General features: G+C 48.6%; 14 protein-coding genes across 14 annotated transcripts; 6 read left to right on the forward strand and 8 right to left on the reverse strand.

The window, feature by feature from the left end:
- Positions 1 to 3,224: 3,224 nt before the first annotated feature.
- On the reverse strand, positions 3,225 to 5,738 carry FIESC28_09719 (uncharacterized protein; the record flags this gene model as incomplete). The annotated part of the gene is made up of 1 exon (XM_031163855.1): positions 3,225 to 5,738. One exon carries the CDS (start codon positions 5,736 to 5,738, stop codon positions 3,225 to 3,227), a length of 2,514 nt encoding a protein of 837 aa, XP_031012073.1.
- A 2,122-nt stretch (positions 5,739 to 7,860) lies between these two features.
- On the forward strand, positions 7,861 to 10,182 carry FIESC28_09720 (uncharacterized protein; the record flags this gene model as incomplete). Its single annotated transcript, XM_031163856.1, has 1 exon — positions 7,861 to 10,182. The coding sequence occupies one exon, from the start codon at positions 7,861 to 7,863 to the stop codon at positions 10,180 to 10,182; it is 2,322 nt and encodes a 773-aa protein (XP_031012074.1).
- A 1,098-nt stretch (positions 10,183 to 11,280) lies between these two features.
- On the reverse strand, positions 11,281 to 12,084 carry FIESC28_09721 (uncharacterized protein; the record flags this gene model as incomplete). Its single annotated transcript, XM_031163857.1, has 1 exon — positions 11,281 to 12,084. One exon carries the CDS (start codon positions 12,082 to 12,084, stop codon positions 11,281 to 11,283), a length of 804 nt encoding a protein of 267 aa, XP_031012075.1.
- A 2,375-nt stretch (positions 12,085 to 14,459) lies between these two features.
- FIESC28_09722 (uncharacterized protein) lies at positions 14,460 to 16,870 on the reverse strand (the record flags this gene model as incomplete). Its single annotated transcript, XM_031163858.1, has 4 exons — positions 14,460 to 14,773; positions 14,822 to 15,140; positions 15,190 to 15,253; positions 15,309 to 16,870. 4 exons carry the CDS (start codon positions 16,868 to 16,870, stop codon positions 14,460 to 14,462), a joined length of 2,259 nt encoding a protein of 752 aa, XP_031012076.1.
- A 1,503-nt stretch (positions 16,871 to 18,373) lies between these two features.
- Positions 18,374 to 19,719, reverse strand: FIESC28_09723 (uncharacterized protein; the record flags this gene model as incomplete). The annotated part of the gene is made up of 3 exons (XM_031163859.1): positions 18,374 to 18,588; positions 18,640 to 18,880; positions 18,931 to 19,719. 3 exons carry the CDS (start codon positions 19,717 to 19,719, stop codon positions 18,374 to 18,376), a joined length of 1,245 nt encoding a protein of 414 aa, XP_031012077.1.
- A 1,061-nt stretch (positions 19,720 to 20,780) lies between these two features.
- FIESC28_09724 (uncharacterized protein) lies at positions 20,781 to 21,821 on the reverse strand (the record flags this gene model as incomplete). The annotated part of the gene is made up of 3 exons (XM_031163860.1): positions 20,781 to 21,367; positions 21,420 to 21,637; positions 21,700 to 21,821. The coding sequence occupies 3 exons, from the start codon at positions 21,819 to 21,821 to the stop codon at positions 20,781 to 20,783; spliced, it is 927 nt and encodes a 308-aa protein (XP_031012078.1).
- Positions 21,822 to 22,782: 961 nt separating this feature from the next.
- Positions 22,783 to 23,687, reverse strand: FIESC28_09725 (uncharacterized protein; the record flags this gene model as incomplete). The annotated part of the gene is made up of 4 exons (XM_031163861.1): positions 22,783 to 22,916; positions 22,976 to 23,056; positions 23,124 to 23,513; positions 23,588 to 23,687. 4 exons carry the CDS (start codon positions 23,685 to 23,687, stop codon positions 22,783 to 22,785), a joined length of 705 nt encoding a protein of 234 aa, XP_031012079.1.
- A 2,030-nt stretch (positions 23,688 to 25,717) lies between these two features.
- On the forward strand, positions 25,718 to 29,566 carry FIESC28_09726 (uncharacterized protein; the record flags this gene model as incomplete). The annotated part of the gene is made up of 1 exon (XM_031163862.1): positions 25,718 to 29,566. The coding sequence occupies one exon, from the start codon at positions 25,718 to 25,720 to the stop codon at positions 29,564 to 29,566; it is 3,849 nt and encodes a 1,282-aa protein (XP_031012080.1).
- Positions 29,567 to 29,771: 205 nt separating this feature from the next.
- FIESC28_09727 (uncharacterized protein) lies at positions 29,772 to 30,952 on the reverse strand (the record flags this gene model as incomplete). Its single annotated transcript, XM_031163863.1, has 2 exons — positions 29,772 to 30,560; positions 30,611 to 30,952. 2 exons carry the CDS (start codon positions 30,950 to 30,952, stop codon positions 29,772 to 29,774), a joined length of 1,131 nt encoding a protein of 376 aa, XP_031012081.1.
- A 1,802-nt stretch (positions 30,953 to 32,754) lies between these two features.
- On the forward strand, positions 32,755 to 34,047 carry FIESC28_09728 (uncharacterized protein; the record flags this gene model as incomplete). Its single annotated transcript, XM_031163864.1, has 3 exons — positions 32,755 to 33,589; positions 33,638 to 33,744; positions 33,808 to 34,047. The coding sequence occupies 3 exons, from the start codon at positions 32,755 to 32,757 to the stop codon at positions 34,045 to 34,047; spliced, it is 1,182 nt and encodes a 393-aa protein (XP_031012082.1).
- A 2,012-nt stretch (positions 34,048 to 36,059) lies between these two features.
- FIESC28_09729 (uncharacterized protein) lies at positions 36,060 to 39,413 on the forward strand (the record flags this gene model as incomplete). Its single annotated transcript, XM_031163865.1, has 5 exons — positions 36,060 to 36,146; positions 36,206 to 36,280; positions 36,343 to 37,858; positions 37,909 to 39,175; positions 39,218 to 39,413. The coding sequence occupies 5 exons, from the start codon at positions 36,060 to 36,062 to the stop codon at positions 39,411 to 39,413; spliced, it is 3,141 nt and encodes a 1,046-aa protein (XP_031012083.1).
- Positions 39,414 to 43,071: 3,658 nt separating this feature from the next.
- On the forward strand, positions 43,072 to 44,403 carry FIESC28_09730 (uncharacterized protein; the record flags this gene model as incomplete). Its single annotated transcript, XM_031163866.1, has 1 exon — positions 43,072 to 44,403. One exon carries the CDS (start codon positions 43,072 to 43,074, stop codon positions 44,401 to 44,403), a length of 1,332 nt encoding a protein of 443 aa, XP_031012084.1.
- A 4,881-nt stretch (positions 44,404 to 49,284) lies between these two features.
- On the forward strand, positions 49,285 to 51,113 carry FIESC28_09731 (uncharacterized protein; the record flags this gene model as incomplete). The annotated part of the gene is made up of 3 exons (XM_031163867.1): positions 49,285 to 49,958; positions 50,008 to 50,717; positions 50,770 to 51,113. 3 exons carry the CDS (start codon positions 49,285 to 49,287, stop codon positions 51,111 to 51,113), a joined length of 1,728 nt encoding a protein of 575 aa, XP_031012085.1.
- A 383-nt stretch (positions 51,114 to 51,496) lies between these two features.
- On the reverse strand, positions 51,497 to 52,928 carry FIESC28_09732 (uncharacterized protein; the record flags this gene model as incomplete). Its single annotated transcript, XM_031163868.1, has 2 exons — positions 51,497 to 51,859; positions 51,918 to 52,928. 2 exons carry the CDS (start codon positions 52,926 to 52,928, stop codon positions 51,497 to 51,499), a joined length of 1,374 nt encoding a protein of 457 aa, XP_031012086.1.
- Between the last annotated feature and the right edge of the window lie 490 nt (positions 52,929 to 53,418).

Consider the following 53,418-nt stretch of genomic DNA (forward strand, 5'->3'; position numbering starts at 1 on the left):
CACTACCTTTGGTCGTATGTACCAGTGACACTGTAAATTTACACTATATACTGAGTCTCATACAATTAATTCGCTTGTCAGCAGACTGGATCCATGGCACAACAGAGTCCGACTTGAAGGAAGTGGTTCATTCAAGGGTGTCGCGCACATCGCCACAACCCCTTCCAGATCAGTTTCGCGTCACCAGGGAATGCCATGTCACAGCATGAGATGCTGCCGCCACGTCTATCAATCCTCATACAAGTGCTGCAGAGCTCTTGGGATCCCGATAGACGCTAATTACGAGTCAACAATGTCATGATAGTGGATATATGATTGGCTTCCTAACCACGAGGCCAGATCCCATCGTGCTGTATCGCAGATATTATGCTGAGATCTTGGCGTAATTAAGTCACAACTATCGCATTTCCCAGTCAATACCTAGTCTACAGGTACCCAACTAGTGTGACCAGGTTTGTTAGTGCTAAGCTATTTCCGAGGCTATGTTCTGCGAACCAGGTTGTCATGATCATGCCTGCAACAGGATTCAATCAAGACTATATCCCAAGATTATCTTATACTTCAGAAATACTTGTCAAAATCACATACAATCTTGTTTTGCCCATCGACACCTTTTCATTCCGTCTTGTATTTCTGTGCTCTCTTCATCCATACCAGGATCCACTGCGGTAAAGGCCTCATAAAACCTCAGCAGCGAGGTAGCCATGATGAAACTACCAGCAAAGCTACCGATGCTCAATTTAGCGCGGACGCGCTGCGAATCTGGTTAAATGGCCGTTAACATACTCCTTTTGTCGATTTTTCTCGGTCCAAAGTAGTAGGGTCGTTTTACCCGCTGAGTCATGATGGAGGGCCATCATTCCTACAGCAGTCGTACCAACATCTATCTCATCTGGCCCTCCTCTAGTTCCCAGTGAAGATCACCATTTAGAAGAGACTGTCCTGATCAAATGAGAGTTTCTAAATAGTTCAGCGGTCCAATAAGCGGCTCCTTTGAATCGCCCTTAAACCCTGTGGCCAAGAACATCCTTCCGATGCACGGTAGTAATAGATAGCAGATGTCACGGAATATTACACTTCTTTATTTTATCGGGCTTTACTATTGCTGTGGGTGCCGTGGTGTTGGCATTAAGTATCAAGGCTGACGAGAGTACACGGACTCGTTTCCTGATTGTGCAATCCGCCTGTACGACAGAGCGCGTTCTCTTTTAGTAAAGACTGAGGATGCCGAGGCGCTTTCGATAGTATAAGGGTTAGAATCCAGCTGGGTCCAAATGATGATGATCATTCTACGTATGAACTCAATTTTCCCCCATAAAACAACTGGTGCATTGCTGCAGCCATGGACTGTGCGCTACGAGAGCGGATTCGAAGCGACCAGGTGATGTAGTACATACGCTATTTATTCATTCATAGTCTTGGGGTGAGCTAGTCGGTAAGAAGCGCTTTTGGTTGGAACTGCGATAGACGAAGAAGCGCCTCGTACATATATGGTATCAGATTGCAGTGTAGGTAGTCAATGAGAGCCACTAATTTGAGATTTTCCGAGGCGTAGGCCCCGAAGTATTTAAGTTCCTGTAATAGTACTAAGGAATGCTGGTTTACCTTACTAGAAACTAAACCAGTCAATGGGAAGGGTTAGACTTCTTGGCAAGGTCTATTGTTTGCGAGCCAACATGTTCAACTTTTTATGGGCGAGATAGTAAGACCTAAGGTAGCAATAGCTATGTCAGCGAGGGATAGGTATTGGAACTCATAGCCCTCGGGTTTTGTGCTACTTCTTCGCTCCAACCAGCCAATAGAGCAGCCATGGAGAGTTCCCAACACCCGTTTAGTTCAGACAGCAGTTGAATTTAGAGCACAGATATAGCCTTAGAGCATTCGTTTCCCAAACAGACTAGTGTTCTGATGCCAATTCAGGAGTCATAGTCCCAACCCGCTCGTATGTCAATGTTGTCTCCCCTTATGCTCACACGTAACTCTAATACTCAAATCCCAATCCTCAGTATATAATTCCGACCAGGACTGTCAAATATCAAACACTACTCATGGTCACCTCCGCCACGAAGGACTATTGTTGAAGCCTTATTTACGTGGTTGTGTGCCTTACATGTGCCACTACCTGGCATTCCCAAGCCTCTTGATACATTTTAGTATTTTGAAAATTTGAGCAAAAGCACGCAAGTCTGGCAACTTGTACTCTTTATTAGCGGAAACTACGACTTTGCCTTATCAAACTAACATGCATCTCATGCGACTTAACAACATTATGATGCTTGTGGCTGCACCATAACACCTACATGTAAGCGTGACAGCCGTAAAAGGCGGCATTTGTAAAAGTAGAGACACAAGTAACTCGCCCAAAACTACGTAGTGGAGACATGCTGTCTTGATGCCTATGTATTCAGTCATACTTCTTGTATCATTAACGACATATGTAGCGCTGTAGAGGCCTTGTTTGTCCATGAACCTTTTTGCCTCACTAACAACCCAATACAGACAAGAATGTTCATAGTCACAACCCCTTCACTTAAATAACCGATTCAAAATACTTTAACAGGTAGATATAATGTATAACAACAGACTTGAGGCTGCTGTGGCACATGGATTCTGCAACGTCCCAAAAATAATTGTTTCCCCGAAATCCTCTCTACCCAAACCACCAAGCATCCGACTCCTGACGTGTCGTCTCATCAACCTCTGTTCCCAATAAGCGCCCCAGATGCGTATGAAAACAACAATAATAATCCAATACCCTCTTCCGCGTCAAGTGTCTCCAAATATTGCTGCCTCCGATTCTCACTTTATATGATCTGGAGGCTTCCCTACTTTTCCATTCGTCTTCAAGACTACCCTTTCCATTTTTGAAGTTCGACTACTACCCCCGCGCAATCCGGGCCTTTCGAGGGATTCTGAAACGCCTTTTCTTGCATGTTCCTTACGTACAGCCAAATGTGTAGTTTTTGGATGAGAGCCCTCTGCACATCGGTTGCTGATTCTAATTCGTGCGATGCGCTGATTCAATGGCTTAAGTTCAACTGCTGAGCCGCTCTCCCGGGACAAGGGTGAGGACACCCCTTTCTAGGAGGATCCCTCAGACTTGCTGCATTCGTTGCAGAACCACTTGGGACGAGTCACTGGAGTAGCAGCTGACTCTTTAATACAGCCCCTATGATAGAGTCTGCTTGGGCATTTCTATAAGAAGGGTCAGTAACAGCTCAGTCTCATGGTAGAACATGCATTACCTTGTTTGAGCAAATCAGTAGAGAGGGACCGAGAACAGGCAACTTGCAGATTGTGCATCCATTCGCGCCTTTCGTGATGTGTGAAGTTCGGGGTAGCTGTTTCGACGGACTGTCCCCCGGTGCGGTTCTGATATTACCCATCTCCTCGTCACAACCGCCAGACTTCAACTGAGTCCTTGCGTCTTCAATCAGCCTATAGGCACTATCAACGCACTGGTCATCCAGAACATCTTTCGCCATCAGCACACACAAGTGTTTGCCGAACTCGATCATTCGATGACCTACACTCGCCAGCCATAATGCGTTGTCTTTGACAAACTTGAGCCAAGACCGTCGAAAGTATGCTCTAGAAGTAACGTTTTGCTGCAGCATAAAAGCATCCCACCTGCAGATATACTCCTTCTCCTCTGGTGATACGTCTGAGAACTCCCCGATTCCCTCGCGATGCTTCTGAAGTAACCACTTGTTATCCACTGCAGGTTTCGGCAGCTCATCGCCAGGTTTGAGGCGAGCTTTGCTCGTGGGGTCGAATAGTGGTTGTGATGAATCAGGGATGATAACTTTCTTCTTCTCTTGTCGCCGTTCCACAGTTTGCGCTGCTGGTAGGGGCTGTGGAGGTTTGATAGCAGGCTTGTCGAACAGTTTCTTTGTAGTGGCTTTCGCTGGTGATAACACATCAGGCTCGCTATGATCCGGCCCTAAACGTGAGGTTATCCACGACTCGTTGCCTTTATTGTAATCTTTCAGGTTGAATGGTCCTGTCGGCTTGCCAAGCTGCAATGTCTTCGTGGGTAAATCGGCAAGGCCAGAAATGCGAGTAACACGGAACAGAGGCCCTTCGCTCGTAATTTCTAGAGCATAGTCGTAGTTAAGATGAAAGTTTTTCAAGTGAGCTCGCAAGACATCTAAAGAATCGTTGGGACAGCCGCAAGAAAAACACCGCCAGGAGTCTAGATGTACGGGGTCGTTGATTGGTGGCAGATATGTGACACGACCCTCAACCTGCGCATTTTGCCCGGCTTTCGCCCGTGGCTTGCGCTCTTTGCCGGAAGCCTGGGCAGACAACTTTTTGAGATTATAATTCACGTTATTGGCTCTTTTTCTTAGGGGACGGTTCGGTGTTTGGTCACCTTCGAGCTCGCCCTCAAGATCATGAGAATGGTCCTGCGAATGGTCCTGAGAATGGTCCTGAGAATGGTCCTGAGAATGGTCCTGAGAATGGTCCTGAGAATGGTCCTGTGAATGATCACGTGAATGAGCATGCGGCAAGTCCTCGCTAAGATGCCTGTATTCGTTCACGACGCTCGTGTCAAGAATATCGTTTGCGCTATCAGGCTCGGGCTCGGGCTCGGGCGTGATATGGTGAATGCCATTTACGCCATTCGTTTCATGCTCATTAGCGGTTCCAGCTTCTTTGATGCCATTCGTTTCATGCTCATTGGCTTTTTCAGCTTCTTTGATGCCATTCATTTCATGCTCATTGGCGGTTTCAGCTTCTTTGACACCATCTGATTCATGATCATTGGCGATTCCAACTTCTTTGATGCCATTGGTTTCATTGATTCCGTGTATCTCGCCAACGCCCTCGGTTTCGCTGGCGCCGTTGATTTCGTTGGTTTCACCCGTGTCGCCAATAACGTTGACGCCATCTTCGACAGCGAGAGGGCTCACACTGTCGAGTTGATCGTCAGGAATAGGTTCAAGAATATCGCTGGTATAAATTTCCTCGGCATCTGGATCTACAGCAGTAATGCAACTGTTGGCAGTTTTGTCAATAGGCTTAAACGCGGTAGCCCAGCGTAGATTTATGTCCATGACATAATCGGTATGGCACTCCGGTCGTTCTGGGTGAACGCCGGCTGTGAGCTTGACGGGATTTTTACACCTTCCGAAGATCTGGGGAAATTCGCTGTGCAGAACCCATTTCTGCTCACCAGCATCAGCCAATGGCTTGGCTTGGGGCTGGCTTTCCGTGAATCCCAGTTCCTGGGCGTTGAGTGGTGGCCAGCTACCATCATTGATTGAGCTCAGCTCAACATCAAGTTTGTAAGATGACGAGTAGTCGTGAGACGGATCATCTTGCCTGTTGATCAGGATGGTTTCCTCAGGAACAACAAACGACTCTAGTGGTTTAATGAAAATAATCCGATGAGGTCCCGAGGGATTTTTGTAAGAGACTATGTCGCAACTCTGACTGACACGATGGACGATATTGATAAAGCCTCCGCTCACATCAGAAATGGTGATCTGGCACTTGCCTTTGGTGTTGAGAATTTCATCATTTGGCGGAGTTTCTTGAAGAGGCCGAACTCTTTTGGAATCCTTGTGAAAGAGTTTGTGAATCTCAATGCGAAGTGATGAATGCCGTTCTGTTTCTGAAGGTACAGAAGTGTCGTGGAGCGGTTTCGATGCCGACAAGCGTCGACGCTTCTGCGGAGGAGCAGTAGTAGTAGCATCATCATGGCTCTTGGGCGCAGAGGAGTTCCCGTTCATATTTTTAGCGTTGTGGGTGACTTGCCAAGTTTGTTGAGTGAACGGGACTGTCCTTGTATATCCTTTTTTCTGCGTCATAGTGGAAGAGAAGGGGACATTGGAAGGTTGAGAAATGATATGATGAACAGGCCCGTGAGCGCAGGCCTCTGTGGTGCAGCTATTTGCGAAAGGCGACAATGGCTGCGGGTGGGTTTGTGGTTGAGAACACTGCATGAGATGCAGTATTGCGTCGTCGCAGTTGCTGAGAGCAAAGGGCAATATATTAGTTTAGTAGTTGATTGCTTTGGCGTTCATTATTTGTTGTTGTCTGTTGTCGTCGCGCAGACCAAGAATGAGTTTGTCAGGTAGAAAAGAAGAAAAATGACGGGAGAGAAGTAGGAAGTCAAAGGAAAGAAGAGCCCAGTATAGGTAGGTAGGCTAGAAAGCAAGCGACGCCACAAACTGTAGAACCAAATCCGAAGAGAAAAGGCGAAAAGGGTCGGGATAGGAAGGAGGAAATGAATAGTAAGAGGATAATCGTCTTTGGGATAAGACGGCGATAGGGATTGCTTGTTGCTTGGTGTCCTATCCTGTCCTGTCCTGTCTCATGCCTTCCTGGTCGGGTTTGTCCTATTCGTGGTGGATGTAAATAATGAGTTAAGGAGGAGATGTGGGAACCTGGTCGCGTGGTGACGGGAACAATTGAAAAGTTCCCCTCGACGCCAGACTTTAGAGGCTCAGTGCAGTGCTACTGCCACTTGAAAACGTCCTAGATGCGTTGTGTTTATAAGCTGAGTTGGGTTGGGTTGAAACTCATAAGCGCGTTCTATCGTTTTCAAGAGAGTGAGAGAGAGGAGGCGGGAGTGGAGGACTTGGAAGGGATTATAGGGCGAGAGTTTGTTCTCATGAGAAGAAAGATGTATTGACACTTGGCTGAGTGAGCGCGGCATGGAAAGGGAAAGTGACCGACGAGACGCGTGCAGGACAGTCCACTGGGGCTCATGTCCAGTCCAGTCAGTGCTCAGTGACAACCGGGCTGAATGGCAGTGGAGGTAAAAGCCCGCCCGCGCAGCGACCTTGGGCCTGGGGCATAGCCTGGAAACTCGATCGCGACTCCCACTAGAGCCTAAGTCATGCCTGGCAATGGGAGGCGCGGCGGGGAGCACCCGCCATTCACAGGCAGTACTTAAGCGGGGCGGGTACAAGAATCCGCGGTCGAGTTCGTGCCACCCGACAGGATAGGCCGTTCTCAGTGACAGCGAATTACAGGCTCTCCACTGCCTCATGAAGACGGGAACTTACTTACCTAGGTCTGCTGGAAATTATTTATGCATGGGCCTTTGGGTGGTGGGGTTCAATCGGATGGATTCACTGCGCTGGCCCAACCCCTTTGGCCTCCAATGTTTCGCGACTTCAGTTCATTCTATCATGAGATCTAGTTAGGGCCCATCATGCCTCGTTGCCGACACCTTGTTCCTCTCATCTAGTACACACAATTCGCTGTACAGCTGTCCGTGTGTAAGACCGGTGGTTTAGACTCGCATGTGTTCCAAGAAAATCAAATGTCCGCCCGGGCTTCTCGTCTTACCTATTGTTCCATGAGTGAATTTGCTAGTCAGAGATACCTCTCTGAGAAGGTAGCCAGCTCACCAAAAGTTCACCTCAGAATGTTGCCAATATGATCAAATGCATATACCTTATACTATAAGTAAGCAGAGACGCGAATACTAGATCAATTACCTTGAAGTTTTAAAGGTTCATCTTGACCAGCATGGCTTAATATTCTCCTTACGTCTACCTTATGTATTCCACGTCTTGGGTGAATGCATGTCCCCATACTCATTCGTAGCCTTGCCGCGACTGGCCACTACCTAAGCTTCGATGATTGGTTCCACCTTATTGGCTGTTAGTGTCCAGCCCCACCTTACAGTCCGCAAACGCAAGGCTGGACTTTAGTTCTTGCCCCTCTAACTCTTACCACTACATCATCACACCAACGCACCAATCTTCTGGAGCCGTTCAAGGTACGATCAACGTTCAATTCTGCGCATGGCCCTTTCTGTCTCGCTTCTTACAAACTTACCATCCATTTCATCATTAGGATCTGGCTAATGCATTTGTTTCAACAGGCGCAGAATACGAGATGGTCCGTAACCAAGTCGGCAGCTGCCAGAGCATGCCTGGTGTCTCCGCCAGTCGCAATGCTCGCCGATCCTCCCACGCACATGCCACAACATTGACAGCACGCCCAAGGAGGTCAAGAAACGATCAGCTTTGTTATAACGAATCATCCGAACATGAGAACTCCGATTCTTCCCTGAGTAACCCGTACTCGCCCGACGAAGGGGATGCCGAGAGTGAGGTCGAACAAGACGGCGATGCTATACCCAAACCACGATCGCATCGGGCTCGAAATACAGAACCGGTAGAAAATGCGCCAAGCCGAACCCACAATCGCCGGAGCACACGACACACAGGTGCTTCTCGAACAACGTCCTTGGTTGATCTTGCGACTGAGTTGGGAGGAAAGAAGGCAACCCCTCGAGAACAAACAAGGAAGCGATCTCAACCAGCAAAAATTAAAACAAGGTCTCTGAAGAAGCGTCGCGTGTCTGTTGAAGTCGAACCAATACCACAGGGTATTATTCCACCCTGGACTAGCCCCCAAATACCGTACGGTGCCTGGGCCGATATCTTCTACTACGCAGCTATCGCAGGCAATGATAGCCTTGATGTCAACTGGTTGATAAGCACTGCCACTACCTGCAGAACCTTCTCGGAAGCGGCGTTGACAGCTATTTACCGCTCACCACCTCTGACAACGACGGGCAAGGCCAAACGATTCGCAGCTCTGCTCGACTGTCCTCCTTCTGAAACCCGCTTCAACTACCGCACCAAAATTGAGACTCTGTATTTAGATGTTCAGATTGTGCCCCAGCTACTATTGCCCAAAATACTCCGTGTGCTTCCGCGTTTAAAAGACGTCATCATTTTCACAGCGTCTGATCAGCCGCCATACAGACAGTTGAATCACCCAGTGAGATGGTATTACACAGAAGATATATTCCATGCCTTGAAACCAAGCCTCGAGCGGCCCGAGTCGCTCAAAATCGGTGACGAGAACAAGATGGAATATACCACTTTAAAGAGTTGGGAGTGGAGTGGGAGCTTGCTGGGGGGAGCGGTGGGTACCATGAAGGATGTTGGTCGCATCCATTGTGACCCTTCATTTGCTCATCTCACGAAACTTAACTTCACAAACCTTCAGGTCCCATCTCTCTGGAAGTTAGGGTCGAAAGGTGCCACTGAGGAACGAGAACTAGAACTTTACAACGAAGATGAATCAGTCATCAAGTCGATTGCTGAGGCGATTTCTCAGTTGAAATCGCTTCAACACCTCGTGTTCGAGTCGTCGACTGTCATGAATGACCGGCTGCTTCCCCTTCTTCCAAGGGACCTGACGCATCTCTCTTTGATCAACTGTTGGGAGATCAAGTCTGATGAGTTTATGCTGTTCCTGCACAGCCATGGCAGACATCTCCGCAGCCTGAGTCTGCTACACAATCAGTCACTAGACTTGGTATTCTTGACCACACTGGCGGATTCCTGCCCTAAACTGGAACAGCTGTATATGAACCTTTCGTATTTTCACCATCATGACTCCGTATCCATGACCAACAATGACGCCGACCCCTTGTACGACCAAGTTTTACTACCGCACCAAAAACCAGAGTGGCCGTCTAGCCTTCGAGTCATCGATTTTGAACACATTCGACATTGGAGCGTTGAAACCGCAGAAATGTTTCTTGGGTCTATTTTAGATAGTGCTGCTGCTCTACCCGACTTGCGCCATCTTGCTGTGAAAACGATGCTCAACATACCCTGGAAGGCCCGTGCTAATATGCGCCACGAATGGAGACGGAAACTTGATAGAGTCTTCCTTCGCCCCTTCGAACCACCAAGAAAACATTACTCCATGCGTGAAACACAAGATGAAGAGGTATCCCAAGTGCTGGACAAAAAGAAAAAGCCAAAACGTCTTTCTGATGGCCCGTCTCGACGAAGCGATCGTCTAGCGGCACACGTCTCAGATTCCGAATCAAGGCACAGCACCAACTCGAAGGGTCTTCGCAGCTCCCATGGTCGTCCTACATATGCAGAGCCAGAGACTGACGAGAATGAGTTCGACACTGACGAGGAAGGTAGCATGCAAAGTCCCATGTCGGATCGTCACGGGCAAGAGGTAGAGGGTACAGACGAAGGCTCTGAGGACCAGACCAAAAAGCCCACAGCGCCTGTGATCCAGGGACGCTGCACTACTGTCTCCATCGTCTTTGACAATCAGAAACCTACAGAACTGCAATATGGTATGGAAGACTTCATGGATGATGATCGTGCCGAATCTGACGAAGAATGGAACGGCGACCATGACGAGGATGATGATGCGGTCTTTGTTTGGCGTTAGCTTAGCTGCCAGCAATAAAAAACGACGATACACGATATGTCATGCGTTTGCTATTTTTAAGACTCTTACATGGCTTGGAGCTTCCTGCAGCTAAAACATCAATCCATACGACCAGGTTGTCCACTTGCTCTAGTGTTTTTGGTGCTGAGAACTGACGAGAAATTGGAAGCTTGCTTACACGTCTTGTTCATCCCGTTTGCTCTAGAATTATGTCAGCTTATACTTGTAAAAGTCGGAAACAATATTGTACCCAATTTTCATACTGCTATTACCCTGTGGCCAGTCGTTAAAATTCAAACTTGTCGTTTCGCTTCTACAGACTTGGTAACTTTGTGCAGTTGGACTGTGTGGAATGATGACTGGCTTACTGTACACTTATGCTGAGGTATGCATAATCAACATACCTATTGCCAGATTTCCGCTGCAACCAGTATTGGTGATATGAGCGAGGCCTTTAAGCAGGATTTACTGTCCCAGTCGAACCGGTATAGCTGTCAGACCTTGTGGCAGTCTCAAATTCTGGCAGTGGCTATATCATGAGCTTGTACCCCGGTATGAAGCATGAAATGGGGGGGAGGTAGGCACATAGGGGACATTATGCGTCCTCAAACAGAATTGAGAGATTCTCAATAGTGTCTTCCCCTTTCTTTCTAAATAGCATTAACTACAAAGACCCGACAAAACATCAAAACCAGTACCCGGGCCTCAGGGTGACACGAACACCAATCAGAGTCATGATGATCAAAACGGTTCAGTCACTATACTCGTTCTGACCGGAACTTTGACCTTGTACAGGTACCGTAAATTAGATCAAGGGCTTTGCATGACAATAAACCGAATGTGCTTAATGCAGCTGATGACAGATACATACATTTATCGTACATGATACACATTACTTTACCTAGGGTGTCTCCCGAACTAGCATATCTCGATACCCTCATGATCATCGAGTTAAACCCGACATTAGCAGCTCTCAAGTTGATCTTGCACTGCAGTCCTCTCGGCATCCATTGTCTAAACCAAGCACAAGTCATAATCTGCACCCCAGCGCCCAACCAAGAAACATACAATGCTCCCCCAGAACCATGTATCTATTTATTAGAACGCAGCACCTCCCATGCCTTCACCTGCAAGATTTTTCATGCTCTTTTCACTCAGATCGCTTCGCATCTCCCATGCTCGCGAATCACGCTCAAGCCTATTCCATGTGTAAAGACTCTTGCGCAGCCGCTCCTGCTTTGCATGCAGCTCATCCCTCACTTTCTCCTCCTCATCCTTCAGTTTCCGGTAATGTGGCTCAAGCTCCCGAGTCACTCCCAAAGCGATAGGTGTCATTGAAGGATCAAGCTTGCCACCTGGGATAATAGGAGGCAGTGTCGCAAGCATAGACTGCGCCAAAGTTTGCCGCGCACCACCAGCATGCTGTGCCGATGGTCCAGTCGGAGGATTAAATGGCCGTGACTGTGTTGGTGTCGACACTAAGGGTGCATTTGGCGGAGCAACTCGTGGACCAGTGGGAATGGTTGAGGGTCCGTTGGGCGTTGATGGCGTGGGAGAAGGTCCGGAGAATTGTCTCGCCGGTGCTTGATTCCAACCGCCGCGTCCTCCACGCGGAGCAAAACCACCTCTGGCAGGGGGCACATAACCTCTCGGACCAGCTGGTGGAATGGTTGGACTTGTAGTGCCCGAGCGCTGTGGGGGCGCAGTGGGTGTTTGAATTCTAGCAGGAGGTGGCGGAGCTGGTGAAACCACTGGGGCTGTAATGTTCCTGTTTGCTGCAGGGCCAGTTGGGGGTGCTCTCAATGCTGCGGGCCCCCTAGGCGGCGATCGCACCGGAGCAGATGCGTTTGTGTCGTAAGGGCCAGGTCTAGGGGCCTCTCTAGGTGGTGCGGCTCCTGGCATGGCATGGTGGGGAGACTGTTCCCGAGACTGAAGTGGTGAACGAGCTCTCACCGAGCTAGGTCGAGGAGATGACCTTCCAGACGCCGACTGTGAGGTGATGGCTGACGAGATTCCGGATTCTCTGGGGGGGCTAATTCGTCTGTATGACTGGTATCTGTCGTTTCCACGCCGACTCATGGACCGTGAACGTGGCCTGTATGAACCACCTCGAGGCCCTGTTACAGGAGACCTCACGATAGGGCTTCTATCGCGTCGAATCACTCCGAAGGGAGACCTAGATCGTCGTCTTTTGTCAGTTAGTCCCAAGGTGTATATATATACTTAGGACGCTTACCTGTCATCGCGCCGCTCGAAGTCGCGACCCCTATCGCGTACTCGGTCACGATCCCATTCTCTATCCCTGACTCTTTCGCGATCTCGCTCCCAGTCTCTAACAGGAGCCGGGGACCGAGGACGCTCATACCTATCACCGCCGCGCGGAGGCGAGGGTCTCCGCGATAAACTACGTCGAGGGGATGGCCGCCTCATAGACCTACTACGCTCTCGTCGGCGCGGACTTTCTCGCTCTCCTCTCGATCGCTCCCGTCGATACCGATCACCCCCACCACTTCTCGACCTACGACGTGGTGGATATCTTCCAGGCACATAGCTGTCGGATCCAGAAGGAATTGGACTTCGGGGACGCGGACTTCTAGGTCGCGGGCTCCTTGCTCGTTCTCTGACCGGGCTTCTAACCCTCTCTCTAGTAGGGCTTCTAACCCGCCTGGGGGATCGATCTCGAGGAGTGGGTCGCCACGACTCGCCTGCACCGTATCTAACGACTTCCCCGTCATCGAACCTGTAAAAGTCAGCCGTGTGATAACAAGTTATGGGTAGATGAGATTTTGGTAGAGCAAAACAGTGGAACATTAATGAAGAGCAAAAGAAGGTTATAAGGTAGGATTGGTGTATCCAGATTCGTTGGTCGGTCGCTGATTCGGGTATCTTCTTTTTGGGGGGCGGAAGGGACACATAGACTATGGGCGAGAAGAGGCTCGCTGTCGGAAACAACAAAGGTGCACCTCGCAACTCTGTCTGTTTAAAGGGCTTCTGGTGGCTGCTGGCCGAAAACGCTGATGCTCATAATGCGAAATTCCTCCCATAGGGCTCCCATAGAGTTGTTGGGACAGAAGCAGATGTCGTCTACTTCTAAGAGGGGCGCAAGAGCTCGATATACTAGGTTCCGCCTGTGAATTCATCACCATTCGTTTGACGATGTTTGGCGATTTCTAGGAGAACTAGCCGAAACAAAAGCCCATAGCTGTCTCCCTTTCCAAGCTCACAAATGAGCCTTGTGTAACCATATGTTGAAAGTGTGTGATGCCGCGTGGTGACGTTAAGTTCCAGATATGGGTCCCGTCGAAAGAACTCGATCCGACTTTCGGTTCTTGGTCTTGCAAACTTGCAAAGCGGTGGCTCGGCATCCAGGTCCTTCCATGTGTGCGCCAGGAGGCTCGATTGTATTTCCTATCGGGATGTGCAGGCTGACGCAAAAACATTGGTCTTTGTCAAATTCAGATAGGAGCGTTTCGCCAAAGCGCCTGCGCCAAGTCTTTGTCCTTCTATCTCTCCTCTCAAATTGGATCGAAGTAAGGATAAGTAATGCGGATATCGGCTCGTATCGGTTCGCGTGGTAGTGTCTGTTGAAGGTGTGCTGATGGCCCAGGAGTCGGATGGAAGATTGAAGCAGCCGGCATGTCGCAAATCCAAGTACAAATCGGAATGGAATAGTGGTGATAATAACAATGTGCAAGTATGGGGGAAGAGGCATATCTCAAAGCTTACCTTCGACCTCGATCGCGGTCCATTCTTCTCCTAAACAAACGACACTCGCAAAAGGTTGTGTTGATGTGTTGTGCTATGCCTTTACAAAAGGGCAAGCACGCGTCGTTGCAAGTCACAAGTCTAAAGTTGACTTGCGACGGACTTGAACAGGGAGGTCGGAGATTTTACATCCCGATGTCCGGGTCGGGCATTGATAAGCTGATAACACGATCCGTACTGTGCTTGCGTCATCACGCACTGTGTTATCTTGCGATGACCTCCGGGCAGTTCATATACCTTAGTACCTAGGTACTTAGAATACCGGCACACTACTAAGGTACTAGTAGACAAATGAAGAGGCTGGTTTCACGCCTCAATTCACTGACTACTCGCCCAAATGAGGATACCGGTAAGTTTACAATACAAAGCGCTACCAAGAGATACCTATATAATATAGAGAAATGAAATGTAGCTCCATATCTGCCCTGCTCACCATGGCCTACTGCAGCGAGGTTACATAAAGGCAGTGCGGGTTTGTCTGAATCCTCATACCCTGTCTCAAATCGTTGCCATTACTTCTCCTCAGTTGTCATATCTGCATCCGATGGCACTTCGAGTCGTTCGATCATCCACTCTCGCGCCTCCTCTGCGTGATGGGCCATCATCTTATTCAGGCCAATCATGGGGCTGCGCACAACTGTCCCAAACCGTCGTTTGTTGACCTTTTTCGTCAAGCTGGCATCGGCCCAGCAGGCATGATCCCCCGCGATAAAGACACGCGAGTTGTCCTTGTACCACGAGGACAACTCCGTATCGAATTCCGACTTGACAGGTCGAAGAGTTCCGTTGGCAAAGTTTACAACACCCGATATTCTTGATTTGCAATCTAGCTTGTGTTAGACAGTTGTCATCACCAGTCCAGTGATTACCTTACCTCGTTGGATCAGGAGGACCTTGACTCCAAGATAGGCGTTTCCGACACCCATGATGAAGATGTCATCAGCTTCGTAAAGCTGCATGTGATTATCCCACAGGTAGCAAACAAGAGTTTGTATTTGTTCTGTCAAAGCTTGCTCCTTAAAATTGGGAATATGCGCATCGGAATCCTGTTTATCATGTGAGAAATACAACTCAGGTGGTCTGTAGAAATGAGTGAATACCTCGTCATGGGTGACATAAGCTGGAATATTGATGTCCATGACACCGAACTTTTGGTCAACGGCCCAGTCTATGTAGTCTGTCACACCATCAACCTAAAGGAATCAGTCTTTGATCAAACACGTATAGATCGCATATACTTACAACCCATGCGTTGTGCGGGTCGAGAGACGAATCTATTGCGTCTGCTTGCGCCAAAAGCTGAGGACTAGAATATGTAAGTGGCCATGAACAACTCTACACGGAGTAGATTAGCAACTTACGGGTCGTGAATAATGATGAGAACTTTCTTTGCTTCGGAAATGCCCGGCGTAACTAGCACCTGGTTCTCATACGACTTGTACAATTTCTCGCGTTGGATGTATAGAGGTATCATGTTGTGCTTTGCTTGCAATACGTGCCTCTGAGCGTTTCTAATCACATCGTGTAAACGAGCAGAATTCAGTGACTGGACCTCGGGAACATTGACAACCCCCGGCCGCATACATTCCCAATACGGAGCTTGCAATGATTGAACTTTGGCAAGGATTCGTGTCGCTTCTTTGTTGATCTTGGGCAGCTCTAACCTGGGTGGAGGTTCGCCCATGAGAGTCTTAGCAACAGCTACAGCAGACACCGAGATGGCCTTCAGGTTGTAGCCACCCTCCAGACACACAGCAACCTTGCCATCCGCCAAGGACATCAGCATATGCGTCATGTGAGCATAGCAAGCGGGAGAGACAAAGCACCCTCCGAGCTCATCGCCGTCGGCAGCATCAAACCCTGCAGAGATAACCACAAGGTCAGGGTTAAACTCCTTGGCGATAGGCATGATGATTTTCTGAAATGCAGCCATGTATTCTCCGTCACCCATGCCTTGATCATGCCATCCGATGTTGATGTTCTTGCCAAGACCTGCTTCGCTCCCGCAGTGCTCGATGCCTCCATCCGGTGTCATGGCGTTGGGAGGTTTACCAGGATAAAATATACCGTTCTGGTAGACATGGAGAGAGACGTATAGAACATTTGGATCGTTGTAGAAGATGTTTTGCACGCCGTTGCCGTGATGAACATCCCAATCCAGGATAAGAACTTTGCGGCAGAGATCTGGGTACTCCTGTTGGCAGACTCTAACTGCTACAGGGACATTGTTGAAAAAGCAAAAACCCATGGGCGAATCCCACTCGGCGTGGTGTCCTGGTGGTCGAATCACAGCGAATGCGTTCTTGACTTGTCCGGTCACAACATTCTTGCAGGTTTCGATGGCTCCTCCCGCTGAGAGCAGTGCAGCTGTATACGACATACTACCAACGTACAGAGACTCTCTTCCTTGGTCATACCGTTTTGTCAATTCTCGAAGCTCTGAGGTGCTCATATCATCCAGATGCTTTACCCAATCGAAGTGCTCAGCGGCATGGGCGAGACAAATCTCCTCTCGAGTGGCAGGACGAGCAGGGATGCGCCACATGTAGCGTGTCGGACATTCTCTCATAATTTTCGGCAGCTCTCCTTCAGGCCCAGTGTAGACTAGGCCAACCTTTTTGAAAGCCTTGAAAATCTCGTGGATGCGACGAGGATCTTCTGGGTGATGCGTATTAGGCGAGAAGTCAGCGTTCATGTGTAGCTTCATTCTATCATCGTAACAACATCCTGTGGGTAATAATCCCCTTCGTCTCATCTGATCGAGAGCGATGTCCTGAGGTTCAGGGTCAACATCCGCCTCATAAGGGTCCTCGGAAGCTGTATCATCATCATCGATACTGTTGTTGTGAGTCTGACTGGGTCCATTTGGCGCATCCAGATCTTTCATAGGGTAGTCGACGCTATCTGTAGCATCTGGTTCCATGCTAGGCGAATGCTTTTCTCTTTGAAGGTCTGGTGCCCCAGGATTTGTGAACCGTAGGGCGAGTCAAGATGACACTATGTCAAGGGTGCAGCCGGTATACGTGCCTGAAGTATTGTTAAATGAATTGGTATGTAGAAGGAAAGAAGTTCAATAGATGATATGTTGTGGAAGGAAGAAATAAGAAGAAAGAAGTGTAACAGATCCATGTTAGCAGGGCAAGATGCATGAGCCAACGCTATTTAAGGATCTCGAGGTATCATTGTTTCCTCTCGGATGCTCATAAGCACTTTGTCAATCAGGTGCGTGGACGCGAACAAAGAAATGCAAGCCTCCTACCTAATGCAGCAAGTTTAGGTTGAGCATAGCCAAATAAAATAAAAGCATACTAGAAATGGTACCTTCAAAGCAAAGCAAAGCAGCAAACAAAACACTACTCACCCCTGCTAAAGATGGCGCGATCGTAATTGCCGCGACAAGCTCATAAACAGAGAGTATTGTCCTGAGAGAACACGAGCCGCTTTCAGATTTTGGTGTACATCAATTCCAATCGTGTGTCGTGGAGGGAGATGCGCGCGCAGCTGTCGTTGCGGCGGCTGATATTGGATAACCAAGCTGCTCAGAAACAAGTGGATGAGAATCAAAGGGAGAGAGAGGTGAGGCTCAGCGGGCAGCAGAGGTGAAGGTCAATTATTGGCATGCGCTGCCCTGTGCTCTCCATTGGTTTTAGGCGCTATCGGTCCCTGAAAGCCCATGACTAGGTACCATCCATTGTAGTGGGGGGTTTTGCTTAGGCCTCTCAGGTACTATGGACTGATTGATGGCTTCCATCCAATACCTTAGCAGGTGAGTTGAAAAATCGAGACTTATTTAAGGGTATCATAAAGATTAGGATAGTCTACTCTAAGCTTTATTGTCTAAGCATGTCTAAGTTATTTTGTTGATAGGCTTCTGTGTTTTGGTTATTTTCTGGACGACCGCCGCCTGCTTAGTAGTACCTACTGAGGTAGATTTTGACACCACATTTTCGACATCCAATTTCCAAAGATCAAGTGAGTTAGTCAAGACTGATGTTGGTTTAAAAGCCAACCTCTGCGGCGAGAACTCCAACACCACTATAGTGGTAAGGGAGACAGCATGTACTATGGTGTCTCTTGATTACCTACTAGTATGGAGTAGGACTTCTCTAGATGATCAGGTGGGTGATAGAAGAATTGTCTTCTAAGGCTTAGGCTGCAATTATAAAGTAGGTAGCCTAAATTCTGGTCTAAGCCGGCATAAAGTGACCAGATAGTTTCGTCTCTTATGCCTCTATGGGCTAATTCTTCCGATGTCCTGAGGGTGTTATCTAATATTTTCCCATTCATAACTAAGTAGCATCGGGGAGCGTAAGTGGAGGACACACGATATATGCTTCTAATTATTAGCCTGGGGTCCTGTTCATTTACATATCTCCATATCTAGACGGTGACTGAAAGTCTATCAACAACATCCTGTTAGGGAACGTTAAGCAAACGATACCATGGATCTACCTTCAAACCAAGGATGTCGATGAATGTCGTCCAGGTGAGAGCCATCATCTCCTCGGGGTGAGTAGTGAGACCATGACCTCAACATCCTAGCTCCTCCTGGTAACGTCCCATCCAGGCTTCCATCGCTCCCGAATGTGGTGCGCTCTGCATCGCGCTCGTCGTCCCAGTCTAGAACACCTCCTAATCCATCTAGAGGTAGAGCAGGCATATTCAATGACCACTGTCGCTCATCCAACACACATTGAGTTGATATTGAGATAGACTCCTGGTCAAAGGTGAGGTTTGGCTGAAGAGAACGAGCTTCTGTGATAAGTCGGTTCCGAGGATAACTGTAGATGTTCTCAAATAGGTACATCAAGTCTTTGGGGCCGAGTTTACAGTATGTCTTTATGATCCGACCCCATCGACTCTGATCGCGCCAACCTCTCGCAAGCGAGTCGGGTCGGTCAACAACGTCATATAGATAAGAGCTATATCCCTCCTAGAGATAGTATCAGTATGTGCAGCCGGGTCTAGTTGCTATGAGCTTACATATTCATCTTGACTGGGGTCCAGGCGGGGACAGAGATAATGCAAGACAACATCCTTCATAGTCTCGACCAAGTCCATGAGCTCTACAAGCTCACTTGTGGAGTAAAATCGAAGTTGACTAAGTCGTACATCATCCACACCTGGCTCGGGAAGGCCGATACGGGGTCGTGGGAACTCTCCGTGAAAGTAGAAGCCGTAGAGCCACCAGCGATACATGGCCCTGCGGAATCTCTCAGCTTCGTGTCCTCGGAGGTGGCGGCAATTCTCAGGTTCATGGAACCATCTCATCTGCGGAAACCTGGCTTGCCATTTTAACACAAGTGAGCAATAGCCGAGTAGCGGCTTCAAATCATCCTCTGTCAAAACAACCGTTTTGTGAGGCTGACCCGAGGGTATGATGGGCTTCCCAGGTTTGTTCAGAGTAATGAAACCGCCCACAGCTTCTGCTGCCACAGCAGGTCTATGGTCACAGCTTGGTGCCAACACTGTTCCGGTATCTCCAGGAAACCGCTTGAATATAACTCTTCGTGGAATATACAGGCCACTGCGGCAGTCAAGGTCTTCAATAGAGGCCGTGTAAACCTGAAGAAGTTCATCGAAGGGGCTGAACTCCCGAGTTAGGACGGGAAGTAGTATTGAAGCCTTTTTCTTAGTAAACAGTTCGTGAAATGTGTCGTGGGTGGCACAGAGGTTGAAAACGCCGTCCAAGTCCAGCTGGTGGTATATCTCCAGAAGGATTTCGTTTGGGAGCTCGGTGAGGCAAAGGGCTTTTGGCGTCTTGAGCGCCATGTTTTCAGGAAACTTAATGGATAACTGCATGCCTATAGATGACAAGGTATGGCGTGCAGGTAGGTATGCAGGTCGGGTGTGTGTGTGTCAGAAGAATTGTCTTCTAAGGCTTAGGCTACAGAAATAAAGTAGTCCAATTGCTAGCCTAAGCTTGCATAAGATGACCTAATTATTTCGTCTCTTATGCTCTTGGCGGCGAAGTCTTCTGACACCCTGGCGGTATGGTATTTCGAAAGTTAAGAGAGTTAGTAGTCAGAGTGTAAATAGATAATTATGTCGACGATAAACGACAAGATACCTCGCATGTAAAACGACGTGCTTGTTATGAGAGAAGTAGGTCCAACGCTCTTACGACTGCTATAACGATTAGGCCCTAAATCATAAATGACGATGCAGGGAATGAATGACTGACCTGATGAACTGGCATTTTGTTTGTTGGTGGAATGGCGCATATATAATTTTGACTTCTCGATAATTGGGACTTGGGGTCTTCAAAGACCTTGTCTTGCGTATAGTTGAGTTGATCTGATACTAAAATAAGAGTTGTTTGACTCTATGTCGCTTCGAGAGACTTCACAGTTAAGTCACTCAAGGCGTCAATGATACAGGGCTTATTGTCCAGCCACCCCAACGTCGGGGCTTGAGACAATAATACGGATGCATTCAGGCATCAATATCTGATCAAATGAAGCTCGCATGGCTGTATTAGGAGAAGATCTTGTGTGTGCAACAAGGCATTGAGAATAGAACACAACAAGAAGGATATAGGGATCATCCTAAACGAGTATGTACATAACATGAGGTTCCAGGACAGTCGCGTACTGATAACGAATAGCCGGGCTTTCTCCGAGCGGGTCAATTGATGATGCGACCTGGGCTACTTGTGGCGTCAAGGTCATATCAAAAAGATTTAAGATCTACAGCCTGGTTGATATAAGAAGCGAATTTTATATTCTTTTGGAAAATAGCAGCGCGGCATGACCTAAACTCCAACACCCCGTCCAGGTGTTTACAGACCCAATGGAACAAGCCAGTAAGTATATCGACAGGTATCAAATAGTCTAGGCAAACAGCATCTTGGTATCCAGCTCATCCTTGGCAGGACGCTGACCACCAGCAGATCGGAGGCCGAGATCGCCCTTCCTGGCCCGTCTCTCCACCTCTTGCTCAGCGCGTGCATTGTGTCGCGAGGCCTTCGTCCTTCGGAGGTCGGCGCGGACCTGGTTCGGTGACACGAATTCCTTGTTCTCGTAGATAATGGGACCGCCAAAGGAGCCCTCTTGAATCACAATGGGGGTCAGGACAAATCGGGGACCAATCTCGACCAGGTTGATGTCAGTATCCGGCTTTCCAGACCTAGATTTGGATTTCGACTCCTCATCCTCTTCTGCTTCCTTCGTTGTCGCCTCAACCTCGTTGATCTGATAGTTTCGAACCCAAATCTTGCCGTCGACGAAGCTGAATCCCATAACATGGTCGATGAAGGGCTTGGATTTTCGGGCACCTTGGGGAACTCCGAAGGTGTGGAGGAAGAGCTCCTTGATCAATCGCAGGTGAGGCTGCTTGTCAAAAGCGCCGTCAAAAGAGAGGACAGGTCGTGATCCCTTGAGGCAGTTGCCGGTAAAATGGAGTTCTTCCATTGTGTGCACTACGTTTTATTAGCGGCTTGAGTCATCTGTTTTGTTGCTCTCGTCCCTTACAGTTCTGAAGGTGGAACTTGATGGTAGGTCCATTGGGAACCTTGCTGAGCCAAACGTAGAGATCCTTGCCCTTTCTTGCCTCAAAGAATAGAACATTGTTGCAGTTGTAAAGCTCGGCCAGCTCGTTCAGTTCGTAAAGCTTGGTCTTGGAATCGAACTTTGCATCCTTTCGACTGTGAGGAAGCATAGATGCAATATCGTTAAGGAGGTGACGGTGTCTACACAAATTTCATAATGTCAGTGGGATGCGCTTCCAATTCAAAAGCAGCAGGATCCTTACCGGTAGGTGACGCCTCTGGAGGAAAGAATCAGAACCCTCTGCTTGTTCTTTTTGATGCCATTGCTAGGCGCTTCCGCCTTTGGAGCGCTGGATTTGGAAATAGATTTGTACACAGCAGCCATTTTGAGTACGCTGCGGCTTCGCGATTACTGTCGATTATCAGGAAGACCTATCGTAATTCTGGTGATGGATGTTTTACTGGACAAGCAAGGCTTTGCGACGCGGCCAGGCAATTTTCCAAAAAAATTTGGTCGGCTGGGATTTGATAAGAACTCAAAGTCGGGCGATAAGAGAAAGTGGGGATGCTTGGTGGGGCCGTGACACCGCCCAAGCCCGAGCCCATTTCTAGGTGGATGGATCCATCCCAGACAGAAATCGAAACAATACCGAGCCAGGGGTATTAGGAGTTGGCATGGATTAGTAGTAAGGCAGGTAGGTAGAAACCTAAGAACATGCAGTCGCGATGGTACAGTACACGTGCGTTTTTCCAACGAAAGTCACCCGAAAGGGTTGACTTTGAAAAATTATAGTTTGCATCAATTCGAGCACTAAAATATGATAAACAAAGATCAACCGCCTTTCACTTCTAACAATGAAGACCGGTGTTCCAGCACATCCAACAGCATGTGACAAGAATGCCCCGCTGTGAGCACAAATGGACCCTTGAGAACAAGCCAAGCACTAGATCAATTCATTCGACGTTTGGCCCAAAACTCGCATTCGATCTGATCAGCATGACGTGGAGGCGTATAGAGATTGTGGCGTCTGACTCGGACGGAAGCGAGATGCAATGCAACAGCTTGCAGTCAGGGCGAACATTATAAAGAATTCATTCAGCTACGTTAAGATGACCATGTCGCAGCGATCGTTGGAAGCATCAACCCCAAGACAACCATCATGACAAAAAATAAGAACAAAGGAAAGCCGAAGTAACCGCGCCTTCTGATATAAAAAAAAGACGTATCACGATTCCTCGCCTCCTCCACTCTCCATTAACTAGGAGCATTTTCGGGGACAAACGAGACGCCAGGTATCCCAAACCCCAGAGCCCTATATCAATCTGCAAACGGTTCCGCAAGTAATTTAACAGCACTTTCCACCCTTTGCGGCATCATCGTCGGCAGGCTTGCTCAGCGAAATGTTGGTTCCTGCGCCTATGGTGGCCTGGGCGCTGTCGCCGCTGTCGAGGGCCTTGCTGGAAACGATGCGATAGATTTCTGAGCCAAGTATTAGTTTTTGTCACAGACATAGCATCGGGGGATGCGAGATAACCGACCAGTCAAAATGTTCTGGAATGCAAGCTCAACGTTGCTGGCATCGAGGGCGGACGTCTCAATAAAGGACAGGTGGTTCTCGCCTACATGTGTCAGTTAAAGGGATCCTCCTCTACTTCATCAATCAAATTTGTCCGAGGTAATGCATACTGGCAAAAGACTTGGCCTCCTCCGTGGGAACAGCTCTCAGGTGTCGCAAATCGCTCTTGTTTCCAACCAGCATAATGACAATGTTGGCGTCGGCGTGGTCTCGTAGCTCCTTGAGCCACCGTGTGACATTTTCGTAAGTCTGGTGCTTGCTGATATCGTAAACGAGGAGAGCGCCGACAGCACCTCGATAGTAAGCGGAAGTAATTGCGCGGTATCGCTCTTGTCCAGCGGTATCCCAAATCTGGGCTTTGATTGTCTTGGAGTCGACCTGGATGGATCTAGTGGCGAACTCGACACCGATGGTCGACTTGGAGTCGAGGTTGAACTCGTTGCGAGTAAATCGACTGAGAAGATTGGACTTTCCGACTCCAGAGTCTCCGATCAAGACAACTGCAGGTTCACAATGTCAGCAATTAGCGATCGCAAGCTCCAGGCCAGGCGTGGCCTCGGGAGGTGGTAATGACGGCACCTTTGAAGAGGAACTGCAAAGGGGGTCCACTGGTCAGCAACTGGCGGGACGGTAGGGAGAGGGTTGGGACGTACATCATACTCGTCGTTGGCCATAGCTGCGGTGTTGTAGCTTCAGATGAGTACTGAATTAGATCGAGTTGGAGGATGGAGGATGGAGGATGGAGGTGAAGGTGAAAGTGAGTGCGCTGCGAGAAAGACAAGTCGACGTCGTTGAGGTGTGGGATGTGGAGAGGGAGAGAATGCGCGGCTCTGGCGATAGGCGGTTGTTTGTTCCTTTACCTCCAATCCTCGTGCCGAGGGGTAAAAGCCTGGACTACCTAAGGTGCCCGCCCAGCCCACCCCAGAGCTGCGCTGTACCTCCCGCTAGGTAGGGGGTTTCAAGCGCCTCTTTGTTAGCCCATGAAGTGGAGGCCAGTAGGTAACGTACCTACCTACAGTACTAGAGGTACCCAGCGGTGGCATCCACTACAGCAAGGTACTGTAAGCCTAAGGCCAGGTAGCATGGACGGGGCGGGTATTGGATTGGATGGATGGACGGGCATGGATCCAATGCTGCGAACAGCGCTGCTAGGTTCCAACCCGTAATTTATCAAATCCCAGGGAATGCAACCTGTCCCTAAAATTGGTTGCCCCTGCCTGACAGGTAGACAGATTGAACGCTGATTCAGAGCTAAAGCTACCTAGAGCTAGAGCTCTGGAGAGTTAGAGTTAGAGTGGCTTTGGGAAACGGGCAACAACAAAGAGAAAGTTCCAAGTCGTGTGTATGTACAGTATGATATTGAATGGTCAGCGACCGAATCCGGACACCTCTAAAGTGAGAGGTCTCAACTAGCTTGGTGAGACTATGATGCGTTTATAGGCCGCATCCATACATTAATGGTAATTCAGGGCATTTATCTGGATCTGAAAGCTGATCACTGACCGCTTGCAGATACCCTGGATCAATTTGTTTTGGTCGCATTGTAATGTGTTCTGCACTTTATTAATGCACATGGTCAAACCCACACACACACCTGCTCCATCTCCTACTTTCGACCAATTCAACACTCCGCTACAGTCACAATCGCTTAGTTAGCCAACTACAGTATCCCAATCAGTCAAGGATACCATGATATTGGCAAGGTAGATGCTTCATTGAAAATGTCATGGAGACTGTGGTGAACGATCTTTTTTCACTTTGCTCGTGCTGCACGTATATCATGGAGCCTGGGGAAATCAAGTTTGGCAAAGACACATGACCAAGACGCTGTTGTGTAGCAGTAATCGATTCATTCGTATTGCCCGATGACTAACTTACTCCTTTGTCAGTCATGGTATTGATGTTTGCCACTCCGTAGTTGATCATATCAGAACTTGACAGAACTCAGCGGATTGGGAAAGCCAAACTCATCATATTTTGTAATTTGAGGTTTATTTTCACTGATACAGGGTGTGTAAATATACACTGTACCGTAGTACTTTCATATAGATAAACATTCGTCATGTGTATGACTTTCACAGCAACACAGTATTACTATATATACCTTCGTAGTTTGTAATGGAACAGTTGCCCAAGCATCTATCAAAAAGGATAAAAAGGTATCAAGCGGTATATGGCAGTTATAGGGTAGCGACTCAGCACAGGCAGTCACGTGCTCACGCGGATGTCAGGCAGCACTTTCCGCCAAAACCGCGCCAAAGATGAATGCAAATAGTTCAGATTGTTGATTGAAATAAAAATAAGTGCATTCTGTACCTAAGATCGGGTTTGTAAAGCTACCTAGGTGCCCATTTAATCGAATGCTTTATTTTCTCGAGCCTCTTCCAGTTTTGTAATTATCTAGCCCTCAAGAGATCAATACCTACACCTAAGGGAGGTAATCTTGAGCTTACCAAGATTGAGTACCTACACTCGCTGGCTGGAAACTGCAGTCATTTGAGCGTTGGAGCAAGCCTCAAAGGTTCATGATCCACCACCGTAATTCACTGGCTTCCAAAGGTACCACCTGTAACACATATCCCAGATTCAGTGAGTCAATTCGGATTGCCCCAACACACACCCTTACTAACATTACTAGTTGGATGCACACCTGATTTTTGTCGTGCATGTCATGCGCCTTTGGCGCTGATAACAACTGCCAGTCATGGAAGAACTGCCATCAGAGAAGGCTGACGACGTCGATGTTGTCATGGATGATTCTGATGACGAGTCAGTGGCATCTACTATTCAAGCCGATCACGACTCAGAGGAGGAATGGATAGTTTCTTCGGTCCTGGCTGCGTGGAAAGTCGAAGGCAGCTGGCGGTACCTGATCGAATGGGAAGGCTTTGATCTGTCTGAAGCTACCTGGGAACCTCGGCAGAACTTGAACAAAAACCTTATTGAAGAGTGGAAGGAAACAAAGGCAAAACCAGGGTTCGATCTCTACCAAACGATTGGAGATTGGAAGAAAGCCTGGAAAGATGCATATGAGAAAAAGCTCGTTCGTCATAGGGAGAGAAACCGACGTCGGAAGCGCCGAGGACTTAAACAACACTCTTTCGAACACATGGAACTCTTGTTGGAATGGGTCAATAGATTTCCAGATGGAGAGGGCCTCAGTGCCTCTACAGAATCGAGCCCATCCTCCGCAGACTATGATTCGGATTCTGAAGTCGGACAGTATCAGCCCTCCTCACCCGAAGAACGGAAAAGAACGGATGCCAACTTGAGCGACGATCGTTCATCTAACAGCAGCCGTCGCGGCAGTGCATCGCTCACCACCAAGGCATCACTCACGTCTTCGGCCAATCACACGCAACTGCCACCAAGACGCTCAAGCATCGGCTCTGCGGCAAACAAAATCTCAAACCCAAGACCAGCGCCTGCGAACAGTCTCCAATCCAAGTTTGGCCGTCCAGGGTTGACGAGACGTACCGATGCTAGATTGGGCAAAGTTCCACTGACGGCTCGCAAAACTCAAACTGCACAAGTCTTTACTGGCAATGTCTTTGCAGGAGGAATACGAAGGAAACAGCGGCAGACTCTTGCTGAAGTTGCAAAGGATCCTACGAAGAAGCCCAGGTTTTTAAAACCTCGGTATGCAAGAATTGTCGAAAAGGCAGGCCGTGATCGAGACGGTGTTGCACCATCAAAGATGCCTTCAACTCTCATATCTTTAAATCCGGCAGAGCGCAATGTTGAGACTCCAAGCATCCCGAGTATTGAAGCTGATAGGACCGAAAGTCCGTCTGACGATCGCGCTATACCCACCCACCATCATGACGATTCATCCGGTGCCGGCCAGACATCACAGAAGAACAACCACGGGAAATCGATTAGCTGGGGTACGGTTGAAAAGACAACTTTCCGAGAGCCAGAAGAGCTTGCTAGGGAAGGCAGCAGTCTGTTTATGCGTGAGGAGACACTCCCTACCGAGGCTCCATGGGTCGTGAAGGAAGAATGGGCACTTGATGCGTTACCCCCCAAGGATTCTCCCGCGAACCCGGCCTTCCAACCAAGGACTATCAACAGCCGAGCAGACGTACCAAATAGTCAGATTTGTGGGAACGATTATGTATCCACCGACAGCCGCGATGCAAACCCTTCCAATAGAACAATCATCACAGACGTCCAATTTGGCCCAGGCACCCAGGAGACGATATCTGTCAGATTCGAGAGATTCGAGCCCCAAAACGAACTGCCCTGGCCTGCGATTTTCGAGAACATGCCTTCGTTGATATTCACACACACTTGCATAACTCAAGACTTTTCATTTTATGAACCTGATCTGGCTGCCGACAAGCTGGGTAACGGCATTATGGTGAGCAATGATGCCACTACTAGTTTGATGGTAGTTGCGAACTGGCTTCGAGCTAGATCTCTTGGTGCTCTCTTATATCGCAATGATTTATGCATATTTGTGTGTACGCAGTCGCAAGAGCAAACGGCAACAACTGTTGAGTCTCCCTCGTTGTATTACTACCTTTTTCGGCCGGCTCCTGGCTTTACGACCCGCTGCCTCTCCCCGATCAACCTCCAGGAAGGTCTAGATGTAGGGGACGTGTTACCTCAAATGTCATTGACACTCTTTGATCGCTTAGTGGGGTTTCGATACGAACAACTAGAGAATCCTGCAAAACTCCCCAGTCAACATAATTTCTTTCTCGCGTTTCCAGGAAACACTTCAGACGAAGCACAGCTACTGAGTCTATGGCTTCGAGCCTGCAACTCTGACTGTAGAATCCTGTCTAGCTTTTCTCCTGGACACTGGCAGAGCCTATTGGAGCTAGACAGTGGGGTGGTCATCATTCACGAGGAAGCAATATGGTCTATACGCCTGTTTCCCGGCGTCAAGAACTTGCTACAGTTACCAGAAAAGTTCAAGTTTATGCTCTTCTCGAAATCCCTACAGCCTTCGCCTCTCTACCCCTCACTCGAACAACGGCGTAGGGTTGGAGATGTGAGTTTGCAGCCCCTTTGTGGACAGAACAGGACTGCAATCCTGATCACCCCCAGCTTTGTCATTTCAAAGCCACGCCAGCTTTGGAGATTGGTCAAATGGTTTTGGGAAAAGTATAACGAATCTGACTGCCCAACGCTTGTTGTTGGGGCCGGCTTCGATAGCTGGCTTCTTGAAGTAGCCACTGCGATAGAAACTAATTATTCGGGCTTAGCGGATCGACATGACTGCACAGACGAAATAACGACGGAACTTGAAGCATTGCAAAAGACCCGAGACTTGGTCCAAACCATCCAAGATCAATCATGCGAGGAGCAGCCTGGGGTCATCTTGGGCCCAGAATTGATCGATAACAACGACGAGCAGAGCTTAGTTAATTGGTTTGGTTGGTGGTCTATCATGAATCTTGACCAATACCGGAAATTCGCCGTGGTTGGATCAAGTGCGACCGATGGTGAACTCATACACCTTACCGCGAGGCCTGAATTTGCTGCATCAACCATTGCGGACGTTCGGGAGCTTGAACAACCCCATGCGCTCCAAAATAAGTTACCAGAGTTACAACAGAGGTTCAGGCTAATACCCGATGACACCAGTTCTTCCTTTCAGCGGTATCTGTGTGATCTTGACAGAAAGATCTGGGAACAAGGCTTTAGACCCCAGATACTCTGCCCCTACCCCGTTGCTTACTGGAGTCAGGCTATGGCATCTGAACTCGATGTCTATCCCCATAACGGCTTTGAGACGTACAGGGATTGTTTTAGACCGTTTAAGAAGGTACAATTCCCCCGTCACTACAATACCGCTGTTGCATTATGCTACACAATTGAAGGAGGTTGGAGTCTTGATGAAGCGCGAGGAGATAAGGAAAGAAAGCGACGGCCATGGATTATGATAATCAGGCCTGCGGACCCTCAACGTAAACCATACAGGTCTTTGGAGCTTATCATCTGGGACCCTGTCGGGACAGGTTTCAACAGAGGAGAACCAGTTTACGAAGGAGATCTTATTGAAGCACAGCGAATGATGATACAAGCAATCCGGGAAGAGTTTGGCAAAACGTTGCCGCTGCAGCGTGTCTGGTATGGGGAATGGGATGGCGATCGTTCATCTCCAGTTGACCCTGTGGATAGAACACTCCACCGTTTGGAAGAACTAATGCTCGACGTGAAAGCCAACATACCCGCAAACGTAAAACAATTGGCATTTAAGGGATGGGAGTTGGTTTTGCCAGAGGATGCGTCTGACCACCGATCGCGATGTTCATCTCCCGAGCCAATGGATATCGATATCGATGCTGGTATGGATGCGTTAAGAACAGTGTTTCATCCTCCTCGAGCGAAGCCGCTAAACGGAAAGATCGAGTGCAAGAACCATTTCTTTCAGCATTGCATGGAAGAGAGGCGCAAAGGCTCCGGGGGCCTTATGAGGTACAGATTCAAGCCAACAATGGAATGGTACAAACGCCAGGCCGAAGCAGGTCGTGGTTTTGAGCACATTGATATCGTGCCTTGGAAGGACTTCTTTGCGAAGTGCAATATGGGTTCTTAAAAGGGTTGAGGTGGTCCGACATACAGTAAGTAAAGTCACAAGAAAGACGTGTCTGGTCAACAGGGTGATTCGTCTGGGTATATTGGCTGGACTATGTACAAAAATTTGAGACCACGTCTCCATTAAGACGCTTTGTGTGAAGCGGTATGTATTACAGATAGTGACAACGTTTCTGCCCCCAATAGCTGTGTCCTGATGCAGTAACTCATCGTGCTGAAGCAGGGAAGTTTCTTGTGCTGAGTAAGACACCCTTGACACGTCGGATGCTGTCCCTCACCTTGCGAATCTCATCGTCAGGCTCAGGCTTGCGTGAGCGGCCGTACAAATCATAGCCATTATTTTGCTCAGGGTAGGCCATATACGTCAAGGTGTCAAGATCATCGCGCAACACATCAACAGCACTCTTAATCTTATCCATCCCCTCACTCTGAGAACGGTATTCATCTTTCAGGCTAGAAAGCGTCTTGTTCAAACTGGCGAGTTGGTTGGCGTTGTGATTGGCAGGCGATTCATTACTTGTAGAGCCTTTAAGAGCTGTCACGGAGCTTATAGGGAATGTGGTCTGCGTGCCCATGTCTCGATGGAACATTTCTGTAGGGTCTTCAGCATCACTTTCCTCCTCGACTGTGGTTACGGGGTTCTTTGGTGGGACTTCAGAGACAGTCTTCTCGAGTTTTGCAACCAATGCATCGAGCTTCTTAGAGGTCAGGTCATGAAATTCCGTACGAGCTTCGGCCTGGCTGTCAACCATAGGCTGGATGACGTAGCGACTTGTACCATAGACAAGAGTAGAAATACCAGTTACGGCGTAGAGAGCGTTGAAGAGACGCTCTTTGGTAACGAGAGGAGGAGGGCGAGGGGAGTTTGCGAGAAATTCGGGGTATGTCACGATTGGAGGGCGATCGACCGATGGTTGTTGGGAGGATGTCGATGAGGTGAGAGTCTCGGTAGGCGTTGGTGCATAAGAGCTGGCTGTTTCTGAGCCGAAGAAGGACTGCAACTTTTAGTGCTGGGCTTTGCACGATTGCAGATAGGAGTGCGAACCTCTTTTTCTTCTGAAGAGCCTTCCTGGCCTAGAAGCGCGTTTATCTCCGTCTCGTCGATTCCTTTGGACTTGAGGAATTCAACTTTCTTCTCATGAGGCGCGTCGCGCACAGCATCATTCTCGAGGAAGCGTCGTGCAACTTCAAGTTTGTCTCCATTGTCCGAAGCATCATCCGACTGTGTTGTCTCTTCTTCTGTTGTTTCGACTGCCGGTGCATCGACTTCTGATGTTGAGGTGCTTGTGGACGGAGTCGGCGCCGGGTCGGTATTTTGACTATCGGATTCGTCTGACTGCGCCTTCTGCCAGCTTGGGATGGCGGGATTGGAATCGGAGTCGCTCATTCTGAGTATTGCGACAAGGATGAGTAGGATGAATGGTAGCCAGATGTGTTGTTGAAGGTCGGGAGGATGTTCAGATGAAATGGAAGCGGTTTATCGATGCCGTCTCCGAGGTGCAGGCACATGCCTCGGTACTCCAGCCGATAACGGTGGAGTTAATAACTTTTGGGCTTCTGGTCTGGGGTCTTGTGGGGAGCCAATACAGTCGGGTCCAGTATGGATATAAATGGGTCGACTGTAACGGTGGTTACCATCACCTCCGTTTATTACTGTGGACAATATCGGAAGTCATGAAACCGTTTAGTCCTACTTAACGGTAGCCTGGCTCAAACGCGCATTCGCCAGAGAATATCAATTCCAGACAATATCTCAGATCACGGCCACCTATAACTCTCAACCACCCCAGTTGCACTTCTAAGGCCTTTCTTGGGAAAGGAAGTCACACGCATCATACTGAGCGCTTCATTGAGAACAACGGAAGAACGCGATCAAGCCCCCGCGACAATCAGCGCCGGCACCTCCTATCCTATCGGTCAATCTCAACGCGCCAGACAATCCAATCATCAGGGCAGTCAGTGGGCAAATCAGCAGCGTGTAACGGCCTTCGTCTCACGAGTCTTACCCTTACCAGCAGAGCACAGCGCAGAAAAGTCCGCTGTCGGCTAGACAACAGACTGGAGATCTTTTGCGCCTTTGCTCAGTTCTTGGCTCAGAGCTATCCAAAAGCAGGTCAAGTGGAAAACGGCCAGAAGTGAATTAAAGGGTCATCTGTTTTTGAAACCAATTGAGAACAATTGGAGCCAGAAGAAGAGAGCAGAAAGACTGGTGTGACAGAGACAATAGACTTTTGTAAGATGTGAGTTATAAGATTTCCTTTTAGTTTTGTCTTTCCTTGTTTGGTTGTATCAGTCAATCAATCAAATCAATCAGCACAGCACAGCATCATCAGCACAGCACCAACTCCGTCCGTTGCAGTCCAGTCCCTGGGAATCCTTGCAGCCGATAGAGGACAACTCTTCACCATTCCGTTATGTTAGTTAGTTTGGCGGCCATGCTTGTTTCTGGACCGATGATCAGTAGCCACGTGCTTTCAATCCGTTCGCTCGTATGAATCCCTGATTCACAAGCGAGAGGTCTCCTTACCTTACCTACCTTAGGTATATGTAGGCACTCAATCTAGGATTGGCTTTGGCTTTGGCTTTGGCTTGGCAGGTTATTTACAGGCCAGATTAATTGGTAATTTACCTACCTACATATCTATCTTCAGCCTTGCATACTACACAACTCCAGGCTGCCCGGTCACCAATAGATGGTCGTAAAATTGCTTGCTTGCCTGCCTGCCACGAACACAGCTGGAGGGCAACCTGACCTTCGTCCAACTTTAAACACGGCAATTGCCACCAACATTTCAAAGCTGCAGCTTCCCTGGTTTCTTTGCCTACCTACTTTCCACTTCCACCTTTCACCTTTCACCTTTCAACTCCGCGTACCCGTCACCCTCTTCTTATTGCGACCATCCTCCATTCATTGCCTCTTGCCGCCATCATCTTACCTCAACGACCTAAGCTTATTACAGCCTTGTCAATACCGACACCCCAAACTTACTCCCCTTCTGCGTGATACAACTCACCGTCGCTTCGCTTTGTTCATTTGCGCATCCGGTTCGGAAGTCTGGGATCCTGGAGACTCCCACCCGACATACATCCAACTTAATCTCTATTCTTTATATCACTTGCTCTTCAATCTTATAAGCTTTTCTTAATCTCGACTTGAACCCCAGGTTTCGCAAGCGCGATTCTGTCATCATGAGTTCTCGCCCACGTCGTTCAGCAGCCACCAAGGCGAATGAAACCATTTCTGTCCATGCCAGATTGGCTGACTCTCCAGAAAGAAGCGAAAGAAGTATGTCATCACGACGATCTGGTCGCGCCTCGGGCGTATCTGTCTCAAGAGATGACCCCTCCTCACCAGGAGGCGATCGTCATTTAAGTTTGACTGTCAAGGTTCCATCCAGCAAGCTGCGACAGGCCACCCGAGGGGACCGTGGCTTTGAAGGCGGTCAAATTGTGTCAGGAAAGCGGAACCGAGGAGCCAAGAAGAGCTATGTTGTCGATTCAAGTCCCGACGAGGACGAAGAAGAGGAGGAGGAAGCAGAGATCGAGGTGGAGGAGGAAGACGACGATGACATGGATGTTGATGCTGAAGGCGAAGAGGACGCCGAGGGTGATATTGAAATGGATCTAGCCCCCCCAACCATTACCGTCTCCAAGCCAGCCCGTTCGAAGCCAGCACCTAGAGCGTCAGCCGCAAAGATCATTCAGGATGATGACGATGATGACGACGAGCTTAGTGACCCCGCCGATAGTGATATGGGTGACGAGACTATGGGCTTCGGCGACGAGACTATGGCCGATGATGATGACGAGGATGCTGAAGGCGAGGAGATAGAGGTTGCTGGCCAAGAAGGCGACGAGGACGAAGATGAGGAAGAGGAGGAAGAAGGCGATGGAGCTGAAGATGACGACGAAGACGACGAAGATGGCAATCCAGATGAGTCTATCGACCTCACAAAGATGACGAAACGTCAGCGTGCCCGCTTCGAAGACGAAAAGGAGCACCAATACATGAAGTTATCAGATGGTGCGTGTAACACTGGTTTGTACGTTGGGTATACTAACAAGCTTGCAGAGGTACAAGCCAAGAAAGTTTTTACAGCCGAGGAACTGTCTATGCGCCGTCAAGAAATGGCCCGCCGTCGCCGTAACTTGAGCGAAAAGCGGAATGAGGAAGTCAAGGTACATCATCGAATCGCAATATAAGAGATATGTGCGTGTGTGGTCGCTAACGCTTCTCTGCAGATGGAAACCATCAACAAGCTTCTCAAAAAGCAAGCCCCCAAAATTAACCGCAAAGCCGCTGCAGGTGCAGGTCCGTCAGGTGAAGACGCAAATAGGCCAGATCCTGTTTTTGTTCGATGGGTCAGCAACAAGAGCGGAGTGCGAGTGGCAGTAACCGAGGAGATGCTTGACAGCCCTGCTGGTCAAGTCTTTGGGCCTCCAAAACCGCCATCCGCTAAGATGGTCCAAGAGGTAGCCTGAGTATTTAGGACTAGACACCTGTCCGCGATGTGAGCTTCCAATGAGGTTGGGTATGGTGCTCATCCCAAGCTGGTAGGTAGGCTTGCCCTGTTGACCAGGTCTATGATTGTTTGATGTCTTGGAAAAGGAAAAGAAATCAAACGAACCTTGCTGTATTCTCGTTTCCCTTGTGTTCTTCATTGTTCTTGTAATAGATAATGCAACTTATTAAGTACGCATTGCGGGCATCTTTATCACCAGATGTGTCACTAGGTAGATAATGCAACTTGTGCGATTATTTGCAGAAACCCCAGTAATTCACGGCAAGAATTTATCACACGCCATAAAGGGGTTGCAACACTTTCGGTAGCTATGTACAAACGTGCGGCTCTCTGCACCCAATCCCTCGACTTCCATTATATCGAACCAGGTCTGGAACCCCCTTTTGTGACACCACCATTCTCTACACTCATAGCGATGACGTTAAAAACCAAAGGTCATATACAGGTCGTAGAACATTCAAGATTTTTATTTAATCTAAAGATTAGTATCTCTTGAAACAAACAGGATAGCGATATCACGGCACCTTCTATCACTACCTGTGCAGTATATGTCTGCTGATTTTCCTGGTGGCTGTAGAATGGTATCAGTCAATGGACTGGTAGCATCTTTTACCTTGAGCGCTACCCACCTCGTTGCACGGCCGACCTTTGATGCCTTGTTGCCTGGGAGGTTGGAGGTTGGATACCGTTGTAGTACGTAATCATATGCAAGCTCTTTAACATCAACGCTGCCGGTATCGCATCAACCAGCCACCCCTTTGACGACTGCGCTGCCACTGCTACCACAGATATCTACAGAACAGTGTTGGGAATGAATACACTAGAGTCAGTCCAGGTTCAGTCCAGCGACATATCATCGTGCTCTTCTTATGGTGAGAGAGTTTTGAGTTACATAGTTGAAAGCCGCTATCTCCAGAGTATCTATTTTTGAGTTTTTCCGAGGCGCAAGTCCCCAATATACATATCAAATCAATGCCAGAACTCCAGAGTATCTGGGGTTAAACTCCGAGACCTCCATGATGATTGTTGATTCCTGAAAAGCCCATGGAAGCGTTCTATGGTTAACTGCCCGGAATTGAATGTATTCGACTGCATGCACTGAGCTGAAAACCCCCATTGGCCCCACACCAAACAATGCCCGCCCGCAGTGACAGTCACTCAACACCATAGGGGGACAATACTTGGATACTGTATTCTTCTCAGACAAGCAAGACATGAATTAAATACAATCAGGACCCTAAATGTGATGACATGGTCATTGCGATTGGACACGTAGTTATATCTAGTAGTATAAAACCCCTTTAGTCCAACCTTGAGTATCATCAAGACCTTCAACCTCAAGATACCTCCTCCAACAGCTCTTCAAGATGTCGCGAACCTCATTAAAAACGAGGACATCACAAGTACTTATCTCCAAAGGTAGGTGGCTGGGCGGAATCTGCCTTGCAGCTGTTTGACAGCCGGCAGGTCCGCAGTCAAACATTTTTTTCTCTGCCAGCTCTCTGCAGTCGTTTACAGTGCCAGAGAGTTGGCATAGAAGTGGCATGGGAAAATGATTCTGCTCAGTAGGTAAAGTGCATGCATACTAGCGAGATTCTTTTCTGTCTTTGGCCTTTCTGCTTTTTCTTTTTTCTCTTCTCCCCTCACCATCATCAGACTTTGCTTCGCATTATACTCAACCGTTTGATACCGGTCAATACCAATACGAACAGCAATCACACATATCCTTTCATCTGGTTATCGACCGAGTCTATAGTTTACATGAATTCTGCTTCTCCTTCTGAGGATATAACAGCTTTCAGTTCTTTATAGTCTCGAGCGACTCTCGTACGAAAATCAGCCCTCTTTGCTGCACCAAATTTATTCATCTCTACTCGCTTCCAGCTTCCAGCTACATATCTTCTCTTCGCTACTCGCTTCAACATAGCTCAAGACATCTATTCAAGCCCAGTAGCAAGTACCGTCAAAAGTATGTTGGATTATCAACCCAACTTGGCCGGAGCGGCCCAGGCTCTGCCTCTGTCTTTTCCCCAGCAGAGCACCTCAGCTCCCTATCAGGTCAGTCATTCATCCAACCTGGACAGACGGGACCAAAACGTGCTGATGTTCTGTTCCAGGCTCCTTCTGCCCTTATGGACCAGATCGGATATTTCCCCCATTACACTAACCAGCACGAGTTTTCGTCTGGATTGGTAAGTTCTTCTCCTCACTAGCAAATGACCACATCTCACTGATACCTCCTTTCTTCCAACAGAACACTTCTGTGACTGGAGAAATGTCCCAGATCAACAGCCAGCAGCAGAAGATGGGCGAATCTCTCTCTGCTTCTCACAACGCTAATGCTGCTGTTTCTCCTCCCGTGGTTGTAAGCTCTCGACAATTCAGCCCGACTCAGCAGGCATACAAAACGCCCTCACCATCAACTCCATCAGAGGTTGCCAACGCTAGCCCTAAGAATCTTCTTCTCAACCAGGCCTCTGTGGATAATATCCAGACTTTCATGACCAGCAACCAAGCTCAGGGCATGCAGATCCCTTTTGCCTATCCCCGCAACCATATGGGAGTCAACGGTATGCCCATGATGGGTGGTATGCAAACCGGCTCTATGAGCATGCAGTCTCCTTCCATGGACTACGTTCAATACCAGTATGCGAATAACCCTATGATGGGTTACCCTCCTGGCTCAATGATGGGATATGGCCAGAATCAACCTCAGTCTATTGCCAACAGCCAAGCTTTTCTTGGTGCTTCTGGCATGTATGGAGCGAATAGTATGCAGAACATACAATCATCTTGCATGATTGGTGTCCAGCACCCTTTCCAGAATAACGCTCAGCAAGTTCAAGGCTATCACCCGCATGTGTCTTCTACTCTTCGTCCAACTGCCACCCCTTTCACCCCTTCCCAGGGCAATCTTGCTGAGCCGCAGCAAATGGCTTATCCTGCCGCCAAGCAGTTCCAAGGTCAGGGGCTTGTCTGTGGCCCCCTCGCTACTCTGCAACATGCTCAAGGGCCTCAGCATACTCCAGTCACTAGAAAGGATGGGATGCATCAGACGCTCCAGGCGACTCAAGTATCTCCAACATCCCACCTCACCATGCAACAGAGCCCTCAGGGACAGTGCTCTATGAGAAAGCCCATTCGAAAGCAGTCTCCCAAGCGTGGCCGTGCCACTCAATCTGCGCAAAACGTTCCCAAGCGTCGCTGCAAACCCAGCGACAACACTGTCCTGACAAAGTCTAACGAGCTCAAGACCGGTTCTCCCATGTCCAGGGTCCAGAGTGCCATGTGCCGTGTGGCCTATGGCAAGACAATTCCACAGGGAGTCAAGCATATGGAAATGACAGCCAAACCCAAGCCTGACATTTCCATCGCCGATTACCTTGGCCAGCCCCAGCAGCTTCCCATCAGTTCTCCCAGCCTTGAAGTCCAGCAGCCTACTTCGCCAACCAAAATCGTTCAGTCTCGAACTCCTTCCATCGAACTGATCTCCTCCCAACTGACGTCCCGGCACCACGCTCTTACACCCCCTACTCCTCCTTCTGTCCAGCCTCTGCCAACTTCGCCTGCACAGCATTCTGCCAATACCAAGGAGAAGGCTGACAAGTACCCATTGTCTGACAAAGAGAAAACGATTCGTGACGCAGAGGCTCGAAATGCCCCCATTCCGCCTTCACAACGTCGCCTTGTTCGCTATGAAAGGGATGATCCTCGGCTTCAGCGAGATTCCAATGGGGAGCCTATCACCCCAGAAGCTGATATGTATAATGGTAAGTATTTTCGTCCGCCCTTTATCTTCCACTAATTCTGATCATATTAGTCTACTTTGTGGCGCCACCTACCGAGATATCAATGGACACGATTAACGAGCTGGTGGCAAGCTTCAGACGAGAAAAGCAGCAGAAGCAAGCGACCAATGCAGCCGGTAACGATGGAAACAGCAAGACCAAGGCTGCTAAGTCTAAGTCTAAGCCTTTACTTACGCCTACACCTACGCCTAGGGCTAAGAAAGGTCGCCAGAACAAAGGAGTTCGGAAGCTCACGTCGGAATCAGCAGAGAAGATCACTGTCAATAAGCGAAACAAGGCCATAACCACTGTTTCTACCCTCAGTGCTTCTCTGTCTCCTCCTGCTGCCCTCTCCACTTCTCCCATCGCTGCTTGTCACGACAAGAACGACAACGCAATCGCTAGCCAGCTCAGCCTCGACAACATCACCGACATCGAGGGTCAGCCCATCTCCACTGCCGAGGCCACCGTTGTTCACACTGCTTCTTTTGACTTCGTGGGTTCTCACCAGACAACATCTGGAGCTGGAAGTGTTGCTCAACCAGTTCCTGTCGACGAGTTCAATATTCAGCAAAGCTTCACTCAAGATGCTCCATCGAGTGATGAGTATAATAACCAGGCTGGTGTCTCCCTTTGTCAACAAAGCCCTGCTCTTCAGCCTACTGTCCCACTCATGACCCGGCCTACTGAGACTGCTTCTGCCTCTGATTCCCTCCAAACTAACGGGGAGCAGCCACTCAATGCTGGTTCTGAGGTATCTGAGGCATCCCTGGAGGACCTGTTCTCGTTGCTTGCGCCCGTACAACAGTACAATGAGAGTTTCATGGACCAACCTATTGAGTGGGGAGTTCCCCCTGCCCATGAGTCTCCCACCACCAAACCTGCTTCTACCGAGCCTGAATCATACTTTGAGAACGTTCATAACAGCATCTGCGAAACCTCTGACAAGGAGGACCTGTCTTGGTTTCTTCAGACAATGCCAACTCCTATCTTCAAAGACCCCTCCGCTGGTGCCACGAGTATCTCATCATCTCTGGACCTCGACTTATCTTCCTCGATCGCTTGTCTTCAGGCTGAGTTCGCCAGTGTTTCCGATCCTGATGCTGAATACATAAATACACCTGGACACAACGACATTTCAGTAATGACGGTCGAAATACCCAATGCACCGCCAATGGGGCTCGACGACATGCCCTACTCCCCTATCCGCTTGTCTCCTCCACCTCTTACTGGCCCCTACAACCCACCATCAAACCCCGAGTTCAAGCCCCGAGACCCCTTCAACACGGTCCTTGATGAGTATGTTCCACCGGATGATTAGCAGTCACCTGTTAGTGGCAGCGCAAACATCGAGAAGGATACTGAGGAGAAGAAACTTGACGATACTGCTGCTGTCGCTACCAAAAGCACAAACAAGCGCAAGATGAACGAGGGCACTGTTACGGCGCCAAACAAGAAGCCTCGCACCCGCGCCCCACCATCCAAACTCGTCCTTCCGCAGTGCGAGGTGCGCCACAATCCTGCAGTTGAGCAGTGAATCACCGCTAACGGGTTAAGAAAAGTGATGTTAACGGAGGAAGAAGTCGAAGTTGAGAAAGAAGATAATGACTGAGTGGAAGTTGACGCGGAGGACCACTGGAGAAGGCCTGACAGAATCAAATAATTTGCTCCTAGTTCTTGAATGTTGGTTTAGGGAAGGAGGAGTAGAAGATTCAATAAAGAAGAGATCATACACTTATAACTTACCCTTTGCAACGTGATGTCTCTTATTTCAAGATGGGCCACGCACAATAACATGGTAGTTTGTGTGGACTATGTCTGGTTATTTCATTTCCGAGAAACCTTCACCCTACCTAAGTAAGATTTGAAGCTGCAACCTGAAGCTGTCCAAAGTCGTGAGGAAGACGTCAGTGTCAATATCTTGGGCTATAGCCTGAGCATCCATGTTTTGCACACACACGAGTCTACTAGTGCAGTGCTCTGAACAAGATGGTTTGAAAACCTCTGTACTCCCCTCTATATTCTTGAGCTGGGCTGGATGTCGATTAGCAAGGAGTGTTATAATCTATTGATGTCTTTCGATGCGATCAAGTTTGATTGCATGTTCTCTGCTTGAGATATCCAGGCCGTAATGTTTATGTTCTTCCAAGCACTATTGGATAAATGCCGCTATCTAAAGTAATGAGGTAAAGCTGATAGACTCATCGATACTCTCTCTGTGTTTGCGAGTCTTGCAGGTTCCTGTATCTAAGCCAGAGTACTCTTGAGATGGGCATTATATTATCAGTTGGTGAACACCTGGCATTTACCTAGAGGTAGGTATTTACCTACTGCAGTACGTTAGTCAGGACCTATGGAGCCGCAATAGCCGATGGTTTTTGTCCAGGCCACCTACGTCACTTAGTCAGGGTCCCTTGCGATAGCAATGTCAATAGCTGGGGTACAGCAAGGCACGGTTGTCTACCCGTGCCCGCTGCACAGTCCTGACAGTATAATATATGCATGCACTAAGTGGAGATAATTATCATGCACAAATTACCTGCCAATGACAATAATTACTGGATATAATGGATATTGATCGCTTCATGTTCACATTGTCTTCCATTTTCATTGTGCAGGTGACAGTCACAATCCGTCCACGTGCATCGGCAACGCAAGGGCTCTCACCATCAAACTGGGCGGCTGACTATTGACTACCCAATCAGACAATTCAATTGACCGCTTCTGATTGTCATAGTGGTATCCAGTGGATGTGAGAATGGCTGGTGGCGCTCCCCCGCTTGTGCCTGAAGCCTTCCATTGAGCGGATGGCAGTCACACGACAGCCACAGTGTGATACTATAACGGGATCAGAAAAACTGGTAGTTGAGAACCCCAGGAGTCAGAATAACTGGGACAATTCATGTCATATCAGACCAGTAACACCATGATTCATTTTTAGCACCCCAAGTTTGAGAACATACTGTTTCTTCCACCCAGTACAGTATTCACATGCTCTGATTTGAATCGAGACTCCGAACAACAATACGAAAATTGCCAGGATTTGCTATGTAATGGATGCTGTCTCTGCTTACTCACTGATGCAAGTAACCGTCTTTGCGTCTGGGCCAGGATCCCAGGGTCAGCGCAGTGACCTAAAGAGGGTACTTGCGACCCAATTCAAGGACCAGAGTCCGAGCTGTCTCTTTTCAGTTCTGTTGCACAACACAACCTAACCGACCTCCACATCCATTTCTTGACAGTCCAGTGGATGCATGCCCTCCTTCAGTGGAGGACTGCAGTTGTAGGCGAGCATTGGAGAAGTCTAGGGTGATTAATTATGGGCCCATCAGGTACACCACTGGGCAGGCTGTAACCTTAAGGCAGGCAAAATTTGTCGCACAACAACACCAACCACCTCCTACACCTCATTCTTCCCACATTCCGCGCTGACTCAAACAGCAGAGAATCCTCGGAAATATCAGAACATATTCCCTACCCCCCTTTCCTTATACAGCGCAGTACATCTCTGTGTCTTCCGATTGCGGTATTTCTTTGGCTCCCTACCTACACGAATATACGAATACACTACATGCAGTACTAGACCTAGACTCGTCCAAGAAAGGTCCAGAATCAGTACCAAAAAACTTTACCTTGAAGCCCCCTCAAAAAGAAAAAAAAGAAAAAAAACACCCTTCGTCAATCATTGCAGTTCTGGACTTGGACCCCTGCCTCTAATGTCGCCTCCTCCTCCGCCGAAATCGCCTGGTGTTGGCGTTGGCGATCCTTTACCCGTCGTCGGCTCCGACCGTCCTCAGACGCCTGTCGATGGTGGTGAGTTTCTTGATCTCCTTGTATCTTCAGTACTGTATCGTCTATCGTTTTGATTCGTTTATTGTTCACCGGCCAATGTTCATACACAAGCCCAATTCCTACCCAAACCATCTTGATCCTGTCTGCTACGCAGGGTCATGGCTGTACAGAATCGATCACCGCCAGATTGAATTACCCAAACTCTGGAAAATCCAGGGACTTGGATCTCTCAAGTATCCAAGCTTGGATGCATCAAACAACCTAGTCCCTACCAAGAAAATCTAGGATGTTCTATTATGTCGTACGTACGTACTGATGCAGATACATCTATCTCTACGTACGACTTGAAAGTAACAAGACAGCAAGCCTTGATTGTCTCCCCTTCATCTCCCCTTCTCTTCTCTCCTCACTTCTCTGTTCTGTTCTGTCTTAAACCAATCTTGTCTTCAATTCCTTTCTGTGTCTCGTCTCGCATCTCATCTTGGACGAACGAACCCACTGCGGCTCTAGTCAGTTTCTGGGGATCCGCTGCCGATCATGCCCAGGTGAGCTGAGCCCTTGCAATTCTCCTGTTACAACTGCTTGTCAAACCTCTCCCAGTCTTGGCTGCGCTCTAGGCTCCTCTTCATTTCCCCATTCCCCGCGTTGCATGCCTCCTGTACTGTACAGTGTATAAGTGTCCAATGTTGATGTACCAATCAATTGGCGGACAAGGAGTCGCAGAGGACTGTACTGTACTGTAATGGACGAGACAGCAAGATGCCGAAGCGCCTCTCGCTTTAGTCTAAGTACCTAGTTCAAGTTCCCCCAGAAAAGCGCACAGGTCAGGACAGGCAGGGCCCATGCGATGGAGCGAACAAGCTGGAGCCCTTGTCAATAGCGCTTTACCTTAACCTGATCTCCCAAACGCAACGCAACGCCACCTCCGCTCAAACGATACCACCACCGCCTCCATATAAACCACCATACCTTGGTCCATACCCTTACCCTTTTCCTTTTGTTTCTGGCGCCCCTCGTACTGTACCACACACACCTTTTTTGTTGGCCGTTGTCCTTCTTTCCATGATCCTTAAACTTTGTCTTTCCAAGCTCTGCACTGTCGATCAAAAAGGAACCGCTATTAATATCTTCTAGTTGCAAAGACAAGTAATCAAGAACAAGATACTCAGAAATCACCATCTCGCGATATCACATCATCCTCCCCAACAACAGTCCACCCTCTGCTCCAAGTCGCATCCGTTTCCCCGCATTCTCGCTCGACGGTTGCCGCTGCCGCTACAACCACTACAAGTCCAACTTCCGAGTGCATTTCATTGCCATTGGGCTCTTCCGCGCAGTCACCAACAAACGTTGCTAAGTCTGCCTCTGGGGCCTCCGAAGCCCAGGCACGACCTTCCTCCGCCATGATATTCTCCGACATCTACAAGAGCCCGCGGTCCCCTATCGCTAAGCTTCGCCATCATCCAGTTCAATTGCCGACCCCACTGCCCGACAACACCCCGGATTGGTACAACGATGAACACGCCGACCTCCTCAGCAAGGACAAGGCGAAACAGAAGGAAGCTGTGAGACGATACCTCGACGCCAAGATAAAGAACGATTGGGACTTCTCATGGCCGTCTCGCGTTGTTGACCCTCCGTTGGCTGAGGGTGACGTAGCCGTCGTTGACACGGCTCCCGAGTCACCTGACGCTTTTGAGACCGTGACAAGTCTTGATGTCACTGAGCCAGTAAAGGCGGTTCAAGATGAGACACATGAAGATGATGGCTACCAAGTTGATGATCAAGAGTCGTCTGACGATGAGGACAATAGCGATGCCGAATCCATCTACAGCACTGTTTCTGAGGACCCCGTTCGCTTTCGCACACGTCTAGAGTGGACGTCGGATCTTTCCGACGATGATGATGAGCCCGGTCCCTCGCGATCACCTTTCCGCTTCGACAACCCCAACAACGTGGGCCCAACTGTCCAAGCTGCAGTTCAGGCCAAGCGCGCGAAGCGACGGAGAGCAGTCCGCCAGGAAATGGAATGGAACGAGGGCCTTGCTTGTTTCGAGGCCCGGCGAAATGCATGGACCGGTGCACGAACTGTTCGTATCCGAGCCAAGCCTGTGACACCCCCTGCTGTGTCACCTTTATCTCCCCGTCGTTTCTTTTTTCGCCGCTCCATGTCGACATCTCCTCCCAGCTCCACGATTGCGTCTGCTCTACCACCACAAGTCAGCGATGCTTCCGACAATTCATCACTAGCAAGAAGCGACGAACTTCGCAACGCTCGCTCCAAGGATACAACGCCGTCAACACCCCCCGACAGTCGGAACTATCCTGTCGAGGTTCTTCTTCCTCTTGCGCCACCCCTCCTACCACCCAACAACCCTCTTCGTGCGTCCATCACACCTTCTGTGTACCTCAGCCTTTACGACAAGGTCATTATCCATAGCCTTCAGCCCTCATGCCCCATCAATCTTTCAGACATGCTTCGAGCTTGCGTTACTGGCTGGAAGCGGGACGGCGAATGGCCCCCTCGACCGACCATGCCTCCACCAGCTCCTGCTGCCAAGAAGAAAAAGGTCAAGAAGGCTACAAGTCAATCAGACAACACGGGCAGTACAGTTCGACGCATGAGCTTTGGACTGTTGGGCCGTGATAAGGACGATGCGACAAATGGAAAAGGTATTCGACGTAGTCTGGTCCGGGCTCTTGGCATCGGAGAGACGGCAGACACGCCCAAGTAAAGTTATACCGTCACGAATTCATGATCATGAACAAAATTGGGAGGAACATCATTACGACTGACGCATGGCGCTTATATATGGGCTCTCGCTTTTCGCTCGGTATACCATGTATGGAAGGACATATGTTTGTGTTTTTTGGGTCTAGTCTGCTTCCCGTACTCGTGCCTTCATGACTTGGTCATGTTGGTGTATGGTGTTTTTGGAATGGGGTCCTCCTCCATATAGGAGTTCTTTTTGTATGGGCTGTGGGCAAGCACATTGATACCTGCCTGTTTCCAACAGTGCTAATAACTTACAACCATGTATTTCTCACTTCAGTATTATCAATTTTGATGCGTATCAACATAAACTCCTTGTCAAGACTGACACGATGTTGGTGATTTCATGATGTAATCGACTCTACACCTTGGCGCTGACGCCATTGCATGGATGTACAGTATACATTTGAACAGCATTGAGTTTGTGCGGCAACTAAAGCCGACTCAACGAAGTTTCAACGTCATCACACTAGCTTGAGATTCGCGTGAGATCCAAGTTACCGGGTCGTTCCGTACGCGTCATGCCAGGTACCGAGCCTGCCGATCATTCATCTGTGAACAGTTTATTAGTTTGTTATTCGATACCGTCGCTATGTAGTCCTATGAATCATACCCAAATAGATCTCGAACTCTGTTCTATCCAGGATTCTATCCTGAACAAAGACTGAAGCTCGCATCTTAACTAGTGCCTTACTCAGGCTTCTTTAGACTATTCTGATAGTTTGGAATTATGTATCGCAGCAGTTAAACTGAATCCACAGTGTTGCTGAGTTTTGCGTCTGCAGCTAGGACGAAGGAAAATCAAAGATGTAGAACATCTGCTTGGCCAACTGACTGTTTCCTATTCGACAAAAGCCCCCTGAACAGCTTTGGATCGTTAGGTGTACAAGAAGGATGATAGTGTACTTATACTTAAATCAGCAGTCGGAATCTCATCAAGGTCCTGGAAGCTGTGACAAAATAATAACTTATCAGAAGTGCTAGTTTATCCTGAAACTTAGTTACCAGGTTTATGCTTATGTCAAACAGAGAAAGGGTACCCCATTGTAAATGATAGGGTTGCTCTACAATTCAAACTTTGTATCTTGGGTTATCATTAGAAACTGTATTTATTGTCCTATCTGACAATGGGCTCACAAAGAGCTTGGCAGGAAGAGGCACTCTTATAATCTTTTGAGATTTCGTTCCTGACCATCAGTTCAAGCTAACAAGTCAGAAGTGAGCCCTTGGTATCTAAGCATATATCCGGTCCGGTCGGCATCATGCAGCCATGGCTCGTCACTACATATGCTGGTCCTCGTTCCAGTTAGACACTCGTCCTTCAAGAACCAGACCTCAAAGCTTGATTTACAAGAATATCTCAATACAGACCTACATGAAAAAGGAATACACACCAGTAAACTGAACTCTTCCTGTAGATCGAGAGTTGATAGCCACAGCAACTTCAAATCCTATAGACAAGGAAAGATCTTTCGAGGTATCCAAGCAGTTCAACGTAATTCTAAGACTTAGCTGACATCTTACACTTTATAAAACTTAGTTGGGCTCAAAGAAACACGTAATTGGTACTCATTTTTGGAAACGGAGTAAACCTGCAGCTGAATCGACGGCAGTCTTGGATCCAAGTATCAAGACCACCACTACAACTAGTATATAGGCTCGAGGTTAGCTTGTGGAGAATGCGTACTACGTTATCACTCGTTAAGTACTTAGTGACAGCTGCTCAGGATTCGATAACTTCGGAAGATGCCCACCATGAATAGAGGAACAACACTGAGTCGGAGTATAACGCGAACAAGGTTTTTTCTACAGGCACCGAGTCATCGACGTTCCCAGTCCAACTTTACAGAAGGTACCTGGCATTGTTGGCCATTGCCATGTCCCATATCTTCGACAAATAACGATATACTGGAATGGACAGACATCCAACTTACCGGTGAGTTGATGTATGTTGTTCAAATTCTAGTCGTTCGAACCTCTGGCACATTTACTAAGGCTCAGCAAAAATGCAATGCCGTATGTCGCTCGGCCTCAGCCTTGGAATCCAGTTACTTGAACTGTAAGCAACGTATAGCCAGTTTTCTCAGGGATCAAGCGTGTTCGGCTGTACACTCCAGTATCCTAAGTCTTTGTTGAGGGTCACGCTGCACGCCTACAAGCAGTTGTCAGACAAAGAGGTATCAACTTCTGTTGAGTCGGATAAGACACTACAAATCTGTGGTATTTCGTAAGCCTTGGACATTCCACGGCTACCCAAAGCAATGCTGATCTAAATCAGAATGATATCCTTTCCCAATGGTACCAACATGCTCATCGTACCTTGCTTGTATGGGTGTTCTCGATATGAATGTCAAGTCCCAATATCCATGAAACGTTAACTGACGTGTTTCAAGCTTCCAGGTCGCGAGCAATGGTTATACTCTCGCTGGAACAGTTCGAAGCGATAGTCTTACACAAGCTGCAATGTTGGAAAAGATAAATAAATGCATTACGATTGTTCGCAGTAATAGAACTGTAGCTGTCATGGGTAAGTTTGATCCTCATAGGTCGAGCCATGATGGCTATGAACCTTGCAGCCCTTATCCTTTAGACCCATGATGAATGCGACTGCAGCCATAAGGGAAAGTATTCGCAACATCGGCATGGTAGATAGTTGATTGGCACGCTCATTAACATGATATCAGCGGCGTATATGAGAAATCGCACCCCGCGAGGGAACTTGAATCAGATATCATGTATCCTGAGTTGGCGGCGAGGGAGATTCGGGCTTTCGCACATAGGCGATCAGGCCATCTTGTGAATGATGAGATCAAACTATGGTATAGTATGGCACATTTAATGGTGTGGAGCTTCGCCGGTGAATTTCGGGTTGTTGTAAGAGGAGCACGGAGCTGGAGTAATTGGGTACGCATAGAATCACCACTCAGACAAGGACAAACCAGAGAGCCGTTCGAGCTACAGCCGCTGAGAAACAGCGAGGGACAAAGCTTGTGGCTCATATTACTCTAGCTGATGTCGAATAATAAGTCCGTATAGCCTTCCGAAACATATCAACCCATCCTGTAACCACATACACTTCGCATGGGAGTCACATATGCTCACCAGTTATGTGCAGTGCAGTGCTTAGAACAGAAGATCATGACTTGACAAGAGTTTGAACCACGTCAACGGGAAAGAAGCCATGCCAAAGAACATAGAGCTTAGACTACTTACCTCATGACTTCGGTCCCCTTTCCATGACAGACAGGAATTATGCTAGGCTGCTAAACCTTAGCGACACTCTTGAGTTACGCCGTGTTCTTTATTCGACTTTACCCTCTTTTAAAGCTTCATAGTGCGCGCTAGTCGCATGAACCTTCACTATTTCTGGTGGCTCTGGAAAGAGGAGCAATAGATATTGTGTCTTCATTTGCAGATCCGCATCCTGCGTAAAGTGTAGAGTGGTCATTGGGCTCAAAACACAAGCGTACCATGCTTGAAAGAATGATGATGGCTAGCCCGGAGATGATAACCACTGGCATCTCACAAAGAAAACACCTCTTCATGGGTACGGTGTTCTATGGTCAAATTCTAGTCGTAGCTTCAAGGGCCTCAGCCGCGAGAGGAAATGAACGAACTTGACGGTTAAACTTCAACGGTATTCCAGCACGGACTTGAGTTTCACGGTAAAGAATCTGACGATACGCATTGGCAGATTAGATCTGGGAACTGAAGACCGAACGTAGTAGAAATAATGGCGATTCCCTCGATGTCAGTAGAAGAGAATTGTTGTCAGAATTAGAGGCTCTGTATAAAAGAACGGATCTCATGATGGCTATTTCACTACACAGCGGGGCTTTCGCCAAAATCAAGTATGCCGATTTGTCACTACGAATACCACCTGGACAGACTAACAGTCGAGAATCGTACCTTAACAATCCAACGGTCTTCAAAAGCCTTAGCTTCCGGTTGTGGGCGTAATTTGTTTCCCCCATTGGGGTTACGTCCGATGCCTGTACCCATACGCATATGCGGAACTGCAATTGATCAGATAAAATTTTTCCTGCGTGGGCCGATCTCGGTTAGGGGCGTGTGTGTAGAAACACCTCGGCCCTGGCTCTAGATTTGGTGGGCAACTCATCTTATCTGATGATCAGATTAGATACTCCGAACCAAAAAGCCACTAGATAAATCTTGGTTCGACTTGGCCTGGCGTAATGGATCGAATGAAAAGCTAGTGCGATGAGATGGCACCGTAACATCAACGCGATGAAGTAATGCACATGGATGGTAGCATCGACAGGAGTTCCGTCACACTGGAACTAAACCCTAGGGTCTGGTCTCAGATAGAGCTGTGCTTTTGGAAACTTTTGACCGATGTTAGAATTGATAGCAATCAGACGAAACAACCAGTGTCGATCAACTGCCCATACCAAGACACCTCCGTCAAGATGTAAGAGCAAGATGACGCCGATGGCGATACTTGGCGTCAAACGGCGTCTTCCCCTTGAATACCGAAGGACCACGATAATTGCCGCAACGGCTGGGCTCTAGCAAGTTTCGGCGTCATCCGGCTCTTGATTTACGCACTTGATTCCACAATTGGCTTCGATTCCATCCTAAAACATGGGCCTGGACGGAGTACGGCACTGACAGTGGGGCAAGCTATCATGGCGGATTGATACGGATGGGCAAGCGTCGATAGCCTCCGTTCAGCTTGCACGTAATATATGGTTGCAAGGAAGGACCCTTGATCGTTACCCACTGCGGTTCCTCTTAAGTATGATTTCTCGCAACCTCTTGTAGTGGTGTTTCCTTCCAAGCGTCTCGACCAGAAGTGATCCCAACTTATCCAGCTCCCAGCATGGCAACCGAAATCGCAAACGTGCCCTCCTCGCCATCTCGGCAACAACAAAAGCTCTCGGTGCTCGAAGGTCCCGTAGATCCTCCGCTTGTTGACTTTACATTGGGCGAGCTTCTTGAGCTACAAACATACCAGCATGGCAACCAGGAGTGTCTTGTCATTCCATGGACCGGTGCTCGTTGGACGTATAACGAGCTGAGCCAGCAGAGCTTTTCTTTGGCGCAATCTCTGCTAGATATGGGGATTGGGGTTGGTGACCGCGTCGCAATCATGGCAGGAAACTGTGAACAATATGCTGCTGTCTTCTTCGCCGTGGCCAAGATTGGTGCCATTCTTGTCATTCTCAACAACACATATACCCCAACTGAGGCTATGTATGGCCTGAAGTTTTCTGATAGTAAACTTCTGTTCACAACACCACAAATTGGACGGCTCGATCAGACACAACTGCTACAGCAGCTCGAAAACAAAAAGACCGTCCCCAAGGTTGTGATGCTCCGGGGAGACGAGACCGGCAAGTATGAGACCTATGAAGGTTTGGTAAATGCTGGGCGTCGACGAAACCACCAAAGACTGTATCAAGCCATGACAAAGGTGCTCCCTCATCAAGTGGTCAATCTTCAATTTACAAGTGGGACGACCGGACTCCCCAAGGCTGCTATGCTCACACACCAGTAAGTAAACATTCTCAAGAGTCATGGATGTTTGCTGATCAATTCGTAGTAATTTGGTCAATAATTCTCGGTTTATTGGCGATCGCATGCGTCTTGGACCTGTTGATGTACTGTGTTGCCCTCCACCACTGTTCCACTGCTTTGGCTTGGTGCTTGGTCTTCTTGCTGTCATCACTCACGGCGGCAAGATTGTGTACCCAGCTGAGGTCTTTGATATCCAGGCAACGCTTCAAGCAATCTCTGATGAGCAATGCACTGCTGTTCATGGAGTTCCTGCCATGTTCGACTCGCTCTTCCAAGCCAAATGGCCCGACAACTTCAGTTGCGATAATCTGCGCACTGGAATCATTGCTGGCGCACCAGTGCCGCGATATTTGATGGAGCTTCTTGTCAACCGATTCGGAATGACTGAGTTTACCAGCAGCTACGGTCTCACTGAGGCATCACCCACTTGCTTTAACGCATTTACCGACGATTCCATCGATACTCGACTGACAACTGTCGGTACACTGATGCCTCATGCCAAAGCCAAGATCGTTGATCGTGATGGAAACATTGTTCCCATCGGAGAGCGTGGAGAGCTTTGTATTGGCGGTTACCAGCTTCAGGCCGGATACTGGAACAACTCGGAGAAGACCAACGAAACCATGGTCCGGGATAGTTCGGGCATTCTTTGGCTTCATACCGGTGACGAAGCTGTGTTTGATGCGAATGGGTACTGTTCAATTACCGGTCGTTTCAAAGACATTATTATTAGAGGTGAGTTTAGAATACTGGGAAAGAGGAATGACCAACTAACCGGTGCCAATAGGTGGAGAGAACATCTATCCACTCGAAATCGAAGAACGTTTGATGGACCATACTGCCGTTACTCGCGCCATTGTGGTTGGTCTCAAGAACAAGCATTATGGCGAAGTCGTAGGTGCTTTTGTTGAGCTGGCCGACGGTCATCAGAAGCCAACATATGAGGAGCTCAAGGACTGGTGCCGCAAGAGACTTGGTGGTCACAAGTCGCCAGCTCACGTTTTCTGGCTGGGAGATGATAATGTACCTGCGACAGTCCCCCTGACGGGAAGTGGCAAAGTGCGCAAATTCGAGATGGCAAAGCTGGGCGATGACCTCCTACGAAAGCAGGAAAAGGCATCGAAGCTGTAAAACGAATAAGGCTGATTTGAATTGGGTCGAAGCGTTAGTTCGGATGGCGAAAAGCGTTCTAAAACTGTGACGGGGTTTAATATACAAGCAGGGTTTTTATAGATAAACAGGAGATAGATCTCAACGAGAAGTATGTAGTTGTGATGTTGGAATCAAGTGACTACCGCTTTGTTTTTTGTTTTTTTTTGTTTTTTGAGGGAAGGTGACCCTGACACACTAGGCAGGTACGAACGTGCCTGCCTGCCCAACACGACCCTCAACTTTATGTGCGATAAATAGATATCATGTATTTCAGTGCATCAACTTTTCAAATCACTCCGCGACTATATTTTCGACTATCTATATACAATACTAATCCACAATGACCCGAATCAGCGTTTCCTTTATAGCTTGGGTACAAGCCCAAGCTTCGTACCGGCGACAACCTTCTCGTTGTCTGTAAGTGGGCACAGCTGGAAGAAGCGCTCACGCGAAGAGCGAACAAAAGCACTTCGCTGATGTGGTAGATCAACCAGCTTATCCAGCCCAGAGCCATGAACGAAATCATACATAACAATGGTGGTGTTTGTCTCCTGGGTTTCACCCACCACGAACATCGTGCGAGGGTCGTCAAGGTATAGATAGTGCATCAAACTACTCCACCATGCAGACACTCGGTGTGGTCCTCGGAAACGAACATCACCTACAAGTGAATGACGGCCGCGGTCGAAATCACCAGCGTTGAAATACCCACCAAGGCGGTCCTCCTAGTCACAGAAAGAATCAGAAACTTGTCGCAGAAGCAGAGGACAGGAGTGAACAAACCTTGGCCCAGTAGACCTCAAAGTATGCAAAGTTGGTATCGTCCCACTTAGCAAGGAGAGCAACCACATGAGGATCATCGTGCACCTTGCGCAGATACTCTTGGTGTTGTTCCAGAGTACCAGTAATATTCCAGCCTTGAGAAACGCGAGGGTCGTTTTGCCATTCATGAAATAAGCGCACATGCTCAGCATCATTCAAGTCGACAGAAACCATGGAGAATGTTTCGTTGAGGTGAGGGATCCATCGACTATACACCGTTGCGCCAGGCGCGGGCTTGGCAGGCCTGACTGGATGCCACGACTGCTGAACTCGCTCAGGATCATCAGGATCTCCAGCCAGTGTGATGGTCGTTGTGTTATGAAGAGGAGTCAAAGGGTATGATCCGAGAGAGGTCGAAGCTGGCAGAGACGCGGGCGATTCGGCTGGGCACCAAACAGGTCGGGGTCCGAAAGGCGATCCAGCGCCCTGCCAGAAGGTGCTTCGCAACAGAAGAACAAGACTTTCATCGGTCCTTGTCGAGGCTTGACGCCTTTCTCGGCCTTTGAGAGGGTGGTCAATCGCAAGCAAAACTGCCATAAGCTGATGGCCCAGAACGGTAGCATTGGCGCCCCGGAGCTCTAGTCGATATGACTCCACGTTCGTTCTCACCGTGAAGAGAGCATATGTAAGCAGCCAGATCTGTGCCAACGTTGGCGCTTCAGCTCCATTCCAGTAGACGGTGACGCATGGTGAACGGCGAGCCCGGGCCCAAGGGCTGTTATTGGATTGAGGTGGGAGCTCGCTCGACTTGAGATCAATTGGATCAGAGAAAATAAGATCGGGGTGGTGAAGGTCGAAAGGTAGACTCTTGGTTGACGCTGAATTGTTCTGGACAAGCCTGTAGACAGGTGTATTCACACCAAGTGGTGTTGAGGCTGTCTCGATGGTGTACTCGGTCTGGTACGGATGAGGAAGCTTGACGATAGTCTCGCTAGCTTTGAGATTAGAGAACGTTCCGCATGGTGTCGACATTGTTACCGCAGCTGGGGTATAACAAACTTAGGATCAGCAAAGACGTGGGAGAAGAGAAGGAGAAGAATTCCACCATGCCGAGAAGCTATTCGCAGTAGGATAGCGAGCTGCATATGTGGGAGAATGCATTCATGCCGGTCCTCCACTTCGGAACAAGCTCGACATTACAGAACTAGTGAGCAAGGTAAAGTGCTCCATTCTGAACTGGTCCCGTAACTTATCGTACCCGTGAGTTCCGGCAAATTCAGGTCCGCTCGGCTCTTGCGCGTCGAGAGAGTAGAGGTCAGGCTAGTCGCAGTCTCGAAATGCCTTCCACAACGTAATAACGGAACCGTTTAGTCAAATCGTATGGCTGGCAGATGCCCTACTACGACTGGTCTGGCGCAAACCAACACTGATCAGGGTCAAGATTATCAAGTGGACCTGAGCGGATCTGATAACTCGGACCCCTGCACACCAAATTCTCTTTTTTCTTCCTACACGCCCCCCC

This window comes from Fusarium coffeatum (genome assembly GCF_003316985.1).
Source record: "Fusarium coffeatum strain FIESC_28 chromosome Unknown BRIP53273_contig_262, whole genome shotgun sequence".
Classification (NCBI taxonomy): Eukaryota; Fungi; Ascomycota; class Sordariomycetes; order Hypocreales; family Nectriaceae; genus Fusarium; species Fusarium coffeatum.